Below are 72,089 nucleotides of genomic sequence, written 5' to 3'. Positions count from 1 at the left end.
TAACTCAAAGTAAGAAAGGACAACACCAGTCAGCTTTCAGAGAACCTTTCAACGATGTTGAGCTTGGATCCACCATTTACATATTTAATGAAAAATAATACAACTACCGACATTGAGGATCTGAGCACAAAGCTTATTACGAAATCTAGACCAAAAACACCACAATGGCTTATCCGGATGATGAACAACTGTATTCAAATTATGGAAACACCCAAAATCTAGAGACAAGCCAAAGTTGTTACTTCGCTTAAACCTGGCAAAAACTCCAACGAACACAAAAACTATCGGCCAATATCTTTATTTTATCAGCTATTTAAAATACTTTTGCACAAGATCGTTAATATGATTTCACCGATATTTTAAGAAAAGCTCAAATTAAAAGACAAAAGTGGCTATAGATAGGCAAGGTCATGTACATTACAAATGCTAAATCTTACCCAACACATCAAAGACGGGTACGAAAAATATCGGGTATCAGGGGTGGTATTTTTCAATCTAAATGCCGCTTATGACACCTTAAATTACCAAATATTTCTCGAAAAACTATATGATATTCCCTTAGATAACAGACTCACTTATATTATTTGCGTATGCCTACACAAGAGAATATTTTTTGTATAAGTTAAGATGTTAAGAATGTTAAGAATAGCAGATGAAGAACGGTCTCGCTTGGGGTAGCATAAAAGCACCTACACTGTATAACATTTACCCAAACGATCAACTTATACCAGTAGATAATAGGACTAATATTATAAAGACGATACACCTATTATTGCACAATAAAAATAAACTATGAATCAATTTTCAGCCAAAACCCCTGAAAAACTCATGTGCGCTCCTCAATTTCCCTAACATAGACGCTTTCACAAACTGAACATCCAATAATGTCATGAAATTGTTGAACTGTAGACTTCCTATAAATTTCTTGAAAATAGTTTGTATCCCACGGGATCAGTCACAGATCATTGTTTAAAACTAAAAGGTAAATTGAGGACCAGAAATAATATTCTTCGCAAGCTTGTCAGCTAAAAATGAGGCGTACGTCCTTCCGCCTTTAAAACATAGACGCTTGCACTATATGCTTCTGCTGCCGAATATACCTTGATAGACAAATTAACCATTCTTTCGTTTTGTGCACAACACTACTACCCATTTTAACACAAAAATATCTATTGCAGCACTTAACCATATTTATTTTGAGATAACCTTCTATCGAGATATAGTATACGAGATATCGAGTATACAAATAAGACCAGAACTAAAATAATAAAAAAGCTTTATACAAGATATCGCAGAAGAGTAGATGAAATAAAAGTAGTTTTTATTAATCGGGTACTTACATAAAACGTACAAAGACATACTCACGTAAACAAAATACATTACGAAATTTCTGTAATAAAAAAAAACATCGAATTCGGCATTGAACTAATAAATTATATTAAATAAAAAAACAATATTTCTAAAAATGCAGAAAAAATAAAATTTTCTATGCAAGCGAACATTCCATTAAATAATAAGCCGAAATCCTTTTGTATCTATATACCTGTTTTTTAAAGAACCAGTTACCTTTTAGTACGTAGTTATACCAGGTAATAAGATATCCTCTGTTACACAGTGTAATGCATATGACATTACACTGTCTACAAATAGTAGATAAAAATAAGGAGCCCATATAAACCGTTCAGGGTATATGTTGAAAATATACGGTATAATCGCACAGTTGCCAAACTCTCAGAGCTTACTTAAACCGATAAACGTATGGTTCAAATATACAATGAAAAAGATCTGAACGACCCCTATAATATATACTCGTGAACTAAACGATATACATTTATGATACAGGGGTATTTACGGGCTCCAAAAAATTTTTATAAATTATTAAACTCTACATGTTGATGAATCGACAGAACCAATATTATGGAATGGTCAAGTGAGCTCCGTATATCGGTATCCACTTGACCACGGAGCTCAATTAAACCTGAATTTTAACATGGGCGGAGTCCACTTTATGCCGTAGATATATATATTTATATATATATATATATATATATATATATATATATATATATATATTTATATATATATATATATATATATATATATATATATATATATTTCTATAATAACTTAGTTATTTATGATACCCTAAGATCTGGTGACAAAAGCATTCAAATCATATAGAGAGTTACAACCCAAGTATTGCTCATTACAGAAGGGAACATGCACCAAATCGCCGATACCCCCCAAATGATGTGACCATTCAAAGGATGTATGGTGACTTTAGACGAAGTGAAAATTGTTGTGACTGCTCTTACGATTTACACAGAAAAGTTGTTAATGAACTCAATATATCATTCACGAAACTCGGTCATGAAGAATGTGGCATATACTTCAAGTTTAAAGAACATAATAAAAACCACCAGGAAAACTTATCATTAGATTATTTCGTTTGCGTCTGCTGGAAGAGCCGTATTGCAAAAGCTACAGAATCAAGACAATTATATAAATAGTATACAAAACTACTGTCTTCCAATGACAGCATGTTCTTTTGTGCTGATCTTCAATATGTTGCCACGCATGGATTCCTTTAAAGAAGTCGTGTTCACTCGAAGAATGGTAGTATTGAATGAAAGTTTTTACCTATTGGTACTAAACGTAAGACCAAACCTCTCGCGCTATTGTGGCATGAGGTAATAAGTGAAAGAAAAAAGGAAGACATCCTAAATGCCTTTTACTCGTTTTTTTTACCATTTCATGGATGTAAAACATATTTGTATTTGGCTGGAAAATTGCTACGCGCAAAATAAGAACTGGACTTTCTTTACCTTTTTGATGGATATTGTTAATTATTGCATGGAGCTTTCTGTCGACGCCATTGATATTTTTTATTTCGAACCAGGTCACACTTTTACGGCTGCTGACTCCTTTCACCATCAGGTAGAATTAGCTATGAAGCATAGTGGAAAAGTGTACGATTACCAAGATTTTGTTAAGTGTGTTCAGGAAGCAAACTTAGGGAAAGTGAAAACAAAGAAGCTTAGTGGTGAGGATCTTTCCCCTGGAAAGACTACACTTCCAAGTCAAAACTTAAACATCGTGGTAACGATAGCGTTCCGCATCTTACAGACATTGTAAAAATAATAGCTAAGAGAGGCAATAAAAATCTACTATATTCCACTGATTACCAAGAATCTAATACCAAAGTTTTAAATTTCTTACAATCTAAATTTATCAAGAATTTTCCAATGCCTAAGAAAACTAAAGAAGTAAGCTGATTTAATAAAGCTAAAAAAAAAAGAAATAGTTGAACAATTGTAGCCACATAAGCGCCTTGGATTTTGGTTAACCATTCAAGACTCAGAGGAGCCAGATTTATTAAACACTGACTGACGCTGAATAAGTCATAAAACCAATTTTCCCTTATGTTACTTAGTTTTAAATTATTTCATAACTTCAAATTTTTATATGTCTATTCATTTTTAGATATTACACAGTTCTTAAAAACGTAAGTTGTATTTTCAATAAACCCTTTGTGTTCAGTACGTATAAAATTAGTTAATGTTTAAAGTAAAAAGTTAACTGCCTATACGAGGGAGTTACGGCTTCTTAGAATCTGATATGTCAGTATCCAACTTTAAAATAAAAAGTCCTAAGTCCATTTTTCTTCTAAAAAATTTAAACATTCTTATGTTAACATTAAAACCATAATTTTAACATTGATACAAAACCATTTACACATTAAATTAATTTTAAAATATCATATCAAAACTGTGATGCTGGAGAAAAAATTGGTTTTCCTTGTCTCCTGTAAAATTTTATTCTTTGGAGATATGGCTTTTTAGCTTATGAGGGCAGCATATTATGGCATATTAATTTTACTGCGGGTAATTTACATGTAATACTAAAGTTCCGATTAGATTCTATATAATATGTTAAATGTCTTTCCTATAATAAGCAAGCCTCAGCGAAGTTCATTTGTCAACACTATAACCGAATTTAAAATATAAGAGTAGAATATGTAAGTACATTATTTTTATAATAGTAACAAATGCACTACTTCCAAATTAATGTACATTGATTGATTCCATTAACTAGTAAACCATTTTAAGATTTAATAGATTATATAATGGTAATTACCACTATCTAATCGAATTAAGATACGTACAAGCGCACACACACAAGCATTAATTCGCAGTTATAATTCTACATCCATTCGGGATATACAACGTAAATAGGAATACCTGTGTGTTCGGTTGTGGAGACGGCAAGCGGTAATATCGCACCTATGAATTTCCGCGATAGCGGAAATGCTACCGCAAGTATTTCGAACAGTATATCAGCAGATTCTATCGCCGTAGCCATTTCTCGACTGCGTTTCAGGATGTGGCTGGCGGAGTCCGACGTCATTAGCAAACGGCATTGGGCTAGCACCTGGATATGGCCCTTCGGAAAGTCATTTCTAGGGTCCTTACTACCCACCCCCTATCGCTGAACCGCAAATACGCCAATTTATCGTTAACCCATGGCTTCGGAGTCAGCTACATTGGAACATTAGTTTCGCTGACAGTTCCGGTTTGTTTTCATATATTGCTTAAAGATTATACAGGGACATGCACTTTTATTATCCGTATAAATTAACAAAAACTTTAAATTTTAATTATTATGAAGACACAGGACCATAAAGTACATTTTAAGTTTTTTGATAGCATAGACTTTATATATTTGGCCAATTTAAATAGATTATTTACCCCTTAACCTTAAAATTCCCCCGAAGTAAATGTTACATTTTTTGTCTATGGGTACGGGTGGACCCAGTGGATAAAACTCATACCTGTTGTGAATTAAATTCCAATTTTTTTTTATTAATTCGTAGAAGCTTTTGTAGTTTCATGTTATCGATGTATCAAAACTAAAAACATTTTTTTTGTAATAAAAAATATAATAAAACTTTATATTCAATTAAAATTATATATTTATTCAATGCAACTTTTACAAAAGATATTTGAATGATCCGGACAAATAAACCTCCTACATGCTTGACATCTTGTACGAGATTTTCTGTCTTTTCCCATCCTCAGTCTTCTTTTCTTTTACACCAAATTACTACTAGGAACTGTCTACTTTTGCTCTTTATCAAATTGGTAATATAGCATTTTTCACATAAAAATGCTTGCACGTCATTCAAGATTTACGACGTCAGAACCCCACAGCGTTGCCAAAACATCAGAATAGTTAGTAAGTGAGGAATTTTTAAAATGTCAACTATTTGGCAAGCTATTATACTATCAGTAAATACACTTAGTTTTAAGAGTACTGCAACACACTAAAATACATAAGAAAACATTTTAATACAAAATTATTATACATTCTAAATTTTAGACTTACCTCTTTTAGGGCTGTAATAGTAAAGACGTCCCGCCATTATTTCTTGTTCTGTGTTCAAAATTATCTATCTTATATGAAAGCTTATCAGCTTTCTACAGACTATTTATTTGTTTTGACATTGCACAATCACAATACACAACAATAATTAGTTTTTAAAGCTATTAGTCTAAATTTAATATGTATTTATAAATACAAGTTATTAATATATATTATATTATGACTAAATTGTGTAAGAAATTAAAACATAAACAAAATTCTTACTCTAAAAAAGCGGCAACACTTTATACACTTTTGCCACACGCTGAACTGACAATAAAATTTGAAGTATTCCGGTATCAGTTGCGTACAATTATCTAATCTATTTAATTAAAATTATTATTTTGTGCAATATTAGACTTGAAGAGTTATTTCATAAAATTTATATTATTAATAATAACAAATGTTTTTGGTTATTTAATCAATATAATTCTAAAATTTTCAAGATAATGATGATTACATTTTTCTGCTTATTACACCATGTTGACGCCTATGAAAGATCCAGCAGTTCCGTATGGGTTTCGTATTATTAGCTGTGTTAGAAACATTTGAAACCTCTAAGGTTGACGTTCTGAAACTGTTCTTAGAAACCCTAAAAAATGACAAATCCCCGGGACTAGACAATATTGATGCAGAACTGATTAAAAAAGGAGGGCATGAACTTAGAACTAAAATACACCAATTAATGAAAGAAGCCTGGGAACAAGAAATAATGCCAAAAGAATGGAGTGGCTGTATTATCGTGCCAATACATAAAAAAGGCAGAAAGGATACATGTGGCAACTACAGGGGAATCTCACTAACCGGTACTACATATAAGATATTAGCTTCAGTTGTACTAAAACGATTACTGCCATATACAGAGGAAATTATTGGCGACTACCAATGCGGCTTTAGGCCTGGAAGATCAACAATCGACCAAATATTTACTATCAGACAAATGCTAGAACATTATTGGGAATATAATAAAGAAGTACACCAGATCTTCATAGATTTCAAACAAGCATATGATTCCATAGATCGCTTAAAACTGTGGAGTGCAATAATGGAGTTAGGCGTACCAAAGAAGCTGACCATGATTGCGCGAATGTGTGTCAACAATTCCTTTGCACAAATTAGAATAGGAGGCAAAACTTCAAAGGCTTTCGTCATAAGCACCGGACTCAGACAGGGAGACCCGCTGTCCCCATTACTATTTAACCTAGCATTGGAATATGCAATGCGAAAAATCTATACCAGAGTCAAACCAGACATAACTGCCAGAGGAGCAAAGAATATTCTCGCATTTGCAGATGATGTAGATGCAGTAGCACAGACAACACTGGAAGTTAAGGATATAGTATCGAACTTTGAAGAAGCAACACTAAGCGTAGGCCTGAAAATAAACGAAGAAAAAACTAAATACATGGTCGTATCAAAAAAGGAACGACAGCGAATAAGACAAAACATTACCATAAACGATCATAATTTTGAGTTGGTCAAAGAATTCAAATACCTAGGAGCAACAATTACCAGTGAAAACACAGGAGAGCTGGAGGTTGAAATACGAATACTGGCGAAGAATAAATCATTCTTTGCCATTCAACATCTAATGAGGTCAAAGCTTCTCTCAAGGCGTGCCAAAATCCAAATGTACAAAACCATAATACGACCAGCAGTGACATATGGAAGTGAAACATGGACATTGAGAAAGCAAGAAATCAATAAGCTATTAGTATGGGAACGCAAAATCCTGCGAATTATATATGATCCTTGCAGGGACAGCGTGACAAATGAATGGAGGAGCAGATACAACAATGAAATAGAGACTCTCTTCGGGAAAGGAAACATCGTAAGATACATAAAAGCCAATAGATTAAGATGGGCAGGCCACGTGGTACGGAGTGATGACGACAGACTGATTAGCAATGTGTTTTGGGAAAGACCAGATGGTAGAAGATCGACAGGAAGGCCTAGAAAAAGGTGGAAAGACGCAGTCAGGGAAGACCTGGAGAAGATGGAAGTAAGGCCATAGGAAATAATAGCACAGGATCGGAATCAATGGAAGGCAATAGTAAACGCGGCAAAAACTCACGAAGAGTTGTAAAAGCCAATGATGATGATGATGTTGACGTTCTGGAAATTTTAAATACAAGTGACGTCACTTTGTATAAATCGTGACGTTCAAGTGTTTTACTTTGAAAAATAGTATATATGGATCTTTAATCACTGATTACAGGTGTGTATTCAACTAATTTTGACCAAAAAGTGGAAATGTCCGGTTGTGCATCTAGACTCCTCAATAGGTACCTATTATATTTGTATAAGTAGTTTTTTAAAATGAATATTTATTAACCTGAAATTTATTTAATACGTAAACTTACTATAAACTTTAGATTAAAAGGCCTTTCCACCTACCCTTGCTATAACAACTTTTGAAAAGTAAAAATTTAATACAAATATATAAAAGTTTTACGCAGAAAAAGTTTTTCTTCGGTTTTGTGGGTGATTCGATGAATAAAAAATGTTATGTTCCTCTGAACTACACTAAAACCGAAAAAGGTTGTCGGTTGTGGAAAAAATTGCTTTTAGAAGTATATCCATAACTTTTTATTGTTAGTGGTACATGTTACAAATAAGAATTTATTAACTTTATATGACACAATGGTGTTTCTGAAACAAGGGTCGTCATTAATGTAGCTTTTTAGATTTTTTTTATTGATATTTTTTTTAAAAATATTTATGGTTTTACTTGAATTGACATAGTTACTTTGTTTTATTTTATTTTAAATTTATTTAAAATAATGCAAAAATATGACATAATTGTTTTGAAACTGTTATCTTTGGCTAATTGGTATTACAAAACTAATCTTTATTGTGACCTCTACCGGGCGTTGAAAAAATTAAAAAAAATCAAAAAATCGGTTGCCTGTAAAGTCGGTTTTACGGGCGAAGATTTTACGTGACAACGTCTTTTTATATATTATTTTATATATTATATATTATTATATTATTATTTTATATATTATTTATATTTTATATATTATATTTTTATATATTATTTTATATAATATTTATTTTATATTATATTATTGATCTTATTATTTTCTACAAAATTTATTTGAAAATTTTTTCGATATATCAATTAGTTGCGGAGATATCGATCATTGAAGTTATTGTTTGCTACCAGTATATTATATATTTATTTTTTTCAGTTATAAAAAATTACTATTTCCAATTGTGTCTACCAAGTATGGTCACATGTATTTGCCTACATATTAAATAATAATAAGTACAGATAATGTTATGTGACGTTCACTTCTGATTATATATATTTTAATATTTTTAATTTTAAAGAATCAATTTGAAAATCAAAACACTTATTCAGATCGAAGGTTCAAATTTTTGCTAAATAAATTTGGAATTAATTAAAATTTGTAAATGTAAATGGTAAAGTTGAAAATTAAAACATTTACTAAAATTGGAATTTGAAATTCTTGCTAAACACAGTTAAATTCTAACTCCGCGCGTGGTGATTGGTCGGTTTAGTTCGTTTGTTTGGTCGCCCTGTTTTGACAGGTTAGAAGTTATAATTTGTTATTTTAAATGTTTGACTAGCAATACGCGCTGTTTCTTCTCAATCGACTGAATTACGATTGATTGCAGAGTGATTTAAACTAATAATTTACTTAACACTATCAACATTTGTCAATAGTATGACATAACCTATAAACTCAGTTTCTCAACTTTTGTGTCAATCTAACAATTAATCAATCAATCATAGTTTACGATAATGAAATATTAGTGTACAATTATTTACCTTTATTGTTGTAGTTGTTGTAAATGACGAATCTAAGCACTCCACATTTTCACTACAGACACAGCTGACGATACTTTCAACGATTTTCAACTTTAGCGATTCAACGCGCCTAATTCTCTAGTGCCGCGCGCAGCGGACCGATCATGTTTGAGTGGGAGAGAGACGCAAGGCATTCGCCGGTCCGGCGGGCCTCTCTCTCGTTCGGCGACTCACTGTAACAGACGTGAGCGGGCGTTACACTTTTTCTTAAATGACTCCGAGCCACAACCTATTTTACCTAATTTAAGACGTTGTCACGTCAAAAAATAAAAAATACGAACTTATGATTTTATTTGGAAGGTTAGGTAATAAGTACATTTTGTTATTATACAAATTATATCCAATTAAAATATCGTTGAAATATGTGATTTTTATTCCTCTACTCACTCCCTACTCATTTCTATTATTTATTGTTTACAATTTTTTTTACTCAAATTTTGGCATAAGTTTGCGCTAATAATTTTTTCAGGAGAACCGGAAGTAAAACAATGGAAGGCAAGGTATTTTAATGTCTGCCAAACAATCAGATTAATGTAGCCATCTGCATCAAAAGTAATTTACGGAATAACAAAAGAACGAATATTATACAGTGAACGGCTAAATTATGGAATACTATCATTATTTCGAGAACCGTCGTGTTTTGATGGAAATCCCGAAATAGGTCGATTTTTGTTAGAAAATATCTATCTTAAAAAAAATTTTAAGGTATTCTGCTTGTAACTAGACTTATCCAATACCCGAACATAGAAGATTATGGTCAACGAGACCATCCAATGTTTCACCAAATTGGAATGGGCTACAACAGATTCTCGTTGATACTGAAAAACTGGCACGTTTGTGATAAAATTCAACAGCTCAACCTAACAATAGATTATACAACATAGATGCTTTCATCAAGTTGTTTATTTAAAAAATTCAAGAGATCTATACCCCTGGGGAAGAAATAAGTGGGTGATGACACTATGATTTCTCACCGAGTAAGACTACTATTTCGACAATATAATCCCTGTAATTTAATAACATTAATCCCGGTAATATTTAATCTATGCATTATATATATATATATATATATATATATATATATATATATATATATATATATATATGTATATATATATATATATGTATATATATATATATATATATATATATATATATATATATATATATATATATATATATATATATATATATATATATGGAATTTCTCCATATACTGCGGCCAGGGTACGTCTACAATATTACCTGGATTAGACCACTCCGGATCTGTTGTTGTTTCTTTATCTGAGCCATTACTTGACAAAGGTCACACTCTTGTAGCAGACAACTAGTACAGCAGTATTTCATTAGCCAGTTTTTTGAAAAATAGAAACACAGAATACTGTGGAACAATGAGGCTTAATCGAAGTGGTATCCCAAATGAAATCAAAACAGAGAAACTAGACAAAGGACACATTATAGGTGCAATCAATACTAACGGAATTCGACTATTCAAGTATCAAGATAAGAAAACAATTAACATAGTTTCAACGTTCCATGGATCTGACATGAAGGAAACCAAGAGAAGAAATCGCAAAGGTGAAATAATTAGAAAACCTACTTCAGTTTTGGGCTATAATAGGATTAAAGGTGGTATAGACTTTTCAGATCAAATGATTTCCTACTACAGTCCTGCTCGTAAAAGTGTCAAATGGTATAGGAAAGTCCTTTTTGAAAGTATTAGTATTGCAGTTGTTAATAGTTGGGTCTTACGTAAAGAATTTTATAGTAATAAAACAATGCCACTAGCTCCATGTACCAAATGTTTGACGGAATCTTGACTTGTAATCGATACCAAGCAGAAAATAGAAAAGCCCATTCGAAAAGTTTATCAATAAACAAACATTTTGCACGCAAAGAAAATGGAAAAATTCAACGCAGACGGTGTAATGGTTATTATAAAAAAATAAGTCTAGAACACAATCGTAAAAGAGCTCTGAAAGAAGCAAAACAAGTATCTATGGAATGTAGGATTTGCGAGGAACCATTTTGCCTACCATGTTTCAATGGAACTCACGAAAAATAATTTGAAATATTTTATAGTGTTTTTTGTGATGAAAAATTTAGAATTTATATACATTTTTTTAATCAATAAATAATCTAGAAATCATTGTTGACTTTCTTTTCAACAGCAGTCTAAAATAACAGCACACATTATAAATACCTTTATATTCAGGAGGTAATATGGATATCGAGTTTCCTCTCTTATACATAACCTGTACAGCCAATATCATAAGGAAAGTCGTAAATACACTTTTAAATGATACGATTAGCAGACATATCGTTCATTTGGAAGAAGAGGGATACATCTCAAAATGTTAAAGTTTTTTTTATTGCATCAATAGCTTCCAAATAATGTCTTCTGCTATAGAAAAAATGGTTACATGTGTAAGTACGCTAGTTTCCGAGAGATGGCAGATGCAACTCTTTGTCGTTCCCCGAATTTAACGAGTTGACTATGAAAAATACAGTTATATTTCAATATATACTTAATCTTTTTTTATAGAACTTTATTCATTTTAGAGAATACAGTTATATCTTTAAATATAATTGACACAAGTTAATATAATTAAAAGGGTAATATTTGTGTTTGGACCCATTTTTCTCAAAGGTAATATTATTTTTATACATTTATTTTTGGTATATAGAGTTATAAGTAAAGATATACCATTTTTCTTAAAAGTATAACGTTAAAAGTAAATATTATGTTCTGATAGAAAGTTACTTTCTTAGTTGTAACTTTCTTTTTGATAATATATCATGAAATAGAAGCAATGTAGTGTGCGTAAAAAGTAGTTTTGTGAAATATAACCTTATTGTTTAAAAATACTTTATTATATTTGAATAACCTTTTTTTGCATTGGTAAATTATTATAACTTATATATTATTATAACTTAATAACAGCCGTAGGAATCGTATTTTTGCAAATCTTGAAAATGATGAAGATAGTAAATTCGGAAAATTCTTTTAAAGATGCACAAAACATAATGTATGATAAATGTAATACAGTAAATACTATAGAACCAACTCCAACAACAAAGTAGGTGATGGAACATTTTGTCAAGGAAAATTTAGAAAATTCTCCTGTTGTTAAGTTCTTATTTAGATCGAAAAAATACGGATTTTTTGTATAAAGATTATTATTTTAGATTTCATTAATAATAGAGACCCATCTGAAAAAATCTTTAGCAGCCCTATTATGATAAATGATGACACATGTTTCAATGGAAATAATAATTTTTTGGGTAAGATAAAATACAAAGATACACTGCTTTAAAGTTACTAAAAATGTAAATATTATTATAAAAGGTATTATTCTTATTTTTAGAAACTCAATTACCTAAAAAAGCTATGGATAAAGCTACTTCATCCTCAAGCAGTGACTCATCTTCAATCAGTAACTCTTCATCAAGAAGTAAGTCATCATCTAGCAGCAAGTTATCATCTAGCAGTAACACAACTTCGGATACAGACAACAGTTCACCACATTCTAAAACCGATCCTCATGGATCAGATGACAGCATGCAGATCCTCTTTTTAATCCACCTGTCATTAAAAGGCAAGTTAAATTAACAACAGGTAATGCACTTAAAAAAAGAAAAGTTAAACATCCTTCAAACAATGAAAAGGTGGGTAGAAAGAAACTTCGGCAGCCTGCAACGTGGCAACAGGCAGACTCAAAGAGATTGCGAAATGGCAGAGAAGCCTATTTATCTATCAGAATTGTTAAAAACGCAGATGGCACAAAAACCAAATCCATAATATTACAGCCAGCTAAAACCCTTTTACCACCCTGCGGAAATAAATGAAAGTTAAAGTGTTCCGAAAATTAGACAAAGCACAGAGAAACAAAATATTTAAAAAATACTGCTCACCACTATTTTGCCCATAAAATCAATAACTCAAATTTTTTGTCTCCGGACATTGACAGAGTTAAGGGGATAGTGTCCACGCTATGATAGAAAAACAGATAAAAAAATTTTTAAAATAAATAAATTTAAATAAAAATTATTAAATAATATTGATCTAATGGTATTTTTAATAATACTTTACCAATACAATTTCTAAAATGTAACTTTATGAGCAAAATCAATTTCTTTAAAAGATGATATTTCTTTATTCAAGAGGGTTATATCTAAGTTTTTTTTCTAAACCTGATATCTTATAAAAACAAAAATTTGTCAGAGCGATTAAAAGATCAGAAATATATCATACTCAATCATTAAATCCTACAATATCAATAAACACTACACAATATAAATGAAATAAATTGATGAGAATTTTAAAACCTCTCTACTGAAAAAGTGAAAATTCTTAGATGTAACCCTCTTCTTTTAAATGAACGATATGATGCACAGACGTTTTAAAAATTATCCCTGTGTATCACATGCAATGTACAGGGCAGGCAAAGGGTTAAAATTAATTAAATTTGAATTTGTCGGAGTATAACAAAATACGACCGCTTCTATCGAAGTCTCATATTGGTATAATCATAGTTTTTACGATATTACGGTATTTCCGATATTATAAATAATTTAAATGTTTACAAAAATCCCATTTTATATCGTATAAATTTTTATTTTGGGAAAATCCTCCGTTCAATTAAATAAAAGACCTACGTGTTTTCCAAGCTGAAAAATAGAAATGCAACAAAAGTTTAAAGCTTTACAATATACGATTAGTGTGCAATCTCGGTTTCGAAGAAATTCCTGAAATTCGATTTGTTATTGCCCTATAGTGTGCAATATCGAATAATATCACAGACACTCAATAATGCCAGCATTCCTTTGTGTGAACTCTTAAGTGCAGTTTGGTTCATGACCTACATTTATATTTAAAAAGTCCGGGAATTTTTATTTGTGCCGAGTGTAATTTTTCTCTATAAACAGAAATCTACGGAAAATAATATATGCGTAGAAACACTTCGCTTATTATTGTTTTACCTAATAATATAATAATCTATTTGTCACATTAAGCAACGCGAAAGACAAAAATGTTTATTCAATTTACTATTTTTGTTGGGAATTCAACATTTCAACATTCAATCATTTGATCGCATACATGAACACCTCCCATCTTTTCATTATATATGTTAACAACTTTTGGACAAGTTACTTCGAGATGTTTTTTTTTCTTGTTTGTCCCATCTCTTAAATTTTGTGAAGGTTTTACTCCAAAAGCCGTGGAAGCCATAATTACGGATTTATTATCTTTCCACTTTGTCAAGCATACCTTTTTGTCACTTCTTACGTATTCTTCTGACTGACTTCTTTTCATTTCTTTGTCTTTTTTAAATACACATCCCTTTGTTCTGTTTACCGTAATTGTTTCCGTTCCTTCTATTTTCAGTTCAACCAATTTACCACAACACAAATCTTTATCTTAACTACCATGGCCAAAAATAGTAACATTTGTACCATGGCAGGTACCCATTGTTTTTTGTATCAAAAAATATTTTTTTTTTAACTTGTTTTATTTTAAATTATTTTGTTTACAGCTACTTTTACATTAATATAAAAATAAACGAATTTGGTTAATTAGATATAACTTTATTTAAAAAAAACTTTTGTTTTTAGTCAAATTAACATAGCTATGCACTTTCTCGAATTATAAGAAAAATAATAACAATGTGCAGTTTTTTTATATCCAATGGTGAAATCTAGGTATCATAGCTCCTACATAAAATAAAAAAAATCGATTTAGATTTCGTATCTCAAAAATGACAAGCATGATTTTACCTTAATTTTCAACACAGCTTATGCATAACGTCTGTATGCGGGAATAATTTTTGCAAATAAAATCTCGACATTTATCGCACGATGAGCTTTCTTTATTTTGGTTTTTGGAATATGGACATATTTACACCTTCCCCCCCTTTTTTCGTCGTTGTGGCTCTGGATTTGCGGCAGGCATTGGTTCCTGAAGTCCGAAAACTTTAAAAATGGCACTACGAATTTCTCTTGATAAACAAGTTTGATGAGCTCTACGAGTTAAATGGGCCTTAATATGTTCTTGACCTAAAGTGGTTAGAAACAATTTTCTTTCCATTATTTGATTTTCCTGAGCTCCATTAAAAATTACGTTAGCATTTAATCCTGCAATGTCCAAAATGCGAAACCATATTACTTGAGGCCATCTACGAGTTCTTCTGCCAGTTTTATAGCATGCACATTTCTTATCCAATGAATCCACCCCATCTTTTGTCTCGTTGTAAAATTATCTGGCTTTCCATTAACCATTGTATTGGAATGATTTATAGTTGACACTAAAAACACTGCACGATTTTTCTTAGGAACAAAAGGTACCAGGCTCTCGCTTCCTGTAAAACCAAATAAGGCAGAATTAGGTGGTCTGTTTTTTTGGGGTTGAAATTCAGCAGGAACCTCTCTTTTATTTCTTTTTAGAGTTCCAACATATGAAATTTTATGGCTTCTCAGTTCTTTTATGAGCTCAATGGACGAAAACCAATTATTTGCTGTTATGTTTCTATTTGTACCAGAAATTGGTGGAATAAGTGTCAAAACATCTAGAGTGGGGATGGATAATTTTTTAGGATTTGCTCAGCGTGTATCTTTTCCAGTATATATAAAACCATTTAGCAAATAATGTGTCTTAGAGTCTACTAAACACTGCATTTTCAGACCGTATTTGTCTGACTTATTTTTGAGATACATCCTGAATTGGCACCTTCCTCTAAATGCAATAAGCATTTCATCTATTGTGAGATATTCACCACAGCTATAATTGGACTGGCAATTAATTATAAACATATTAAAAATATTGGATATAGCTGCCAGTTTATCTCCGTGCGCAATACGTTCTTGTCTAGTAGCTGGGTCTTCAAAACAAAGGCTTCCAAGCAAAAAATAAAATCGGTTTAGTGACATGGTTGCTCGAAATATATTACGGCCAGTACTATTCGTAGCAAATAAAGACCTTAAATCTTCATTATTGATTTAAGTACCCCAGCTAAATATAATAAGCCTAAGAAGGCCTTTAATTCAATTATGTCAAGATGATTGGTATATTGACACGATAAATTGTGTAAATTATATTTAGAAGCCATATTAGTTATTCGTTCATTGGTTTTCTCAAGAATTTCTTGCAATATATCGTGGCTAATAATACATTCCCATGCATCAACTGGTTTCTCTGCCATACTAGCTCGAGCTTTTCCAATAACACCAGGTAAATGACTAATTTAATTATGCTTACGTGTACGAGAAAAGGTGGGAGAAGTTTTAGACCACTTGTACCTATTTTTGCCATAAAACACATCCCTTGAGTCAGCTATATCACTTTCTTCACCCGAATATTCACTACCAGGTTTCGGAATTATTAATTTGCCAATTTTTTTCGTCATCATCGTCCCATTCCTCTTCACTCTCTGTTTCGTGATTACTGTGTTCACTAGCCTGGTCTAAAAACTCACTGTCACTATCTAGTCCATTGTCCATAATTTTTTGTCCCTCCTCTTCAAGTTCTTTCTGTGTCAGAGGACGTTTATTGCGACTACACCCCGCCATTTCAATTACTCGTTAATTGCACTATAAACACTCATACCATAAGCGGGTCAAATTGACCCTATGCGTGCCTAACTCTGCAGTAGTAACAGATAAACTAACGGAATTTTCGTAGATCGATAAATCACCTACGGTCGAAGATTAGCAGAAAGCGCGCAATGCTCAATCTATGTTTCGGTAGCGAAACTTGGCATTAAAAAATGCGGGGGGTCAATTTTGACCCCGCCATGGTACTTAAGGTTAACAGGTTTTGAGGTTTTTGACAACATTTTTCGAAAAAATATAAGGCTTATCTCCTTTTGTATGAAAAAAATACATTCTAAAAAATGAACATAAAATGTAACATTAAAAAATGCAGTTGTCAATATTTTCAATATCTGAAAAGTCGTCCAAATGTTCAATGTTTTCCACTAGTTCAATATCAGCATCTGGTAGAATCTGTTGGGCAAGCACCAATCTCTTCATAAAATTTAGGAAAGCTGGCGGAATAAACTGTAAGGGCTGGGAAATATTTTCAATTTTTTTCTGTTTAGCGGAATATACCCACTGTATTTTGATTTCAAATCTCTGGAAAAAAAAAATTGACTTCCTCAAACCCTTCTTTCCAATTAATACTGCTCTATAGCCTTCATTTACAAGATGTATGATATACATTATGTTAGATTGTTCAGATGAAAACTTGAGGCTTGATATTTTGAAAAAGTAACTTTTTCTTTGTCATCTGTATAACTTTTTTTTCGTAATCTCGCTTTGTAATTTTTTAAAAGAAAAAAAAATCAGATTGTTTCAATACAATCACCACAAAGCAGTTTTCTTTTTCATTTTCTCACTGCTTCCTACCAATCGTCTGGAGTATACACTTGTTTTAATCGATGACGCTCATACTTTTCAATTGCTGCAAAATCACGGTCATATGGTAATATCTGTCTTGTCTATCCTATTACCAAGTATTTGTGCCCAATAGAAACGAAAATGCCTTCTATAGTAAGTTGTTACCATAACCAAATTAGAGACCAACTTTGTTTTGGCCGCTGCCGTTATCTGTGTACACTATAAGCTTATAGCAGTGGGTCTATTAGTTCGAAAATGTTTATGTAAAATGCTGGCAATTTCATGGCTACCTTGCTTGGTAATATTTTTTGGCCACATGTACATGTAGGCCTTTCTGCTTATATAGTCATGGATGCCGAAGTTATAAACTCATGCCTTTCTAGAATAAAACGCTGCTCCCACTGTTAAATTTGGCACTGGTATAGCCTGTTGTAGGTTAGAGCTGATTACCATTACATTTTCCGTAGCTTTAGCTTCCTCTGTGTCCTATTTCATTAGGTCCTGCATGGTCTAGGCACGTCTTTAATGTAACTCCAAATCAATTTTCAATGTCTGCAATTTCTTTGTCACTTCTTTATTAATTTTTACATTCATTGCATCACATACTTTACAGGTATCGCTCTTAGGTAACTTAAAGCCTTTATTAAACTCGGAGCAGAATATGCGGCTATATTTATCTTGGGTTACTGTCACAAAGTTATTTTGGTGGAACCCCTCAATAAAATAATCATGGTATGAACTGGAAAATAACAGATCGGAATCTAGGTAGACTTTTGTTGAGTTTTTTTGCTTGCTGTATTGACTTGTGTATTTTGGTAATAAATTAATATGCTGTCTAACATTCTCACAGTGTTCTTCTGGTATTTTCTTCTTGTTGTAATTCCTACCTCTTTTGTCTGACTTTGGCGTAGAAGCACCTGCTTTATTTTGGTCAACCAGTCTTTCAATACGTTTTTTTTAAATGCCGGCAAGAAACTCTTTCTTACAAATTTTAACTTCTTAGACTTTATATTCAACTGAAACATTTAAAAACGGATCTTTGTCACTGTGTTCAGAATCAAACTCAGAAAAGTCTATTTTCCGTTTACATGCAACCTTCTGTTGCAATATAACATGATCGTGACACAACAGGACGAAGAAAACAGCTGAAATTGTCTGTTTAGGACATTAATATGGTTTTAAAGTGTGCGATTTCTACGTTAACTCAATTTTGACGAAATTGTGGCTTGTCCCCTTCTGATTCCAAAGTCTTCAATTATAAAATCATTGCTCTTACATTACAATATTTTAGCTGGCTGTACGTGTCATTTCTAGTTAAAATTTAGACATAGTTAAATGTATTGCGACAATAAACTAAAATTAATTTATATTACGCGAAAGTTAATGTATCTGTTAAAGTTTAGTTATGGGTTTTGGTCTTCATGATGAATTTCTTAGTAATATCAGCAAAACAAACATTTACCTTCAAAACCTTTAATCACAAAGTGCAGGGTATATCTTATATAAGTTAAAAACCAGAACAGAAATATTATTGAAGGTTATCAGAGCGTTCTCTATTAACAAAAACATTCACCACTGGAGCACGGCAACATGATTCTTCATTCTGAGCAGTAACTACTTTCTCGCATACCGGAAACAATTTGGAATCACAATGAGCATTATTCCATAGAGATCCAGTGCCAGATTTGAATACCATGAGGCATCCTTCATTTGATCCTTCATTCTTGGGCGCGCCAACATTCCAGTTTGTGAATACAATGGGATCCCCTTTCAGCCAGAACCATTTATTTTTGTTTTTGTAACCCGATGTCCAGAAGTTCACATTTGAAGCTAAAATAGAATAAAATTTGTGTTATTTCATTAATTTGCTTAATAGCAGAGAGAGAGAGAGAGAACGAGAGAGAGAGAGAGAGAGAGAGAGAGAGAGAGAGAGAGAGAGAGAGAGAGAGAGAGAGAGCAGAACAAATGTAGGGATAATTTTTAATGAGCCTTTCAAAAAATTAACAGTAATCTATTACGATTTATGGGTCAATGGATATAAAAACTCTTATCAACATTTTCAAGAAGAACATACTTTTGCTAAAGTATGCATTTTAGTATTTCTTAACTGCCTAATTTGAGCCGTACTTTTGTGTTTGAGAGTTTTTAGATTAGTATGTCCAGATAAGTAATATTTATACAGGTTTTTATTTCTAACGATAATAATGTTTGTAACATTATTAATATTAAACGACATATGAGTGGCCTTTGCACGCGTTTGTTGCCGTAGGAGCGACTTGATGCGTTTTACCGTTGCACTCGTATGTCGCCGTATAGGCGACATACCATATCTATATAAGGCTCCACGAGCTACATATTGAGGACCCTTAAGCTGGCGGGGACCAATGAGCGGAATCCAATTTAACCTACGTAATATTTTTTCACCCATTTTTCACTAATTTATTACCACCCTAATAATTTTTCCCCACCAAACCACTCTTAAGAGGAGAAATGCTGCTAGCTTACGGTTAAAGCTAGTAGAATTCCAAAAAAAATATTTATGATATACTACAGTGCTCTGCTAGGTTTTTCCAAATTTATTACCATACTATTAATTACTCATCCTTCAACTACTCCTTATAAGAAGTCAATAATTCTGCTGGGTTGATATTTAAGGTGATAAAAAATCTATTTTACAATTTTACTGTACTCTACCTATGACTGAAAGTATAAATTGCTTGCCAGGTTTTTACTGAATTTTATCCACCCTCATAATTTTATAATTTTTGACCCCCTAAGCCACAGTTGATGAGAAATATTCAATAAGCTATGCATTCACGCTAGCTAAATGCAAATTTTTTTGAAAATACAAAAGTGCTCTGTTAAATTTTTACTATATTTTCACCAGCCTACTCATTTTCTTCTCAACTACCCTAATTGAAAACATTCTGAAATGTTACTCTGTGCTAACTAATATTTATTTTTTAAACGTTTAAATATTCAAAATATGAAAATACTTTATTCCAAAAATTATAAATTTCAACTGTTTTCAAAAATTGACTCTGATTCGAGTCGTGAGTAGATGGCGAAGCGAAATCGAATCGTGAGTCCCTTTTATGAATATAAACTAAATGAAATCAAGTTAAGTTTTGGTAATTACAATCGAATTGTTATATTTTCCAGAATAATTACCAGGTAAGAAATATTCAAATTGACGTAATTTTATTTATTATATTATATTAATTATATTAATTATATTAATTATATTAATTATATTAATTATATTAATTATATTAATTATATTAATTATATTAATTATATTAATTATATTAATTACATTATAATAATTACCTAATTGTAAAGGAGGGTCGGGACACATTGGGCACCTATTGTTAAAATATTAAAATATTTGTATATATTAGGTACATCCATAGACCTGAGCGAAGTGTACGCCAATCAAGGAGTGGATGCTGCAGTCTTAATCGGATATTATATTGACACCGCTCTCTTCACTATTATTCAACTTTAGCAATAACTTGCAAATATAGCGCCTTTGTACTGTCCCTGAGTATCTTTTATGCTGAGTACAATAGTTTTTGAGTAATTTTTAATAGTAAAAGCCAGTGTACATTCATCTACGCACGATCATGTCTAGAGTTGATTTTCAACTCTTGAAATGCAAAAACTTGCATTTTTTTTTATACCCGACAAAAAAGTACGACTTTACGCCCCAAAATTAGAGCGCCAAGTGCGGAATTTACGCCCAGTGTGCTAGGTAAAAAATATGAAGATAACAAAAAATAGTAAAAGATTTAAATAAAAGTACAATACAAAACAATTGCTAAAAATACATTTTTAAATTTGTTACTATTGGATTTTAATAGAAAGGTAAAAAATTGTAAAGGTGATAAATGAATTGGAAAAACTTTGTAGCCTACAGTGGTATTTAATAATTACTTTTTTGATTTTAACCTAAGCTACCACGGGTTAGTTGAGATGCAAAAAATTAGTAAAAATCAAGCAGAATCATGTGGTACTTCAAAATATTTGTTTGAATTAAAGGGTAAATATAAGTTTAGTTGTGGGATGCAGGTTTGTATTACGGATCTCTTAGTAATATAAACACAAAAAATAGTTTAGTTCAAACATTTTAATAAGGAAATTACAGAGTATCTTTTAGACAATTTACAGACAAAAACGGATTTTTACTGATATGCATAATCAATGTGATCTCTATCAACAAAAACATTCACAACTGGCACTTTGCAAGAACGTGATGATCCTTCATTCTGAGAAGAAACGACTTTCTCACATAACGGATTTAATTTAGCATCGCAAGGATCGTCGTTCCATAAAGAGCCGATGCCAGATTTAAATATTGTGACACAGTTTTCGTTTGCCCTTGCATTGTTTGGTTCTCCTTTGTTCCAGTTAGTAAATACAAATGGATCTCCTTTCAACCACAACCATTTTTCGTTTTTATTTTTGTAACCGGATGTCCAGAAGGTATTAGCTAGAGCTAAAATAAAATAAAAATCATAATATTTCAGATGCTTCAGATGCAATCTCATATTTGTGCATTTAGAATATTCATCTGGCAGGATTTATTGACTAATTTTAAAGGAGACATAAAAGAACATAATTTAAACAAAAAGAAGCTAGTAAAAATTCACACAAACAAACCACACGGTTGATCTATGTTGTTAAAAGATCATGAAAACTAAACATTTTTTATGTTCTTTATTTTTATATTTGACCACTAGTTCATCATATTCAAGTATTTATTTTTCTCCTCATCATTAACTGCGCTTTTTCCTGGCATTTTTCAGCATCAATTTTATTTTTAGTATTTGCAATTGTTCAAACGGATGTGATAAGGAATGTAATTAATTTTATATATGTTGGCTTTGTATCCTATCTAAGACAATTTTGTTGCAAATTTAATGATGCAAAGTTTCTAGTGCCCTTTTTTCGTCTGTTACTTTATCATCGTTCTGGCTTTATATCCCTGAGTGGGCCCTAGCCTTCACAAGAATTTCTTTCCACTCGTCCCCATCCATCGCTTTTCTCCGCCAAGCACGTATTCCCATATTTCTCATGTCTTCATCGATGTTATCAAGAAACCTTGTTCTGGGTCTCCCTCTTCTTCTTTGACCAATGGGTCTATCAAGGAGCGTTTTTCTAGCTGGGTCATTTTGTTCCATCCGCATTACATACCCGATCAATATCAGATGTCGTATCTTAATATGTTTAACGATATCTGGTTCATATGTACATTCTATAAAGTTCGAAGTTATATCGCCTTCTCCACACTCCATCGTCATTTACTGCTCCATATATTTACCTTTATACTTTTCTTTCGAAACATGCTAACATGTTTTCATTACTTTTTGTTAGAGCACAGGTCTATGAACCATATGTTAGGACTGAGCGTATTATTGTTTTGTAGAGATTTATTTTTGTATTTCTTGATATAATTGTGGATTTAAATAGGAGATTGAGCCCAAAATACTCTGCGGTAGTATTATTTTCAGTGTTATTGCAGTGGCTCTGCAATTGTGGATTTGCTTGAATTGTCGTTTGCCAGACGTAATTGGCTGAAGAGTGTGCGGCTCGAGTCTTCCAAATCTCCCATAATCTACCTTCAGTTCTATTTGCGTTTGGGTGAACGTTATGTTTCATCCTTACAACATAAAACCATCCTAGTACAAACCTCCTCATTGGTAGAGCTGGGAATCCATATTCGTTGGATCAGAAATACGAGCACTTTTTAGAGCGTGTACTTTGATTTGGCGAATAGTAGTTATTGATTGTACAGGGTGTGCCCGATTGGTAGTGTTTGCCATATTCAAGCTCTGGCCGGTCCCTGTGGGATGGTTGATTCCGCGCACCAGTGCAGTTACTATCCAGTCAGGTTTTTAAACTCTTTTAAGGCTGTACACCCTTCCAGATTATTGGAATCCTAGTTGTTAAAATAGCGTGGATCCCAAATTATCTAAGTAGTGATTAAGTTATTTTTTTTACTCATCCAGCTATTTTACTAACCAGTGAACGAGATGGTCATCTACGTCTGTGGTACTAACTTCTCCATGCAGGGCGGTATGTTCACTTAAATACGAAGGCTACGCTGCTGAGGATCTAGACGAGATGACGACAACATCTGCGGAATTGTGAGCAGGCATTCAAGTCCTGGACTAAAGTGCGTGAACACATGTGCCGCGCTCATCCTGATGCGTACAACGGGTAGCTCGAGCAGAAGTACGAGAATCCCGGTAGGCTGGTGAGATTCACCGACAAGGATCTCATCCGGATGGGGCAGGAGGAATTCCGATACGAGGGCCGATTCATCCTTAAGTATTTGATGGAAATATTTCCGGTTAATACTAAGGAACAGATTGGGCGTGCCAGGGCCAAGCCAGAATACAAGGAGTTCCTCGAAAGTCTCAAGGAGGAAGAGCGACGTAGAAATTGGTCTCCGAGTCCCATCGCTGAACCTTCTACCACCGAAATTTTCACAAACTATGTCTCTTCGGAAGAAAAAACCTCGCCGGTGAGAGCACCAGCTCAGGGTGAATCGGATACCCTCTCGTCCCCCGGGCTCAATAACGCGGGTCGGCACGGTGACACCACACTCTCTGCTAATGTGCAGAACTTCAAAGTTGATGAGCCTGTTCCGCTAAGAGACTGTGTGACGATTGCTTCTTACATGAATGATTATTTCAATAGCCAGAACGGATGATCGGAAACATAACAGCAGATATATAGGTATACTCAATACACGAATGCTGAGCGAAATTGGATGCAAGAGGCACAAGATCGAAAGAGATGGAAAATTATGAGGGAGATCTATGTCCAGCAGTGGATAAGGGAAGATTGAATGATGATGAATGCTGAGCGACATCGTGAGAGCATCAGGCCTATTTTAAATGAGTATATCGCCGCAGAGTTTGTTATTGCAAGTGCCGTAAATCGAAAGGAGCAGGCAAAACAACAACATCAGAAAAAATCGAAAGCTTCTAACGCCATGGCTATCAAAAATAGACGATACCAAAGAGCTCAACTATACCGTTTGACCCAAACCCGATACCATACCGATAGATGACAAGCCTCTCTTTGGCAACGATGTACACCCTGACATCAGAGCTGTTGAATGGGAATATCGGACGGTCTTTTCATCAAGATCGCGATGACGATCTTGATGAAAATGACGAACCTGACATGTTGTAATAGAAGCGGAAATCCTCGGGGCCTTACCAACCATGAAGTCTCAAACAGCTGGTTCTGACTTTATTAAGATCAAGGAGCTGCGCAAGGTACCTGTTCAGAAATTGGTTCTAGTCTATAATACCATGCTCCAGTTTGGTGTAACACCTGAGGTATTAAAGGATTGCAGTACCACTTTGATACCAAAGGGTGGCATTCCACTGAAGGTAGGTAATTGGCGTCCGATAACCATATCTTCAGTAATAAATAAGGGTGTTGCATCGCTTGCTAGAGAAGAGGCTTGCGGTGCTGGATTTCCACGAGAACCAGAGAGGCTTTTGGCAGGTTGATGGCGTTCTATTGAACAACTTGACGCTTCAAACGGTAATCAAAGAAGGAAGAAGAGGTCTTTGTCCTTATAATATCATATCCATCGATTTACGAAAAGCTTTGGACGCTGTCTCACAACAATTAATTGAACAGACAATAAATTGCTTCAGGTTAGACGTGACATTTAACCGGTATGTGGTGGACTCGTACTTAAACTGTTGCACGAGGGTCGATGCCGGAATCAAGTCGACATCGAACATCAAGATGTGTAGAGGCGTCAAACAGGGAGATCCCTTGTCGCCATACCTCTTTAACATGTTGGTCGATGAGCTGATATGCAGGCTTGAGGAAGACAAGCCTGGCCTTCCAATTGCAGATGGCAGGAAAATCTCAGTATTGGGTTACGCTGATGATTTAATCCTGCTATCCGAATCGGCCAAAGATGGTACCAGACAGCTTCGGACAGCGAAGAATGAAGTATGAATCTTCGAGAAGAGAAGAATGTCGTACTGGTTGGGGAGAAATTTTATCAAGGCTATCCAACTGCGAGGAAATCTTCTGCCAACAAGAGGCATAAGCAGAAATTCTGGAGAATAATCCAGATTGATTAGGCAACTTAAAAATAACGTTTCAACAAGATAGTGCTCCTGTACACCATTGTGGTGCAGTAACACGTTACCTAGACAAGAAATATCGTGGTAGATGGATTGGACGAAGAGGTAAGATGGAATGGCCAGCTAGGTCACCGGACCTCACACTTATACACTACGCGACAGCACCTGACAATATTGACATTTTGAAACAACGAATTCTTGGAGAATGCAGGGCAATTTTTCCCGGCACATTTGAACAAGTACTGCAAGAGTTAAGAAATAGGATGCATTACTGTAAGAAAGGAGATGGAGCACATTTATAGCGCTTACTATGAGTACTGGTTGTTAAATATTTATTAATTAAATGGACTTCTTACTGCACACGGTATATTAAATAGCCATACAAATACTACTGGAATATACTTGAGGAATCCATCTTTATGATGAGTTCAAATATGACGAAACCATAGCTAATTTTCACTGAAAACATATGGATAAATGGTTTGCTGATAAATCTAAAACTATCTATGGTACTAGACCAGGAATGTTTGTGCAGACATTTAATTATAATAGATTTTACAGCCTAGGTCAACATGCAACTGTATTCCAGGCTGAAATTTTTTCTATTGGGGCCTGCATTGATGAAATCATGGATGAAGACCTCAAAGTAAAGAGAGTCAACATTTATACAGATTGTCAAGCGACTATTTTGACACAAAATCAAAACTAGTGAGAAACTCCAAAGATATCCTCAACAACCTGGCAAAAGAATCTTGAGATAGAGAAAAGAATAAAGAATGAGTGTTGGGTTATTACGAGGAATTAACGAGCAAATTTGTTAACAAAACAAAGCTCGAGAGAAACTTGTATGCTTTTGTATGCTAAAGATGTTACAATAAAGAAGGTTTAGATGTAATCGATAAGGAATCACAAAAAAATAAAGAGCTACTTAAGGGAAAATCCAGAATATTAAAAAAATACCCTCAAATAATTTGATAAAACTGAAAAAAAAACGGGAGATTAAAACGATCGCCGAAATGGTGACTGGACAATGTAATTTAAGAAAACAATTGTACAAACTAGATAAGGTGCATAGGTGTCATTACAATGTGCTAGTTATATGTGATACAAATTTACTGGTTAACTTAGAAATGAACCAGAAGGGATCCTAAAAAAATCCGTTATCCGAAAAAATCCGATAAAAAATATTTTGACCCTTTAATATTTTATAGAATTAGTTACTTACGGCTGGCTTGAATGACAGTATTAACAGCGTCGCTTTTTTCTTTCGACTGGATGCTAACTAACGACATTCCAACTGCCTGGCATGCAGCAATAGCCTCTTGATAAGTAACCTATAAAAAAGTGTATGTATTGTATATTATATTTTTCCGTCGACCGTCCATTTATGATCAATTTTAACACCCTCAAAATCATTGATTAATGACCCCTATTAATGAATGAGTTTCTATTAATGAACGATTTTATTATAGGCAACACAACATACATTGCTTGCATAAATTAATTAAACGCTGTGTGATTGGCAGTGACCTGTAGTGTAGGCAACCAAACATATTTATTTATATTTCCACTAAAAAATTAATTTAAAATGAAGTAGCCGCTGTTAGTACTGTCTGTCATTGTATATCATTAGTTACTTTATTGTTTAAAATTCTGTGTATTTAAAAAATCAAAGGATGGATATTGACGAAGAGTTTAATTTAACTCCACCAGAATTTAACTTCTTCTATCACAGAATTTACAGAGGTCCAAGAAGACTTAAATATAAATTTGTCAAAATGCTATACAGCAGATAATCATTTATCAGTATCTTCCTTTAATTTCAGTAATTGTACCATTTCGAATATTAATGTTTAATACAATAAAATTACCACTAAGAAACATTTGAATAGTCAATGAAAGCTGAAAAGATTGTTGTTTATCGTTAAGTAAATAAATATTTTAACTAATATATCTTTATTTTTGAAAAGTACGGTCGACGGAAAAGTTTTGTAACGAACTCGTGAATTAAAATGGCGATTAACAATCTCGAACATTAACGCGCTCGCTTCGCTCACGCGTTAAAATATCTCTATTGTTAATCGCCCTTATTAATACACTTGTTGGTTAAATAACTATAATTAAATGGTATGAAATTAAATACTATGAAACAGATAAACTGAAATATTTAAAATTGTCAAATTAGAACAATAACAAATTAAAATTCTTTAGCCTGATCTTCATGTAACACACCAGGGGTTAACAATGTGTTAAAAAATCTTTGATTTTACGTTAAAATCTTGTACATATATTTGAAGGTTCTAAAAGATACATAAACGGGTAGTTGATTAAAAATCTGTGAAGACGTAGGTGCAGCTAATTTTGCTTTATTTTTTTAAACAATCTAAAAAAGTGAAGAAAATATTTTAAATCAACGTTTTTACTTTACAATAATTAAATATAAATAAATAATTATATAAAATATTAAATCGAGATGTAAAAAGAGAAGTAGTGAAAAGTAAAAATGAGATGTAGCATCGAAGATGTGCAGAGGTGGATAGGTATATGGGTGAAACAAGAGTTGGGCAAGCGTGGAAGGTAATAAAGTCTCTCCGGAGGGAAGGAAAGGAAAAATCTAACTTACAGTTAATAGATCTAAAATAGTGGATACCCATTATGAGGTCTTACTGACAGAGGATAGATGTAAATTCCAAACATACACAAATCATTGAGATAACAACCGAAGAGTTAAGCGATGCCCTCAAAAGATCGAAAAACGGTAAAGCATCAGAACCTGGAGACCTCTCAATTGAGTTGGTAAAGTATGGACCAAAAATATTACATGAGATGTTGGTTCAACTATTTAACAAATGCTTAAAAGGACAAAATATCCCTGATGATTGGAATGTTGGAAACATCAGCTCAATATTCAAGAAAGGGGATAAACGCAGATGTTTTAATTATAGGCGAATAACTGTTATTAGCTCAGTAAGGAGGTTGTACGGTCGAATAATTAAAGAAAGGATAGAATCAGGATACGAAGACATAGAAGAACAAAATGGATTTCGTACAGGAAGATCTTGCACTGATGGTATATTCGTTCTGCAACAGGTAATCGAAAAACGGAAGACAAGGAATCTATCTACCCACCTATTGTTTGTAGATTTAGAGAAGGCATACAATACGGTACCTTTAAAAAAACTGTTTTAAACATTGACGAAGATTTGTCTCAGTAGATAGTATGTGGATGCTATCGCAAATATATACAAAAATTCAAGAAGTGTCGTTAAAGAAGGAAACTTTATATGTAAGTTATTTCCAATAACAAAGGGGCTTAAACAAGTATGTTGTCTATATATCTCGGATCTATAATATCTAAAGAAGGCACTACCAAAAGAGACATCGAAAACAGAACGCAGCAGGATAAGAAAGCGGTAAACATTTTAAACTCTCTACTATAGTCTAAAGACATTAGACAAGAAACGAAATTAACAATCTATCGAACCTTGGTAGGGCCTATTATGACTTATGGGGCAGAAGTTTGGCAGCTCCCGCAAAAAGATAGAAAAAGAATAGAAGTAGTAGAAATAATGGGTTTTCTAAGGAGAGCGTGTGGTATATCCAAAAAAGATCATATCAAGAATGAAGATATTAGAAGGAGGACAAATAGTGTATACTCCAGTGTAGACAGAATTGAAACGAAACAACTAGTGTGGTATGGTCACGTAAAGCGAATTAATGAAGATAGATGGCCAAAGAAAGCTTTAAATCACATACCACAACAAAGAAGAAGAAGAGGAAGGCCTTCAGTTGCCTGGGAAGAAAATGTACGGCACATAATGAAAGATAGAGCCATCAAAGAAGACGAATGGATGGACAGAAAACGATGGCGGTCGAAATGCGAGAATTGGTAGAGTCTGTAGGAACCTCGCTTGCTCTGCTTTGAGTTAGATGTATCCGGGACATCAGAAAGTGACGGTAAAAGCAAAGTGTTTAACCAGTCCGGCAATGGGTTAGAGTGGATGAAGACCGGCCAGGCCCCACCGAGGTTTTCTTTTAATGGGAAATCGGAGCGTCATTTCGATATACAGGATGTTGAAAATAAGGTTGAGTTTCTCAATATGTTCTTCGATGATGGACTAGTGGACAAAATTGTTCAAGAAACAAATCGTTTTGCTAATCAGTAAAGGCGATCGAGCTTTCACAGAGTTATGCAAGAGAACAAATGGACAACAACGGATAGGGATGAAATGTGAGTATTTTTTGCAATTATATTACTGCAAAGTTTGGTAAATAAACCATGCACTGGTTTATTTTCTCCGTAAGATTATCAAACATAAAAGGTTCCTTAAAATAAAGCATTACCTGCATTTCTCTAATAATGAATCTTTCGACAAACATACCCACCCAAGTCCGAAACTGTATAACATCTGTGAAGTTTATGAATACCTAAATGCTAAAGGTAGACTCGGATTGATTCAATACATTCCAAACAAGAGGGCACGATTTGATTTTAAGGAATATATGCTGTGTGAATCCTCCTCCGGATATATTTGGCATAACATAATTTATACGCAAAAGGATACAAAGTTTGACGAACAGCATAAAGATCTTCCAGCCTTCAACAACTATTGCTATGATGCTAATGAAATCTCTACTGTCAAAAGGTCATTGTTTGACTATAGACAACTTTTACACATCGCCTGAACTAACTGACCTGTTATTATTGCAACTGATTGAGGTTTGCTACAAAGATAGAGAAGTTCTTTCTGTACAGGAGAAAAGTTTATCCAACTAGAGTGTGTGTTGTGTGCAGTAAGACAAGGGATGTATCCGGAAAGTAGTTGAGTCACGAATCAAGTTACTACTGACCTGATTGCGATGTGGAACTTTGTGTGACGCCCTGCTTCAAGACATATCATACGGTAACTAACTTTTAGTTTCTCTTGTTTGTGTTCATTATTATAAAAATATAAATACATATATGCATGTCTTGTTCTTTACGCTACAATGCAACTGTAAGCTTTGCTGAATAAATACTTTTTGATCATCATCCACAGCGTGCCTAAAAACTTTTTTTGTCTAGTTTGCTGGGAATGGCTTTAAAATTAAAAACAAACATACAACGCTCTAGGCAAGGTAGGCAACAAAACCTTTTGCTGGCAGGTTTTATTTATCCAACTAAAAACCCGTCAAGGAGATATCTCGGAATAGTTATGATGCATATCTTCAATAGTTAAAAAGTACAAAACAAAACAAAAATCAACATTGTATAACATTTTTAAATTCTGCAAGGAGTAAAGAAGCAATTGCATTAATAAAAAAATGAGTTTTTTTTTGTAAAATTATTATGTAGGTTTAATTATACTTACAGCAGTAGTCAGTACTTGATAGGATGTGACTGGAGGGGATATTACATCTCTTGAATCCTTTACGTCGCAACTTTCATAATTCCTGTTGTTGGTAGCTACAAACATATATTTAATATTTAATTAGTAGACAGAAAGACCTTTTAATTTTTATATTAAATAACTAATTTATGAAGACTTTAATTCCTTTGCGGATTTTGGTTGATGATGATGGTTTGTGTGGATTCTGGTAATACTTTTCAAAAGTCTTTTTCAAAAGTCACTGCTAAATTTATTTTTAAATAAATCAATTATTCCACACCGTAATACCAACTGTAGCTTTTTCCAATAAAATGAGCGGTTCTAGTTTATGTAAATATATTTATTTATAAATTTACCGTACGATAATATTTTATCAACTAGCCTAAACTAATATCAGCGCAGCTTACATATCAGTCGCCTATTTTCAAAATCCGACAAGTCACATTTTTTTCAAAACCTTATTTATTAGACATAAGAATTTGAAATACATAAACCTACAAGTCCATAATACATTTTTCAAGCAAATCCCGACATATCCGATAATTATAGGCTCCCAAAAATGTACCTTAGATGCAAATACCGACAGGTCCATTTTCGTTTTAAATGCAAAAGCCGACACTTCCAATCCGCCAATAGACGCGTAGTATTTTACTCGCCACCTGATTTTGGTTGACAACGTGTTAGCCAAGCAGATCAGTTTAGTTTATATTTTTAAGTAAGTTGTTTGCAGTGTGTGTAAGAAATTCCTAAAATAATGGATTAATTGGCAACTTTAAATACTGTTGGACAGTTTATTAATGTAAAACAGTGTGATGTGACAAAGGCTCGAAAAAGAGCGAAGGTCGAAACAAGAAGAGAAAAGGCAAAACGTATAAGGTATAACCTATAATATTACAATAAATTAATACATTATTTGTGATGAAATAATTATTTTTAGGTGTCCTGCCAAAACATTACCTGTGTACCCCACTTGCGGCCATAAGGGAAAGCCATATCAACCATTTCAATGTACATCTCATCTGTCCATGAAGGATGTAAGAGACTTTCATTCAGCTTTTTTATCAAAATAAGGATAAAAGGGGACAAGACATGTTCATTTTACGCCACATTGACCCACATATCCCGGTAAGACAAAGGAAACGAACAGCCAACAAAAATAAACCAAAATCTTGTATTTTATCCTACAAATTGAAGAGAAGTGACAGCCTAATTGTTCTTGTATGTCGAACAGCTGTCCAAGTCATTCTGGGAATTAAAAAAAAATAAAATTTTTAACATTATGAAAAACTACAAGAAACATTCGCTTATTCCTACCCAAAGAAGGGGCGGAGATCGAATTGAACAAAAAAACGAAGGTAAAAAATAATCTATAAAAAAATTCATCGAGTCCCTAAAATGTACAGAATCTCATTATTGCCGTTCAAAAACATTCAACAGAATTTATTTGCTTACTGAATTAAGTATCTCAAAATTATGGAGAATATACAACGACAAAATGGCCCACAACAAAGACTTTAAAGTCCAAGAATGTTTCTTTAGAGATTATTTTAACAAAAATTTTAACGTTATCTTTGGAACTCCGAAGACAGATTTGTGTTCAACTTGTTTACAGTACAAATCCAGCATAAAAGACGAGACTAACGAAGCAAAAAAACTTAGCCTGGAATCACAACAACGTCTCCACAAAGTAAGAAGTGATAGACTTCTTCAAGAAGAAAGAGACGACATGGTCACATTTTCATTTGATTGTCAGAAGAATTTGGCGCTACCAAAGTATCCGGATCAGTCGGCTTATTTCAGTATGCATTTTAATTTTTATCACCTATCTGTAGTTTGTGGATCTTCAAAAAGTAAATTAACTCCAGAAAATGTTACGTCATATGTTTGGACGGAGTTGGACCATCATAGAAGTTCAAATGGAATATCGTCGTTCTTGCACCACTTCCTTTCAAATTTTAATTTTGTGGATAATGTACGTGTTCTTCGGCTTATTTGCGATAGGTGTGGAGTACAGAATAAAAATTCCACGGTCATCACCATGCTTGAGCTAAGTGGGGTATTCTTATATTCCCCCTGATCGTGTATTTGGCAAAATTAAAAGAATTTATAAAAAAACACACGGTAATTGTTTCTCCTGATGAATATGTAAAGTTAATCAAAAAGTTTGCAACTCTTTACAGAGCTGGAACTGGTGTTGCAATTAAGGACTGGAAGGCTGAAACTCAAAAAGTAATAAATCAACCAGGCTATTGGCATTTTAAGTTCCACCAGACAAAGAGAGTAATCATTACAAGAGGACAAACAGTACCACTTATAAGGGGTGAGGCATTTTACAAAACTGACTTATGCGCACCCAAAAGCTTATGCAAAAGAGGGGAAAAAGTCTCACAAATTAGTCCAAGAACACTGAAAGCTATGATAGTAATTAAAAAAGATAAGACAAAAAGTATTACTAAGCTATTGGAGAAACACTACGAAAAGGGATGGCAAGATATAGATGAACTGGCCTTTTTCAAAGAAGAATTCCACGAAGGTATAGAGGAGGGACAAGGCATTGAGGCAAACGAAGAGGAAGATAATTGCGAAGCAGAAACAGTTAGCTTTGCAATATAAAATAGTCGATAAATGTTGTCTTGCGTTGCTGAGTAATTAAACTTATTTTTCTAATAGGTTTCGATTTTTTTTTCTTTTAAAATATTAAATTCATTTGCAAACTCCGACATGTCCAAAATATATCATACAATTACCTGTTTCTGGGGGTAAAGTGTTTTTTATGTATTATTATCAAAAACCTCAATTTTCTCAAAAAGTCGCTGCTTAATTTAATAGGATATAGATTTTACAAGTTTTTCTTCATTATCTCAAATCTCATTCACCTAGACTTGTCGGATTTTGAATCTAGGCAACTGATATACAAGTTATTACTTATTTGAATATTCTGGAATAGTCTACCTCTTTTTTCGCTTGTATCAGCGCCTCGATCTGTCCGCCGGCGCCAGTCGATAGATAAATGAACATTCTCGAACACAGATCATTGTCTCGAGATGTCACCGTTATATGCAGTACGTCGAAATGTTCGTTACAAAGGGACCAAAGAAATAGAAAATGGTGGAAGAAGAAACTTTGAACCATACAAAATTTACCAGGATCTAGATATCGTAACCTTAATTAAAATTGAACTGCTGCGTTGAATGAGACATTTGAAAAGAATGAAAGAAGGCGAAATACCAAACAAAAGAAGCAAACAAGTGTTAGTAAAAAATAAGAGGAAAAGGGGGAAGACCGAAGCTAAGATACATCGAACACACAGAAAAGGATATCAGAATGTAGTTGCTTTTCAATACACCCAGATGACAGTATATTCTATAATTGTTTTCACGCAATATTTTTTAATTTAATGACCAAAACAATTAAAATTACTTTAGTATAAATGTATGTGGATAAAGAATATTCCAGATCAAAATATGATAGCGTATATAAAGAAGTCGAAAAAGCTAGTCAATAATAAAAATGTGTATTACCTACTGCAGTAGGACATCTTGTAATTTTGTCAGAGGGTGATTGACAAATAAAAGGTTGAACAACTTCACATCCCAAACTGGACCACTTCATGCCAAGGTCCTTATTAACTACAAATTGGATACATCTACTGTTAATGTTGTCTGGTTGAGCATTCCCCCATTTAGTAAATGTAACCTTTTTGCCTGACGGGAACCATATCCAGTCTATACCGTTTATTAAGTTGGTTCCACCTGACCAAAACCTGAGACCCATATCTAAAAAATTTATTGAATATATTTAGTATTAATTTTATGAATTAGTTTGTTTAATTAATTTTGATATAACTGCAAACAATTAATAAAAAATCATATACTTACTTATATTTCTCAACCATCTGTATAGCGAAGTGTTTTCTGCATCAGATTCAACAGACACCAGCTCCATATTAATCATTCTACAGAATCTATCAGCGTCAAGGAAAGACTAGAAAAATAAAAAAAGGCTTTTTTTTTCTTCACTTCGGAAATCGTTTTTAAAATAATTTCAAAAAATACTTTCTCAAAAAGAACGATTTTGAAGTTGAAATTGAAACGTCAATAAACTTATTTTAACCTTTAATTGTGGCTTATTCCCATTTAAATAGCAATTACTTTAAAATGCCACAAGAAAATAGCTTCAGAACAATATAAACTTAATGTGATATCTTACCAGCGGTTGAGTGTTTACGTAGTAGCTTTTTTTATTGTAGTGGAACAATGGGAAGTTTGGAGAAACTGCAGGATCTGCAAACACGTTGGCCCAATCTGAAAAGTCCAAGTAAGATATTTTTATAGTCTAATTGTATAAATATTTATATTTAATAAACATTAATCTACATTATTTTATTGTACACAACTTACTTTCACTACCAGCAGTCTGACTGGAAGCAGCGGGTTCTATAGATTCACATATAAAGTTGTAAAGGCCATTACAGTCTATGTTCATCCATAGAAAATCCTTTCCTTTAATTAGTTGACCCAAAAGACATCTGTAAGCTGAAGCAGTAGGTTGCCCAATGTTCCAGTTTGCGTAGGTTATTGGTTGGGCACTAGACATCCACATCCATGATACTTTGTCTACCAAGTTTGTTCCAGAAGTCCAGAAGTTAATTTCGCTGTCTAAAAGGGCATCAGTTATTACAGTATACATAAAATTTAAGATTTTGATAATTTCAGAATATTTAATGAGGTCAAATAAAAAAATTTAAAAAAAAATAAATTAAGACTGCCTGGGGTGATTGGGTGGAGGATTGAGTAGATCTGCGGTTACCACAGCCGGTCCCAAGCCCGGATAAAATGTGGAGGGTGATTGGCAAGGTTAGCAACTTACCGATCGTAAAAACAAATACTGCTCAAAGAAGCAATCTACAGCCCCGGAACCCGGAACAAGAAATAAGGACAAACGAAAAACATCCAAAACCCAGATAAGAATTACTACTTGGGATATCAGATTACGCAACTCAAGGTACCAAGAAATAACCCAAATGCTGAAAGAGAAAGAAATAGACATTTATGCTCTCCAGAAAACAAAGAAGAAAGGAAAAGGTCAATCAAAATTAGGTGAATACATACTAATCTACAGTGGAGTAGGAAAAGAAAACAGGGCAAAAAAGGTGTAACACCAGAGGTGACGACAACCGAAGAAATAAATATTGAGGAGAAAGAGGTAAAGGAAGCATTAAGGAAATTAAAAAATAGAAAATCATTAGGAAAGGGCAGAATATCAAAAGAACTCCTAAAGTACGGAGAACCAGATCTGACCAAACAACTATTAAAACTAATCCAAAAAAATAATAAAATAAAACAGAATTCCTCAAGAATGGAGATCAGCATCCTAATACCTATTAAGGAGAAATTAACACTAAAATTAACAACCAAAGTGATAACAAATAAATTGAATAAAATTATAACACTAGCAGAGAACAACAAGGTTTTAGATCGGGAACATCATGCAGCGACGCTACATTTATAATAAGACAAGTGCAAGAGGAATCACTAGAATACAACAAACCGGCATATCTGTTTCGTGAACCTTACAAAGGCATTTGACCAGCTCAAACTAAAAGACGTTATCCACTTACTGTATGCAAGAGAGATACCTCTGGGAATAATCAAATTGATCGAAAATATCTACCAAAACAACACAATAAAAGTAAAAGTAGACGAAGATCTAGCCAACCCCATTGGAGCTGGCAATAGGATAAAACAGGGAGATTCCCTGAGCCCTTTATTGTTTAACCCCATTATAAACGAAATAATAAAAAAAGTAAGAACTAAAAAAGGATACCAAATGGAGAAAAACAACTTAAAATAATCTGCTATGCAGATGACGCAATACTACTCTCTCAAATGTATGCTGCACTGACAGAGAAAGTGAGGGATGGGTCCTTGATTAATGCTTTTTGCTGAGGATATCGTATTAGTACGGTAAAGAAAGGATATGTTGAAGGAGAAGTTGGAGGGTTATATAGAAGGGCTATTAAGGAGGAAAAACTTAATATGAGTAGCTCTAAGACGAAGTAGGGGAAAGTGCCCAATAGTGGGACAATTTTATTTTTATTCACAAAATTTTATCAATTATTTATCTATAATAGACCTAAGCCTTATGTAATATTTAACACTAGTTTAAACTCCTGATAATTCAGCAAATTAACAACATATTTATTTTGCATAAGCCAAAAAATGACGTTTTCTAAACAGTCAACTTTGTCTCACTGTCGGACACCCTTGTCAAAGACTGAAAGTGTCCAAGAGTGAGAGTCAGTATTACTTTAAGTCACATAGGCAGAAAATTAACACTGTTAAAACAGATATTACTATATAAACGTTTGGTTGAGGTAAAATGGCCTTAATATTTGGGTTTGGGACCAAGAAAACATCAGGAACCTGTGTGTACAGAAACTTCTCTTGATTAATAAGTTTGCGAAGAAAACTTATTTAGAGGACACAACTAGAAGCAAGTGGTGAAAAATAGAAAACACTGGATTGATTTGGGGGAAGCCTATGTCCAAAGTTGAATTACTTAAGGCTCAAGAAGAAGAATAAGAATAAGAAGGAAACTTGTTTCTGTTTCCTGCAGACATTCCTTTACATCTTTACCTACGTAGCAAATATCGGATCCTTTTGTTTTAAATTGAACTAAGACAAAGTCATTGCTCTCTGGTGGTCTATCTTATGTACGTAAAAGCAATTGTACACGGCCATCTTACTCCAATTCGTCTGAGATATCTGGGTAGTCATTATCGGAGACTTCTAAACTAGACTGATCCTCTGAAGTTTCGTTTTGGTATTGTGATTTGCTTTGTTTTTTTTTCTTTTTCTCTTTACTGGCTTTACAAATTTTTCTAATAGTTCTTTTCTTCTGTTTTTCCAATTTCTTGTCTTTTTAAAAATTATTTTTCAATCTCCATTTTTTCGGGCATATTAGTCGCTTTCATGCACTTTCCAGTTTTTCTTCGTCTTTTTGTTGTCTGGTCACTTACTTTCTTGGTATATCCTCGAAATATTCCTGGAGACACAAAAGTGGCTGATTCGTGTTGGCTAACACAGCTTGTTAATGGGATCTCCGATACATCTGTCTTAGACTTAGTTTCTTTTATCTGTAATGGGACTTCTGGAATTTCAACGGTCGCAATAGTTTTAATTAAATGTGCATTCCTGGGATTTGGGGTTATTCCTAGATTCTCCTGATTATTTTCGTCATTAGTAATGTTAAGATGAACAGGGTTATATGTCACTTTGCTGCTTAAATAATCATCTTTAGCAAAAACATTGCAGTCAAATGGCATAATACCAGTCTTTTTAAATGCATTGGCAATTGTGGCTGTAGTCATTACTTTTTTATGGGCTTGCCCAACACATGCAGCAACTTCATAAATGTTAAAGGAGTTGCCAGGATTAGGAAGCACCTCTACAATTCCATAGTTGAATTTTTTAAATGGTCCAAAAATACCAATATCTAACGGCTGTAGATAGAAAAGGAACAAGTTATAGAAGAAATATTTAAGATTTTAGTTTAATTATAGATTTTTTAATGGAAATAAAATAAAAAAACTACATTTTCCTTACTTAATTGTCAATAGTAAAATAACATCAAAATCTTTACAGCAAACAAATAGTTTTCTTGCTATATTATGTATATGTTAGGTAAAAAACTATTTAACTACCTGGATAATTTAAAGTTAAATAATTTAAAGATAAAAACTAGTTTTTTTTTAGATAAGAATTTCAATATTTACTGAGATACAAAGCGTAAAAGCTGTACGTGCCTTAACTACTTACTTGCTGAAGAAGTTGTGGTATACAAATAATTGTTTACTTCCTTCGACGGTATTGTTACCAATCTCATGTTAATATTTTTACAAATTTGGTCCGCATGAAAAAAGTTGGCCTGTAAAAAATTATATGATGCATAAAATTAGTACAAATTGGTTATTATAATATTTTTATTTCTAATCATAAAGGTCTTAATAATAACAATTTCATATAAAAATGATGCGACAAAGTTCATAATCGATTATCATTCTCCCCATCTCTAGTCGAAGTAAATAAACGTTTTAAAATCGCTCCGTAATTTCAACACTTTAAACGCAAATAAGTACCTAGTTGGTGTGTGACTAAACATATAGAAAAAAGTGTAGAACATAAATATAAATGTAAAACAACTGTAAGTACTAAAAATATATTATTAATAACCTATTATAAACGAACTCGGATACCAAGAATAAAAACAAGTCAGCAACAGATAACAAAAATAATAGAAAATGTAGAGTTGGGCGTAGTGTCCTCGAGGAGTTCTAAAGTAACTTTTCGTATTTATATCAGATCTTACTTTCAGATTATTGATTTTATTGATTAGATTTTATTGTTATTGAAAGGAATGGTAAGGGGCAGTCTCTGAACTGTGGAACTGGACTTAACCTTAGCTGTGTTTCTTTCAACTGAATTGCTATAAAAATAAAATATATTAAAATGACAACATTTAGTACAAAATGCAGAGCACCAGTAATGGAGAAAGTCTAAATCCACAAAATATGTACTCCAATGTCTCAAATAACTTAGTTGTACCAGCACAACTTGCAAATAATTATCATATTCTACCTTATCAGCCAAATACAGGAGTAGACTCAATATGGAATCAAGCACAACACATGCAATTCAAGCTTACGCAGTACCCGCATATGCAGTTCCAGCTCATGCAGCACAAGCCAATGCCGCAACAGTCAATCCAAAACTAACAGATGCAATGCACTCAAAGTAAGTATCCTTAGCAACTACAAACACATCTTAGACAAACCAAGATAAACTCACACCCGCAACCATCATAATTACATCAGACCAGTGCAGAAAAGCAGGTGCCGTGCCGGTTTCAGCTTGCGTAGAGGAGGGACTTTGAATTGAGTAGGAGCCTCTCAATACTTTGCGTAAGACAGACTGGGCGGGGGATGTCCTCAACCCGGACACTTCGCGTCCCAATGGTTGATAGGAAATGTTCCTGCAGATATGCAGGGCAGGTACGAATAAGGCTTAGCCAAATAAGTACCCGCGGATCAACTGAGGGCATGGCATTAGGCAGCAGTGATGCCATTACTGAAACAAGGCTGTTAGAACGACATCTAGCAGGTTTGACGACAGACACCCACCGGCGGCAATCCCATAATGATTTAACTGGCTGTGATACTGCGGTGCAGAAAGCAATGGGAAACTACTGCACTAAATCTCCCAAGAAAAGCTCCATGACAAATACAAATCATACTACGGCCCCGAGTCTCCGGCGTCCCTTTAATGGGACAGGGGTGCTAAGAATCTCCGGAGGGAAAAATAAAAATAGAAATAGATCATTAATAAAACATATTGCTACGTGGAATGTTAGAACTTTATATCAATCAGGAAAGCTAAAAAATGTACAACTCGAAATGAAACGTCTGGGCCTGCAAGTCCTTGGAATTAGCGAAGCTAGATGGACCGGATCGGGAACTGTAAAAAGTGGAGGTTATATTACTTATTACTTCGGAAAAACGGATGATGTTCATAAAAATGGTGTTGCTATAATTCTCGAGGAACGACTTGAAAACCTGGTTGACAAATTTGTTCCTCTTTCAGAGCGAATAGTAATGATAACTGTTAAAAGTAAGATTAATATAAACTTAATACAAGTATACGCTCCTACAAGTAACAGTACAGACAACGAAATTAATAAATTTTACCATGTATTAAAGCAAGCACTAAATAACACAAAAAACACGAAATCTGTGTAATAATGGGAGACTTCAACTCTAAAGAAGGAGAAGACATAACTGCCGGAATTACTGGAGGATTCGGTCTTGGGGAAAGAAACGAAAGAGGTGATAGATTGGTGGAGTTCTACCAAGAGGAAAACTTTGTTATCACCAACACATGTTTTAAACAACCAAAAAGACGTCTCTATACATGGATATCACCGAGAGATGGCCATGGTAGTGTAATGCGTAACCAAATAGATTATATCATGATTAACAATAGATTTCGAAACTCATGTAAATGTACTAAGACATATCCAAGTGCCAACGCAGCCACCGATCACAATTTACTGGCATCTAGAGTCAACCTAAAATTAAAGACAATCAAAAAGCCTTCCATTACAAAGAAACACGATAGACAAAAACTAAAAGAAGAAGAATTTAAACATCACTTTAAGCAGACAATGAACGAAAAAATTCGAGACAACATCACACAAGTATACAATGTACCAACAGTCGAAGAAAGATGGGATAACATAAAGACTGGTATCATCGATACAGCAACGCAAAGTGGAACTGTCACCCATTATAAAAAGCAAGCGTGGATGAAAGATGAAATAATCGAAATGATGGACGAAAGAAGACAGCTTAAAAATAGAAATAACTCAGAGTATAAACGAAAGCATAATCTGATTCGAATAAAAATCAGGGAAGCCAAAGAGTTATGGATGCGAGCAAAATGTGAGGAACTAGAAGAATTGCAACGAAAACATGACGAATTTAACACACATAAGAAAATAAAAGAACTTACAGTATACAAAAGAAATACACCCATAACATTAACGAATAATGAAGGTCATGCACTATCCCTAGAAGACGAAGTAATGGAGGAATGGGAAAACTACATTAAAGCATTATTTAAGGATGATCGAGGATCACTACCTAACTTAAGTGCAAATACAGGACCATCAATCTTAAAAGCTGAAGTGGAAAAAGCCATACACCAAACCAAAAACAACAAAGCCAGTGGACCAGATCAAATATACAGCGAATGGCAAAAATTACTCTCAAATGACAATATAAAAGAACTCACTGTACTTTTCAATCAAATATATGATACCAGTGAAATTCCATCGGACTGGTTAAAATCGATCTTTATTCCTCTACCTAACAAACCAAACGTTAAGAAATGTAGCGATTGTAGACTCATTAGTTTATTGAGCCATGCCGTTAAAATACTGTTGCATATTCTTCTAAATCGAATTAACAACAAGTGCGAAGAAATAATTAGTCAAGAGCAGTTCAGGTTCCGGAGATGCCTTGGAACTAGAGAAGCACTATTTTCTATGTAAACATTCCTTCAACGATGTTGGGAGGTAAGAAAACCCGTATATATGTGCTTCATTGATTTTGAAAAGGCATTTGATCGCGTTCAGCATACCAGACTAATTACCGCCTTGCAGAGCATCCAACTAGATGAGAAAGACATCAAACCTATTGCCAAACTTTACTGGAACCAAACAGCCATTATTAATACCAACCACAGAGAATCAAAGTTAATCAGTATTGAACGAGGCATAAGACAGGGCTGTGTACTGTCTCCCACCCTCTTTAACCTGTATTCTGAGAATCTATTTAGGGAAGCTTTAAAAGATCAAAAAGGAATTATCATAGGAGGAGAAATAATTAACAATATACGGTACGCCGACGATACTGTGATTCTAGCTGAAAACATCGACGATCTGCAGGAGCTAATCAATAGAGTTGACATGGAATGCACAAATTGGGGACTGTCGATAAATATCAATAAAACTAAATACATGGTGACCAGTAAAGTGGATATCGGCGCAACCCAACTGATACTAAACCAACAACCGCTGCAGAGAGTTCAGAGATTCAAATACCGTGGATGTTGGATTACCCAAAATCTGGATCCATCCTTCGAAATTCGATGTAGAATTGAACAGGCAAGAAACTCATTTAAAAAATTCAAGCCTCTATTATCCAATAACTCATTAAATTTGGAAATCCGTAAAAAGTTTACAAGATGTTACGTGTGGTCTGTACTTTTGTATGGATGTGAAACTTGGACTTTAAACGCCGATATCATAAATAAAATCGAGGCGTTTGAGATATGGTTGTATCGAAGGATACTAAAAATTCCATGGACTAGCAAAACCAGAAACGAAGAAGTTCTTCGAAGAATGGGACATCAACGAACTCTATTAAATATTATTAAGAGGCGTAAACTAGAATATCTTGGACATATAATCAGAGGACTAAGATAGGAGTTTCTTCGGCTAATTCTCAACGGTAAAATGGGAAAAAGGAAAAAATGGATATAACGGAAGAAACTCTCTTGGTTGAGGAATTTGCGGCAGTGGACAGGTTTGACAGTGGACCAGTTGCTACACGTAGCGCAAGACCGAGATCAATATAACAATATTATAAGCATGGTAGTCGCCGACGTTCCGTAGGGATATGGCACTCTAAGAAGAGAAGAAGTGCAGAAAACATAGTTAAGAATTAGAATAGGCAATCACAAATAAGTGTACTATAGCACTATAAAACGAAAACGACATAAAGCAATACAAACACGAAATAGAAGTACCTGTAGTAACAAACAAAATTGACATATTGTTATTCTCTGAAACACACTTTACCTCAAAAACTAACTTTACTTTCCCAAATTTTGAGGTATACAATGAAGCCTATCCAGATGTAAACAGATTAGCCAGAGCTAAGGCAACAGTATTTTAAAAAAATGACTTGAAGGCAACCAGCGTAAAAATAGAGGATTGGAATGAAACCGTTACAATAACAGTGGTGTATTGCTTACCAAATTAACAAGCAAATTAAGAAATGTTAACGGAATTATTTAGAAATAACGGCAACAGATTCCTAGCAGGAGGTGACTATAACGCCCAACACACAACCTGGTGATCTTCATTAACAGCTCCTGGAAGAGGAAGAAAACTGTATCAAATCATTCAAGAGCTACAGCCAAATCATCTGTCCAGCTATACACCAACCTACTGGCCTACAGATCCTCATAAATAGCCAGATTGCCTTGACTTCTTTGTAATGTTTGCTTACGTTACTATGGTTCGCTACGGCAAAAAGTGGCCAACCATCTTCTAATTTCGTTACAATTCTTGCTTTTAGTTCTTTGCTAGCACGTGGAGCCATTTTTTGAGGTTAAACAGAATATATTGGCTGACAAATTTTAAGATTTGGCAGTGACAGTCACAGTATGTAAATAATAAGTATTTATCCTTTAAAATACACTCCTCAATTTTCTACAAAATACGTTTTAAGAGTCGTATCAGTTTTTTTAGTAACCAGCTGTACATAGTTACAGACCAATTAAAAAAAATATCTCAATATATAATATGAAAAATTTTATTGTACAAGGATCTTACGACCAAGTGCCAGAGATTAACGGATCTTGCCTGAACCAAGAAAAAGAAAAGGACGATTTTTTTTTATTTTAATATTTTTGCGTTTCATTTATATCGAAGTGTTAAATACAATTTGTACTTACCTTGAACTTATATGAAAAATAATAACTCTTGTTGTCAAACTTGGTCAAAGGAACGACACCCGCAGGCTCAAAGACACTTGGAGCATCTGCAAATAAAAATAAAGACTTTACAGTAAATACTATTTTATTTGACTAAAGGTCGTATGACACTATGCATTTTCTTGTATCATTTCTTATATCGTTTCTGATATAGAAAGTTATTTGTGTTCTCTTGTATCGTTTCTTGCACGTACATTTGTGCTCTGTATGACACTATGCAAGTTCTTTTACCGGAAATTGTATGTGATTCGGCACATGATTGGTCGAAATTTTGACACATAAAAATAGAACTGCAGTACCTGAGGACCCCAAGCTAGATGCTACTGATTATTTTTTAAAATACTGTGGTTCAAAAATGAAAGAAATAAAATGTCTCAATATTAAAACTAAATTGGAAACCACAGTTTTTGAAGATAATCAACAGGCTGTAATGGAAGACAATGGTCTAATTGTATATCAAAGTTCTCCTCCAGCCGCCATTATGACAGAAGTTTTACGTTTTTGCGCATAAATTGTACAAGAAACTGCAGCGGACACAAATTCTTGTATAGTTTCTGATATAAGAACTATACGATAAGATTAATTAAGATAAAATAAATTAAAATCATGTGGTTACCGAAATTCGCTACAATACAATCAAAAACTAAAATGTAATGCAAAACGTAATAAAATGTAGAACACGAAAAATAACTATGAATGCTAATGAAGTAGATGTTCAAAATGTTCACCGCGAACGTCTTGGCAACATCCTAATCTCAAATAAAACTGTCTTCTAACATTATTTAACCTAACAGGCGTGATCGACCTAATCGCAAGCGTTATTCGTTCTTTTAAGTCATTTAAATCAGAAGGTCTAGTTTTGTACACATGGCTCTTCACATATCCCCATAAAAAGAAATCTAATAATGTAAGATCAGGTAATCGCGCTGGCCATTCAATCGATCCTCGCCTCCCTATCCAACGATTGGAAAATATTGTATCGAGGTACTACCGGACATTAAGTTGGTAATGTGGTGGTGCTCCATCCTGCCGAAAATATATCGTATTCGCTGGAACTTGAGGGTTTCCTGGATCAGGATATAAATTTGCCAACGTTGGAATGACATCATATTGAAGTAGTGCCAAATAATTGTTGCCATTCAAGTTGCCCTCAATGAAAAAGGGATCAATGATATTGTTTCCTATAATCCCTGCCCAAACATTAACCTTTTGAGGGTATTGAGTGTGTTCTTCTCTCATCCAGTGAGGATTTTCCGTGGCCCAGTAGCGACAATTTTGCCGATTAGCATGAGCGTTAAGTGAAAAAGTACACTCATTAGAAAACATAACGTCTTCTAATTGGATAATATTGTTATCCAACATGTCCATCATTTGCCCACAAAAAAAAGTTCTCCTATCAAAATCGTCTTCTATGAGGTCCTGAGTAGGTACCATCTTATAGGGATGCAATTTATGTTCTTTTAATATGTTTACTATCGATATATGGTTAGCATTGAATGTAGTGGATGCCTGTCTACTCGATGTATGTGGATTTTCCTGAAACTCAAGCAACACATCTAATTTGAGTTCATCACTCAGTGCATTGGCAGCTGCTTTTTTTATCTGCCTTACATGACCAAACTCGCGAAACTGATTCTGTATTTTACTTATTGATTCTTGGGATATAGGCGGTAAATTAGGAAATTTCTCATGAAATAGGCGAGTTACTTCCTGTTGTGTTCGGGTGTTATCTCCGTAACCAATCATTTGTAAAACTGTTATTTTATGCATTTCCGTTAATCTAACCATTTTTCAGAATTGAATTGAACGAACCTATTACTTAAATTAAAATACTGACAACTTAAATAAAACAATTTACTGATGGGTGTTAAAATAACGTTGCCACGGAAATTCTTTAAAGTTTTTTAATGTTTATCATCTAAAAACCACATTGCTGTAGTTTTTGTTCACTTTCTCATTATTAAGACCTAAACGGGAAATAAGTTTTGAGTATATTTTAGCGAATTTCGGTAATCACATGATTTTACTTTATTTTATCTTAATTAATCTTAATAAACTTGAAAGCGACAACATTTTTGAATGAAGAATAAAAAGACCTTTCAGACGATATATCACAAGCCTATACTTCCCATTTTAAAAATTGGGGGTTGTACCTGTCATTCTAAGGGGGTTGAAGGTAGAAGTTGCATTTTCACGTTAAAGAATGTCAAGTTATAATTTAAATTTGACGTGTTTCGGGATTTTTTTATAAATATGTACAGTAACCTAAATAATGAATTTATTCCATTTGGCTTTTACACACTGTATAATATCCTAAAATATAAACTTATTTTGATTAGACGCCAATAAAAATGTTAAATTTCATATCTGTTTTTAACGCATTCATACATACTTGCAATTTTGATAACCCTAACGATAAGTGATTTATTTATAGGATGGGTCAAAAGTCAAAAGTGCGTGCATATAAAACTATTTACTAAATATTTCTATATTAGTAACAACATTTCTAATAATTATTAATAAGTAAAATTTTGAAATTTGAAAAAATAATAATAATTTGGGACTTAATGGGTTAATACTCATTGCGATAGTAATAACATAACTATCTATTGGACCCTAGAAGTTAAAAATGGCCAGTGAAAAAATCATCATTACCAACACAGGCTTAAAAAGAAATCAAAAGCTTAAAGCTCTTGTTGCTATTTTTACGAAACATTGCATATACCAATAGACTGGCTATTGTCAACCTTTGTAATGATCTGTCTGTATCTGTAGAGTAGGGAGGGCCAGTTAAGTTTCACAGCACTTAGGCTACATTTGACCCATTATGGATCCTCCCAGAGAGCTGTCACCCTTAGCTCATTGTCCATCCTGCCATTTCTAGGAAGGTGGACAGGTCACCAGGAGACAACCCTCTTATGTGGGCAGGTGTGGGCCAGAACTCGCCGAACGCGTACTCTCGTATTAACGATAACTCTGGGCATTCACATAGGACATGCTCTATAGTTTCGTCTTCTCGTTCACACTTCCTACATAGAGGTGTGTCTGCTAGCCCCAGTATATGGAGGTGTTTGCTTAGTTGACAATGACCAGTTAAAAAACCAACTGCCAAACGTAGGTTTTTCCTGGTCATTCCCAAGAACTTCTTAGATGTTGACTCTTCAAGGTTACTTAGTGTTAACCTGGCAAGTTTACATCCTTTCCCTTCTTCCCATATTTTTACGGTTTGCGTATGATAGTGACATTTGACAATTTCTGCGATTGTTGTAGTTGACCAACAAAAAAAATCCCCAGGTCCTAAGAGTCTTAGGCCTGCCGCCTTCCCCTTTGTAATGATACCTGAACAATGTAGCAATCATCGCACTATTAGAATTTTTTTTAGAATACTGCACTCAAGAATATACAACAAAATAGAAATACAACTAAGCGAAATACAGTTTGGTTTAGATCAAACTTTGGAACCAGAGGATCATTATTTAGTTTGCAGGTTATGATTTAAAGATGTATTGATACAGAATAACCAGTATATATATATTTTATCGACTTCTGAAAGACCCTCGACCTGATGACCCAGAACAAACTGATATCTATCTGTCTATATAAGGATTTTTACAGCTATCGCCGCCTTCCTTCTTTCAGCTAACGTCTCCAGTGCTTTCTGTTCTGCCATTCTCCATCTCTAAGGTCTCGTCTTTCCATGGCCTCGTCCACTTCATCTCTCCATGATCTTCGGGGTCTACCTTTTTTCCTCCTTTCTATTGGGCTCCAATCCGAAATCTTTGCTATCCACCTTGTATGATCTGTTTTTGTTCTTCTCACATGTCCATACCAAATTAAACGCTTTTCTTCGATGTAGCTGAGTATGTCTTGTTCTACTGCCATTCTTCGTTTTATCTCCTCATTTTTGATGCGATACATTTTTGTCACTCTGCAGCTTCTTCTCATGAACTCCATTTCAGTTGCTGTGATTTTGGACCTGTCTCGTTTATTTATTATCCAATTCTCTGCTCCATAGGTCATTATACTGCGTACCAAGGTGTTATAAATTCTCTTCTTTGTATTTCTGGTAATCTGTCTATCCCACAGTACCCCGTTCATTTGTTTAATATATGTTCTTGTCTGTGCAAATTTGCTGGTTATCTCTTGCTCGGTGGTTCCATTTTTTGAGAGTATGAATCCTAAATATTTGAATTTGTCAGTGCCGTTAATTTCCCTATTATCGTCATTTCCAAGTTTTTCACTGGTTCTTGATCTGTTGTTAAATATTCTGTCTTTTCTAGATTTATTTCCAGTCCATTTTTTGTGTATTCCTTTTCTAATTTTCAGAGTATATAGCACAGATCTTCTTCATCTTGAGCCGTTACCACTTGGTCATCTGTTTAGTCATGGACAAACTGATATGTGTCTTGAAACAGATGAAAATTCATAACCAAGACTTCTGTATTATTCAAATTTTGTATTAGCATCAATACGCAAATATAAGAATTGGCAGGAAACACGACGAAAGCAGTGAAAATATGACGTGGTGTGAGGCAAGGGTGTATTCTATCGCGTCTACCTTTTAATGCCTACTCCGAATTTATTTTCAAACAAGGTTTAAATGAAGATGCAGGCATTATTAATGTTAATAATCTTAGATACACAAACGACGCTGCTCTAATTGCTTCCAATGAAAAAGAGTTGCAAAAACTTATAAAAAGGGTGACCGAAACATACGTCATGGGTAAAACTTAATATATAGAGAAAGCAGAATCGTTGCTTTTAGATAACAATTTTGTAATTTTAGAGAAAAATCCAATCAACATTTATAAATAAAATAAAAGCAATGGTTAAATTATTTATCGATACTATTACTAGGGTAAAGTACCAACTTCACTTTGGAACTTGATACTTTTAAGCAAATTACTTTTAATAATGGTTATGATCCTAACATTTTCCATAAGCTTTTAAATAGAGCAAAACTTAAGAAAAGCTTGCCTAATCACTACAATGCTTGTTTCGACCCAATGCCACAAGTATTGCTTGTCAAATTTAACGTGATACTTGGCCGATTTGAAATTAGGCTCCAACCACGATGCGCATTCGAATACAACACAATTCGTCCTTATTATTTCTTGGCCCTTCGAAGTGCAAGGTACTTGTATAGACTGCGACAAAGTTTTATTTTACTTATGTTTAAAGTTACTGTGTGTTGAAGGAATATCGTATTACAATAGATTTGACTTTTTAAATAAATATTGTTAAGTATTTTAAATTATAAACATGGATTTTCATTTAAAATTAGAAGGCAAAGTCTTGTCTGGACAAACGAGGGAGGTAATAGCAAATGTAATTATTTTTATGCACAGAGAAGCGATGCAAAATCCGCATGTTAAAGATTTTAAAAAAGTTCAAGAGCATGCTTCCTTAGCAACGGGAGTAAGTATAGCCACTATAAAACGGATCTCTCGTGAAATGAAAAATATAGAAGAAGGTGCTTCTACATCATTTTCTACGCCTAACAAAAGAATGGGATCTGCCCCAAAATCCAACTTGGGCGATTTTGACAAAGGTTTACTTCGGCGTATAATAATAAATTATTATGTCACGGAAAAACGAGTTCCTACATTGCGACATATAAAAAAAAATTAATGAAGACAATATTTATACAGGGTCGCATGAAACTTTGAGAAAAGTAATGAGGAAGTTTATCAGAAATATTAAACAATATAGGGAAGAAAATCGGCCCATAATTTACATGGATGAAACTTATATTCATTCCTCTCAAACCCATGACAGATACTGGGGAGACAATAACACCAAAGGTTTGCACAAGCCAGTGTCCAAAGGGTAAAGACTGATTATTGTTCACGCCGGCGGCCAAATGGGGTTCATAAAAAACGCACGTTTAACATTTAAATCTGTTACGAAGTCAGGATATTATCATAGCGAAATGAACTATAATAATTATAAAAAATGGATTCATGAAAGACTTATTCCTAATATACCAGCCCGTAGTGTATTGGGTATTATTATACCAGCCCAACGGGACTGGTATTATTCTATTGTAAAGAAATAAACAACAGATTAAAATATTTATGACTAACTAAAATGCTAAAATGTTGAAGATCCGAAGAATAAAAGTATATGACTATAATATAAAATATTACGACAACTCTAGTATAAAAATTAAGTAATAAATGTTTCGTCGGTATGTTCCAGGTATAAGATTAACTACTGTTCTTTTATTCTTATACAGTTTACTGTAACGCAAATGTAAAGCTTTCATCTCTGCCAATATTCCTCTTATAAAATTACAGAACGAGACATTTATAGAAGTGTTCGAAAAAACTGCTACTTCAACATGACTGAATGGTCAATATTAATGAGTCAAATAAAATATAATTATTTGAAGAATTTTTTTACCAAGTAACAAAAACAAAATATTTTTTATTTTGAGAAAAATTTCCGAAAGAAAAATTGAAACGTCAAAATAACATACAATATAAACATATCATAGAAGTTCCTTTAATAAATAAGGTCACTCTCTGTAAACTTGTAGTATGGAGTGTACCAACGAGGCGAAGAGACCGAGCGCATTATGTATCTCTTTTCCTTCGAATGCGTTCTCACTTAATTTTCTACGCAAGTGGACAAATTTGTCAAGTATCACCTTAAATTTGACAAGCTGTAACAGTAGGTTTTTCTCCTTTACTTATATTAGAAACATTACCAAAAAAATATCAAAACTTTTCATTTCCAAAACTGAGGATATAAAAATATCTTTCATATTACATAACACTTTAGGTTCCTTTTTGATTGACACCAAACATAGGATGAACACTCTGGATAAGAGTGGTATTTATAAATGGAGATGTGATGATTGCAATACCTTTTATGTAGGTAGAGCCATTCAAAAGTTGTCTACTAGATTCACACACCATTTAAACACACCAAATTCTTTAATTTTCCTGGCAATTTACTGTTCAGTAAACATAATTTAAATATCAATACTAGTTCATCTTTTTTACATGCAATTATTACATAGAAAAACTACTTGGAGTTGGACTTTTTGCAATTACAAAAACAAAAACAACTAAAAACTCTAATAGTTCTTCTATAAACTTAAGAAAATGCTCATTAATAGAGATATTACATTAAACCTTAACATCAGAAATACATACTCTACACAAATTCTCATATTCTCCAAAATATCTCACATATTCTGCAAAAGTCGCCGTAAGAAAGATGGCCAAAATATGAAAGAATTCACACATTTTCAAGAACGTTAAAATTAGTTTGATCGCCTGCTTAATATTCCCAATACTAACAAGTATTGGGAATATACAGGGCAAGATCGCTGGAAGATGAAACCCAGACCGAAGAAAATCCTGGTTCTAGAATCTGCTAAAGAGGTATCAAGAGACATCCGCTAATCTATTTGGATTTAAAGTTAACAAAGTTATTATGGCCAAAATAGTCGTCAAAGTTGATCAGAAAGGATGCTGAAAGAAGAAGATGATTGTTTTTTACTCTAAGAATATATGTAATTGCGAATTGGTTTAACGAAAAGTCGTAAATTTAATAATACACAAAAAATATGTAGTTCTCAAAATTCTAATTCATTTTTTAATGACTAGAATATACGATAAAACAAAAAGTAATACTAAATAAGGTAAAATATACAATACCTCCAAGAACCAAGGGAAAAATTAAAAGCAGCAAACGAACGCACCAACGGAACATTTTGTTTTTGTGAAGTTTGTTTAAACTTCACAATATATTATATATGTACATTTTATCTCCTAGAAAAATGCACCAAAAAATACTACTGATAAGAAATAAATTAATAATCATAGTAGAAATCCTAAGATTTCTTACATGGCGAAACTGAAACAAACACATCTGAAATACATTAATATTTACATCACTTGGAATAAAGACCGAAATAAAACAAATTAACTACCTTTTTGCAAAGAAAATATTATTTTATTTAGCACACAATATCATTAATAAAATTTTACGTACTAAAAAACTAGTATCGCGATAGTTTTTGTTCCTTACATAACGGATCAACCACGCAGGGTTATTAGCGTGTATGGATTGTGATACAGAGTTAGAACTTAAGAATAGAGTATTAACAATAGCAATACATAAATAGAAATAAACCTAAATCTATACAAAGTAAAATATTAGATTTTTGATAACAGCTTGCAGTCTTTGAGAAAGGCGAAAATATTTTTAGTATCACTGTCTTTTCCAAGAGCACTATTTAATGTTGATAGTATGTTATACATTTTGCGTTGCACAATATACTGGGGGCACTGCAATAAACAATGTTTATCGTCAAGACAATTTTACACATGTCACACACAGCTTGGTTGAGGAGTTCTTCCATGTATCTTGCCATATTGAATTAATCTTTTCTTTAAAGAATGCTTTCAGGTCGGTGTGAAGAGATTTCGTATTATCTTCTGCGTTTGGGTTAGTAGGTGTATTTTTTGCTATTTTGTCTACAATCTTGTTTCCTTTGATTCCAGTATGTGACGGTACCCATTAAAAATTAACTTTAATGTTCATATTTTCTGCATGTTTAAGTTCCTTTTTAATGAGAAGGAGAAGTAGATGATTACAGTAGAGTTGGTTTAATGCCATTATTGGGCTGAGAGAATCTGTAATAATGATATTTCTCTTTTTATTTTTGTTAACTATCAGAACTAGTGCTTTTAGTATCGCATACAGTTCAGCAGAGAATGCTGTTTTATATGAAGGTAATTTGAAAGCTTTTGTATAATCTGATGAGTAGATTGCTGCCCCAGTTTCGTCTTCGTTTTTGGAGGCATCGGTGTAAACTTTGAAGCAGCTACCATATTTGCTTAATATGTATTTTAAGAAATTCTTGATTAATTTGACTTGCTGGCGTTTCTGATTTGTTTAGACGTGTTAATCTGCTGTCAGTAGAAGGAAGTCGAATTGTCTAAGGAGGAGGGGTTTGAATTGAGAAGATATCGTAGGTGTCTGAAAAATGGATACCTATTGTTAACAAGTAGGTATGTAGGCGGTAATAGAAATGGTGATAGAAAGGATGATCGTTTCGATTTAAAGTTTGGAAACAACTTTTGAAGCGGTGAGCGAATACGTTGTGTATAACTGGATTATCTTGATTAGACAATACTGCCGCAGCATAAGAAAGACTTAGATATTGTCTTCCAAACGTGAGTGGAATCTCTGTAGTTTCCCAGTATATGGTTTGTATTGGACTTGTGTGGTGTGCTCCTAAGGAAATTCAAAGACTTGTATTTTGAATAACATCTATTGTTTTTAAGTACGTTTTTTTGGATGAGTTGTACTTAATTGAGTCGTAGTCCAGTTTGGAACGTACTAGGGCCTTGTAGATATGTAGTAATGTAGAAGAGTCGGCGCCCTATTTTTTGTTTGCGAGTGATCGTAACAAATTTATTCCAGGTTGACATATCTATTTTAAATATTCTAAATCTATCTTCGAAGTTAGTTTTTGGTCAAAAATTATACCAAAGAATCTAACTTCGTCTACATATTTAAGCTGTCCTCCAGTTAAATATAAGTTCTTCGGTTGAATTTGGTGACTTTTAGTAAAACATACTGCTTTGGTTTTGAGGGTATTGAATTGAAGAACTGAAGAGGGTATTTCCTCTACAAAGTAAAACTAAATCATCTGCATAAAGTCTAGCTTTTACAGGATGTTAAATTTTTGTGGTAATAGAATTCATAGCTACAAGAAACAGAGTAGTGCTAAGGTTCGAGCCTTGTGGTATACCATTTTCTTGATTTTTTGTTGAGAAATATACGCTGTCTACTTTGACTAGAAATTGTCTATTTTTTAAATAAGTTTGATATGTATTTGAGTATATTACCTTTCACTTTCCATTAGATGAGCGTTTTTAAAATTGAATATTTTACATATATATATATATATATATATATATATATATATATATATATATATATATATATATATATATATATATATCTATATATATCTTTAAGGAATATGACCGTTTAATAAGATAAAAAAGACAAGAGTTGTGCTACTTTATCTATTTATTGAAGACGTTTCGCCCAATGTTCATTAGGCATCATCAGTTCATCTAAAAGAGTATTATTAGCGATACATCTATATGAAAAACAATTAAGTAAATGATCTTGCCTTTAAAAGATCTGTAGCATTAAGATGTTATTGTGAAGAAAGATCAAAAATTAATTTACTAAATAAATCAGCAAAAACACAGAAACACAGAACGCCGGAAGATTCCCAATTAAAGTAATTTTATATTAATTTTTTTTTAATTTAACTTTTGAAAACATTGATTGATTCTAAAATCTATCAAAAAATGTAATTGTCAATTTTGAAATGTTATATTAACAACGGCAAGGCTAGGGATCTTGACTGTTATGATCATATCATGCAAAATAAAGTATTTGAAAGCTTGAATGTCAGAACTGATAATCAGCTGGTGAGATTTAAGGAAAAGTTTTAACATTTATGTTGGCATCTACAAAACTGTTATTATCGTTTCATTATGTTAACTTGATTTATGAAGATTCTGAAGACGTCTGTAAGCCCAATATTATTACTTCTGATAACATTACAAAATCGCTCGTTGACTCAGTAGATCGGAAATTTGGGGCTTTTAACGTAGACAAAAACACTTGAAGATGGGCAATGATCATTTTTTATAATTTACTTAACATGGCAGTCATAAATTAAGTCAGTTATATATAAATTAAATGCAAAAGGAAACGACCTAATTTAAGAACGAAGATTGTTTCGGAAATCAATTGGCTTAGCCTTGACAAGAGAGAACATGCTAACCAGATCAAGAGACCCTAATTTACAAAAGGATATCAGAAATATCGCCCAAAAATTGAGCGGAGTACATGCAGATCCAGCGCCTCTACGTCCAAATACACGAGGTCGTTACGCCAATTGTCCAAATCGTAAAACACGATAATTTTTTGTCAAATGGCAAAAATGGCTATGCTTAGAGCATGTTAAACCGATTTGAAAAGATTGCAATGAAAACCTAAATTAGGATTAGAATTTTGTATACTAAATGTAAGAGAAGTACATTTTTGTTAACTTTTTTTTGCATTTTCTTAAAGATGTTGTTTATTTTATCATTGGGTTTTAAATGGTTAAGATGTATTAAAAATGAAATAAAAAAAGATTGTACATAGATCAAATAGTTTTATTTTATTCGTTTCTAATGTATTGTGTAAAATAAAAACTGTGCTTCACAGACTCCACTCGACTGTTTATGTAATTTGCATGTACTCGATTACTCAAGGGTTAAATACAAATATTTTCGAATGGCTTTTAAATTTTATGTCGAAATTTTAGATAAAGTGCTTAATATACCATTTGTGATATATTTGCAACAAGATGATTTAAATATTCCTATAAAAAAAATAATTTTATATCAAAAAATGGTAAAATTTCAAGATATTTTTTTGACAAACCATTTTACTGTCTACCTACAAACCCTTCCCGTATATCTCTACGATTTGCTCTAACGCAGACGGCGAAAATTCTAAATTTCATTTTTATTTTCACTTGATATGACATTGGATCGTTATTTGAAGATTGTGTAGTGTTCATTTCTAGATCGACGTTCTTATTTATTGGATTCACAATCGGATTAGGCACGAGGAGACGAATATACCGTGGTGAGGCGATAAAGAAAGTTTATATGTTTCTATATCTTAGTTTAGGTAGACTTTCGAAGTTAAAATAAATATAAAGAGGCGTACTGGAAACACAGAAACGATGATTAGTATCTTTCTATCTAATGTAGGTTTTTAAAATAAAATCAATTGAATAGTATTTTGTGTATTTCTAGCACACACTTTGGGGCTCAGAACTATAAATATTTTTGACGTCATAATTTTGCGATCACTCTTTGTGATGGTAGCTAAATGTTTTTTCCTCCCCCAGTGTCAGCCAAAAATCTCTTATTTAGTCTCTTTTGGCACTTTATTGGTAAGGTGGGATGGTAATTATTGATAAATGAATGCTCCAGGATATCATACTTTTTCAATCACAAATTAACCCTTTGACGAATGTCGGTATGCTGAGATGACCACCTTTACAAACATTTATTTTAAACTTCACAGCGGTTTTACAGTCATACCAGTAAGAAAAGTTGGTTGTCTATATTATATTCAAAGTGTTTAAGCAGTTTAGAACCGATTTAACATAATCACTCACACATTTGAAGCGGACGTTGGACGTTCTGTGTTGACAGCGACATATTTGAATTGTTTTCTTGTTTATTCAGATTTACAAAAATTACGAGTAAGTGATATTTTTTAAGTCTTTTTCACACTAAGTACTGTTATTTGCATAAATACATTTACAAGTTTTTTTGTAGCTTACTGTATTTTATGTGGTATTCTGGAACGACCGCAGGGCACTTCCTATATGAATTAATTAAAAGGGTCTTGGGAGATGAATTTGATGTTGATGAATTTTGGCGACCAAATAATGAGGATTCTGATATTGGAAATATAGGCATCATGTTAAAGATCAAATTAACAATCAAGATGAAATAACCAATACTCCAAATTATCCAGAATCGGAATTGGATAGTGAAGACGATGTACCGCTAGCAGTATGGCTAGCAAAGCGAGATGTTAGTTTGCAACCAAAATGAAAGTTATATAACACAAGCAACTCCATTTAATAAAATTACAGGCCAAAACATTCCAAATTCTGCAGAGAAGAATAAACAGGTGTGTTTTTGGAACTATTTCCTTAGGATATAATTTACCTAATTGTATTTCAAATCAATCTATATCACGTTTAAAAGCACGGAGGAGAAAATGGATTTACACCTATCACAGAAGACTAAGTCAAAACATTTCTTGGAGTAGAGTTATTCATGGGTATAAAGAAAATGCCCAGTTACTGAGACTATTGGTTGTCACGTGATGAATTTGAGACCCTTTCATCAGTTTGGCTATGTCATGTAACAGATTTACTTGGTTACTAGGCCATTTACATCTGTTTTATAATACAAGATAGCCAAAAGAACTGATCCTGGATTTGACAATGGTGCTTATTGTGGAAATACCAAGTCAATAACTGTAGTGTAGATCCGTGAAAGTACAGCCACTGGCGAGATATCTGCAAAAAACAGTATGTTGTACTAAATATTGTAGTAGTAATAACCATGTTTTTTTGTTGTTACAGGTAAACAGGTGATAAAAAAATAGGAAATTATCCGTGATATGTTTCAAAAATCTTGTAAAAGAATTAAAATAGCTACAAGATCGGGAGCTAGGGCAGTAACTCATAAAAAGTATATTTATAACGAGCAGTTACAATTCTTAAAGAAGGTATTTGGGAAACGCCAAACAGAAGATAGTTTAACTAACACTATTAGGAGGACTATTAGAAATATCAGAAGCAGCAACATCTGACACTAGTTTCACCGACAGCAACAGTTGTAAAGAAAATACTGCTGCCAATGTAAGAACTTCCCATGCTCCAAATTTTCCAAAACGCCAACAGGAAGAAAACGCAAAGCAGACCCTTTTGAATTAGAAATGATTGAAGCTCTTAAGAAGAAACCTGATCGTCACATGTCCTTTTTTGCTAACATATTTCCTTTGTTACAAAGTTTCAAAGAATTTGAGATATTGGAAATTCAGATGAAAGTACTGTAAACATTACAAACCATTAAACAACGACAGCATATACTTCCTAGACAACAGTCCACTGCTACAAATCTAAACATTTCAAAGTCAGTATTAACAACGTCAGATATTACAACAAACTGATCATATCATACATTGCAACATGTACGCCTGATGTGCTACAAATACACGCCACTCAGTTCTCATTAATAATACCATCCACTTCTTACCAGTCGCAGCTGTTTCCTCTTTCAACAATAGCATTACCCTAGTCACAGTTTAGTGATTCCCAAATTTTATTAGATTCAATTTCTTAACTAATTGTAACTGCCAACATTTGCATTGGGTTAATGCATTCTCTCATAAATTTGTTTTGCTTCTGAAGAGAATCCTTTAACCGATGATGTAGTTCATCAAACGTGGATATTGTCATTATAAAGTAATTAAAAAATTTGTTCTTATCTTCTCGCAGTTCCAAGAAAAGAGTATAATATACACCAAACTCTGTCCTTTTCATATTAATGGGAGGAATCCACACATTTGTAGTTCTCGTTCTTCTCTTTATACGCCGATAGAGAATCATCATGGCAACGATGTGTTTTCGATTCATGGTGAAGATCGACTAACATTTCGGCACGGACCACAAAACCGTTTAAGTGCGAAATCTCGCCAAACCGTGTAAACGGTGTCGTGTAACCGGCGACCGGGTGTGTGTGAAGCCGCTCTTAGAGGGTTAATGAAAATACTAAAAAATGATAAAGTTAGTAAAAGAACCGAAGTGGAATAGATTATCAAACGTAATAAAAGACACAAATGAAGATAAGCATGTTATGTTGTAAGAATGAAATACTGCAGGTGGATATAAAATTACTCGATAGGTGACCAGAGATAGGAAACAAAAGCCGTAGATAGCAGAGAACAGAAATAGATGGAGATATCTAGAGGCGGACTACGTTCAACAATGGACAAATCGGGGCTCATTGATAATGAATTGTTAACGTGAGATACCATACGATTTGTATGTATTATTAAAAAAATAGTTTACCCAGTTTAGGTTACCTTGGAAACTCCCTTTATAACAGAGTACAATTAATATAAATAAAAAATTGACAAAAAGAAAAGGTCAAAATGTGCAAACATTTTAATTATGAAAATGTCTGTAATAATGTCCTTAATATAATATATATGCATAAGATCATTAAAGCAATATAATTAAGAAACTCTTCGTAGATATAATCGCTACTTGGTTAATTGAAATTCATTAACTCGAATAAAGAAAATTATAATACAAATACACATCCTTGTTGCTACGTTGCTTATTATAATACCATTTAAATCCATCGTTTAATAATTTTCTAATTTAATATTTAATTTTACTCAACGATTTCCTCAACCAGCGGACAGTGTGTCACAATATTCACTTGAGAGTACTTGTTTAACCCTAGAAAGGTGGACTATCGTAAATTTGACGACGCTCCTCGGTTTTCGCCGCAGTTCGGGTGCAGTCGCGTAACCTCTGCCCATACACTTCTCAGTAGCTGTTTCTTTAGTCTTGATTTAACAGGCGGTGAGTGCGTTTCTCCACTACTGTATTTATGTATTAGATTTTTTGAGGGCACGTCGTCAATTTTACGAAAGTCCACCTTCTACGTTAGTTTTTTTCTCTCAAGTTTATTTGGACGCCGGTGACGTTTTTGGTAAGTCATTATCTAATTCTTTTTTATATTTGTAGTAAATATTATTTTATTTAATTGTAGCACTATGTCATCACGAAAACCTTTAACGGCAAGTGAAATAGACGATGAAATACAGCGTATAATGAATGGTGAAGATAGTGAGCAGGAACCTTTTGAAGATAGTGGAAGTGACTGGGAGTTAGAAGAAGATGCTTTGGAGTTTGAATCGAACGATTCAGATGAAGAAGATGACTCTAAAAATAGTGATAATTCCAAAATTTTCCAGCCATCCAGTGTATCCAGTTCATCTGTAAATTTAATGGATGCAGATATAAAAGCAATAGTGGTGGAAAGCGAAAAATCTACAGAAGAAGTACCTGGAACATCAGGTGAGAACTCCACTGTTTCTCAGTTTATTGTAAATCCGGGAAAGGCTCTAAAAGGTAAAAACGGGCATAAGTGGTCAAACAAAATACCTTCATTGTCAAAAAGAACGGCAGCTAGAAATATTATTCATTTTATAGCTGGTCCCAAAGGAAATGCCAAAAACTACACAGAAGTTGAAGAATATTTCTTACATTTTTTTTCAGAGGATATATTATGTCGTACTCTGTTACACTCAAATACTGAAATTACAAAACAATCTAAAAAATATGCCAGTCGTCCTAATATTTCTGACATGAGTAAAAATGAGCTACAAGCTTTATTGGCAATTTTGATAATGTCTGCAGCAAATAAAGACAGTCATCTATCTGTGAAATATATGTTTGACAGTAATATATCAGGAAAATTTTATCAGGCTTGCATGAGTGGTCAGCGTTTTAAATATCTCATAAACTGTCTTAGGTTTGATGAAAAAGAAACACGAAAAGAAAGGCAGCAAGATGATCCTTTTGCGCATATACGCGAAATATGGGACATTTTTATTACCACCTGCAGAGAATCATATACACCTTCATCCTATTTGACTATTGATGAACAGTTAGTAGGATTTCGAGGACGTTGCCCTTTTCGAATGTATTTACCTGATAAACCTAATTCGTATGGTCTCAAAATCGTAATGATGTGTGACAGCTCTTCGAAATATATGATCGATGCTATTCCTTATTTAGGCAAGAAAACCAATACAAATGGTTTGCCGTTGGGTACATATTTTGTAAAGGAACTTACAAAATCAGTTCATGGTAGTAACAGAAATATTACCATGGACAACTGGTTTACATCAGTTAGCTTAGCAGAGGAGTTATTAAAAGATCAGTACAAACTGACAATTATCGGAACTCTTCGCAAAAATAAAAGAGAAAATCCACAGGAATTGTTAAATGTAAAGAACAGAGTCCCCAATACATCTATGTTTTGTTTTGATAAAAGAAAGACATTGGTATCATATATGCCAAAGAAAAATAAGGTAGTTTTACTTCTTTCAACACTTCACGAAGGTGCTGATGTTTCCAAAATAAATGGCAAACCCACTATAATAACTGATTATAATGGAACAAAAGGCGGAGTGGATACATTTGATCAAATGTGTTCGAATATGAATGCGGGTCGTAAAACGAGGAGATGGCCTTTGTGTATCTTCTATAATATGATAAATATTGCAAGTATTAACTCGTATGTTATTTACACCACAAACACATTAAAAGCAAACAGAACAGTTTTATCCAGATACGAATATATGGTTGAATTGGCTCGTCATCTCGCCGAACCCTGGCTGAGAGAACGATTGTGTATTCCAACTTTACGTCGAAATCTTAAGCAAAATATTAAAGATGTCCTCAAAATTTCCGAAGAAGTTGAACGTCCGTTACCTGAAAAAAAGAAACGCAAGGCATGTTTCCATTGTCCGAGTAAAAAGAGGCGCATGACTACCACATATTGCAACCAATGCCATCACGCTATATGTGGCGAACACCGAGGTAATATATGTACAATGTATGCAAACGAGTAGTGTACATCGACTTTATTTATATGTGTACCACTTACTAATACTTACATTTTTTCTAATTTATTGTAATAAAAGTGTTTATAATTATATTTGTATTTTTTTTTCAATTTTTTGTTAGATGTCGTAAAAATTACGATAGTCCACCATAACTGTCAGTAAATAATAGTCCACCTTTCTAGGGTTAAGGTAAAGTATAGATTGTATCTATCTTTCTTCTTCTTCTTCTCGTGCCACTCCTAGCGGAGATTGGAAATCATCATGGCCACTGCGACTTTGTTAGCAGCGCGCCTAAAAAGTTCAATCGAACTACACCCGAACCATTCACGTAGATTACGAAGCCACGATATTTTTCTTCTTCCCACACTTCTTTTGCCCTTAATTTTGCCCTGCATGATATTTCTTAAAAGTTCGTACTTTTCACCTCTCACAATGTGCCCCAAGTATTCCATCTTTCTAGTTTTTATCTCATTTAGAATTTCGCATCTTTTGTCTAAAGTTTGGAGTACTTGCGTGTTAGTGACGCGGTCCATCCATGATATTCTGAGAATGCGCCTATAGCACCACATTTCGAAAGCTTCGATGTTTTTTGTGGTCAACTGTTTTAGTGTCCAAGCCTCTACTCCATACAACAGGGTAGAAAAGACATAACACCGCAGCATTCGTATTCGTAACTTTATATTGATCTATCTTTCTACTACTGTGCTATTAGCTTGTTATTTCATTTATATAAGCTCTTTATAAACATAAATACTATCAATTACTGATAGACTGGGACCTAAGGTAGATATTTACCAATCACTAGAGCAAGCCAGATTAAGGAGTGGCTTTGGAACAAATGGCGACTTATATAGTTCTATAATTGAATCGTTTATTTCAGAAACCACCTAAGTACGCTTTTTTCAACTTTCGGAAAACTCAAAAAAACTGTTTTGCAGCTTAAGTATAGGTTTAGTCTACTTCAAATATTTTTTTACCCAGTCAAAAACATGTTAATAATAATAATAATAATCATCGAGGCAATGGGTGAAAATGATATGTACAAATATCTCGGAGTAAAACAAGCGCGGAAAATTGACCATAAACAAATGAAAACTGAACTTACTTCGGAGTTCGTGCGAAGAGTAAGACAACTAAATCGGTCATATCTTAACATTAAAAATTTGTTTAAGGCATTAAATACGTACGCCTGTTCCGCGCTGAGCTACTCATTTGGTATTATAAAGTGGTCAAAAACGGATATAGAGGGTCTTCAGCGGAAAGTAAGAACACTTCTCACAAAGGCGCAAAAACAACATCCACGTAGTGCAGTAGAGAGAACAACATTACCGCGGTATCAAGGGGGAAGAAGATTTATGGATATAGGTGAGCAATTGGATAAACAAATTGCTAATTTAAGAACTTAGTTTCAGGTACAGGCTGAGACATCTACTTTACATCGAGCAATTTGCGCAGTAGATGATACGGCGCCGCCTAGACTGAGGGAACAAGAAATGCGCATAAAGCACCTGATTAAGCAAGACAAAATGCGCGCCTGGATGAGTAAACCTCTGCATGGGCGACATCTTAATGAGATCAGCCAAAAATATGTCCACCATACAGCGTCGAACTATTGGTTGACATCAGGAAAGATGTTTCCCGAGACTGAGGGTTTCCTACTTGCCATTCAGGATCAGGTTATTCCAACTAAAAATTACCTGAAATATATTGATAAAGGTCCTCAAGTCCAAAACGACAAATGCCGATATGGATGCCAAGCCCAAGAAACCATCCAACATCTTAACGGTGGCTGCCAGGCATTTGTCGGTACTGATTATAAAGAACGTCATGACTCAGTAGAAAAGATTATCCACCAAGAACTAGCTGACAAACTGGGACTTCTCCAAACCGACCATCTTCCTTATTATCAATACGTCCCTAATAGAATGCTTGAAAATGACAACTACAAGCTATACTGGGACCACACTGTGGTTTACAGACCAACCAGTGGCCCATAATAGACCCGATCTCATATTAGTTAATAAAATTACTAGGCAAACAACACTTATTGATGTGGCGATACCCAACATCAATAATTTACGTGTTAAATACAACGAAAAGATCGCCAAGTACAGAGATCTAGAAATACAAATCAGGAGACAATGGAGAATGGAAAGTACCCAGACGATACCTATTATTCTTTCTACCACTGGAGTCATCCCGAAGAGCCTCCTAGAAAACATAAAAAAGCTGGGTCTAAATGAACATCTATATAAGATTATGTAGAAAGCTGTGTTACTTTCGACGTCCAGATGCGTACGAAAATTTTTGGGAGATACACCGACATACCAAGTCACCTAGAACTCGATAACATGGAAAGAGTCCCACCAGAGCTCAATCCTTTTGATACCGTAGGTATCTGGGATAAGTGAATTTTCCCCTTAGAGGGAGTGTGAGCCGTATGGCTAAATCTGGATAATAATAATGACTTAGTAGGGAAGATCCTCCATCAAGAGATAGCTTTTAAACTGGGACTGTTACAAACAAACCATCTCCCATATTATCAATACGTTCCTGAGAGAATGCAAGCAGAGAACTACAAGCTATACTGGGATCGCACTGTGCTCACATACCAAACTGTATCACATAATTGACCATATCTCGTGCTAGTTAATAAACTAACAAGACAAACAACGGTAATCGATGTGGCGATACCTAACAACAATAATCTACGTGTTAAGTACAACGAAAAGATCGTCAAGAACAGACAAACAACGCTAATCGATGTGGCGATACCTAACAACAATAATCTACGTGTTAAGTACAACGAAAAGATCGTCAAGAACAGAGATCTGGAAATAAAAATAAGGAGACAATGGAGAATGAAAAGTACCCAGACGATACCTATTATTCTTTCTACCACTGGAGTCAGTCCGAAGAACCTCCTAGAAAACATAAAAAAGCTGGGTCTAAATGAACATCTATATAAGATTATGCAGAAAGATGTGCTACTTTCGACGTCCAGATGCGTGCAAAATTTTTTGGGAGATACACCGACGTACCAAGTAACCTAGGACTTAACATGGAAAGAGTCCCACCAGAGCTCAATTCTTTTAATACCGTAGGTATCTGGAATGAGTGAATTTTTCCCTTAGAGCGAGTGTGAACCGTATGGCTAAATCTGAACAATAATAATAAAATTAAATTTTATTGAACATTGATTTCGCGTGCGTAACTGGCATGCGAAATCGACGGTCACTTCAAGCGTTGTTTCTAAGAGATTTTTAGAGGTTCAGTGGCATTTTGGTCTCTGGCAACTGGATTATTTATGATTTTAGGTACCCACAAGATGTTTTAATAAGTACTATAATTTGTATAATAATTACTCAATTTATATTTATGTAAACACAAAATTTTAATTTTCCTTAGGTAAAAATTTAATTTCTGATTAAAATGATACCGGGAGATAAGAAAATATGTCGAGGTAAGTTTAAGCTCTTAAATTATAAAGTATTATTTATCTTAAATATAATTTATCATTGATTCCAAGGAACTTCTAATCCATAGAAGTTAACCTAATCACTTGGAGAGAGAAAAGTAACAAACACTGACATATCAAAAAAGAAAAACGCCATGGTTTAGAGAGGAAGTGAAGACAAAATGTGAAGAAAAGAAGAAAGACTTTTTACAATACAAAACACAACAAACACGATATACATAGAATCACTATACACGAATCAGATATGAAACGCATACTTTGCTTAGACAAATAAAAAGGGAACACTGGCAGAGCTTCTCAAAACTGATGAAACACGACTTCTACGGAACGCAAAAAAAAGTATGGAGAATGATCAAAGGACAAAGAAAAGAGAAGAACGAACTAATAAAAACGAAACTACTCAGAAGGAAATATGGGTAAACTACTTTCGATCCATATTTGCTAAAGGTGGCGATAATGAACCACCAACACCAGAGATGACTACAAACTAAAAAATAAATATTGAGGAGGAAGAGGTAAAGGAAACATTAAGGAAATTAAAAAATAGAAAATCACTAGGAGAGGACAGAACACCGACCGAACTCCTAAAGTACGGACGACTACATCTGACCAAACAACTATTAAAACTAATCAAAAAAAAAATAGAACAAAACAGAATTCCCCAAGAATGGAGATCAAACATCCTAATATCTCTCTTCAAAAAGGGAGACAAATCTGACGCTGAAAATTACAGAGGAATTTATTAAACACTTATTAAGCACTAAAATAACAACCAAAGTGACAACAAATAAACTGAATAAAATTATAACACTAGCAGAAGAACAACAAGGTTTTAGGTCGGGAAGATCGTGCACCGACGATATATTTATAATGAGAAAAGTGCAAGAGAAATCATTAGATTACAACAAGCCGGCATATAACAACACAATAAAAGTAAAAGTAGAAGAAGATCTAACCGATCCTATTAAAGCTGCCAATGGGATAAGACAGGGAGATTCCCTGAGTCCTATATTGTTCAACCTGATCATGGGTAAAATAATAAAAAAAGTAAGAACTAAAAAAGGATACCAAATGGGAGAAAAACAACTTAAAAAAATCTGATATGCAGACGACGCAATACTACTCTCTCAAAGTGAAGATTATTTACAACGTATGCTGCACCAATTTAATAAAACTGCCAGAAAATTTAACATGTTAATTTCCCCAAAAATAGACAAAATACGTGGTTACTACAGCAAATTTACTAAGATGTAAATTGAAGCTGGAAGGTCAGATAAAAGTGATGGGGGTTTAATTATCTAGACATCACATTATCTAGCTACCGAAACCTCAAAACGGAAGTGGAAGATCAAGTGAATAGAGCAAACAAAGCAGCAGGCTGCCTAAATGAAACAATATGGAAAAATAAAAATAAAAAGGCAGAATTTACAAAACAGTCATCAGACCAATAATGACATACGCGGTAGAAGCAAGACCTGGCACAAAGAGGACAAAAAGGATGTTAGAAGGGCAGATTGGAGTTACTGGAGGCACATTGAAAAACAGAGTGACAGTGTCATGTCTATATGAAAATAAGAAGATGAAGAAGACGAAGAAGTTACCATTTTATGCGTGTTATGAAATAATAAGCAGTTAAAACGTATATTGTCCCAACGAAAAAAAAAACAGATGTTATAATCAAAATAGTTTATGCCAGTCAAAACCTTTAAGCACAACTGCCTCTTATCAGACTATAAGCCAATAGGCTAAAACAACAGTAAATGCATGATGCAATTAATCTACACTACCGAGAGACAGAGGCAGATTCTGGTAAAAATTTAAATCCTAACCAGGTAAAAAATCTTAACAAATCGACAAAAGAAGGCTCAAACTTTCAAATAATCAGTTCATGCTACAACCAGGCAACTTAAAATTTTAAACGGCGATTCCGAATAGACGTTCAGTAAAACATAGAAAGAGATCTTCTGGAAAATACAAGCCTCAACATAAGACACAACTATCACAAGATAGTGTTCTAAGCAGATCTGGAGACCGTCAGGAGGCTGTGTAGCCTAGACAATTTATGTTCAACTTTCAGTGGTTCGAGCACAGAGGAGACACTTGCTTTGGTGGCGAAAAACTAAACAAATAAATAAATTGTTTGATGTCCTTTGGGCAGTCGAAATTTGCTAACATTAGAAGCTTTTGGTAAAAGTTTGCTATTGCTCTGATGAAATACAAACCATATATTATGGCTTTGGAGCACAAATTAGCCGAAATATTCACGTCTAAAACGTCTTTATGAAAGCAACTGAAACACGTTTTTATTTAACCCATCAACGCCTTGTGTGACCACTTGGTTACGCAAACACGTCATCAATTAATGTGGATTGTAGCTCAACTTAACGCTAGAAATCTATCCGCAGTTCTACTTTTCGTTACTAGATGTCAGTGTATTCAATTCGTTACTGTAGTACATTTAACAGTTTGAAAGGAATGAATAGTATAGCTTTGTGAATTTATGCGTATTAACGAATGTTCAAATTATAGAACCGTGATTTGAGTAAGTAGTTTTGTTAGTTTACTATTAAGACTTTCCGCCAATTTAAATAATTGTTGACATAGTTAAGGAAGTAGGTTATAACATAAAAAATCTTACAGACAACCTCACCCATTAACATCAAATTGACATGAGACTGAATCACACTGTTACCAAATGGTCACACTAGGCTAATAAGAGATCTATTTAATTTTTTATTTACAGGAGAGATTTGACGCTCCAGAAAACCCTGGATATGACAATGATCTAATAGGCATAAATATATAAGTCCACCTGATAAAAATGTTTTGACTGATGAAGATTCGGTTGACGAGGATAATGGTAGATTTGTAGATAATCTGTTACGAAGACAATTATTAGCAGAAGCCGAGCTGGGTTATTTTGATGGTGCACCAGTGTTTTTAATGGGATGGAAAACGAACAAACACCACGTATGTCATCACTTGATACACAACCTAATACTAGTTTTTAAAATCACTAAAGGGAAAAAAGTATACTAAAAGAACTTGGATCGATGCGATGAAGATTTTGGTAAAAACATCCGACTTTCCCAAAGCAGACCACTCACAATTTAAAAATATAAGCCCTATAAATTTATTTGAGTTGTTTTTCGATAACGAAATAATAGGCCATATTTTAGATGAAACCACAAAACACGCTCTTTTTGTGAATTGTCCTGATCCGAAGATTACCTTGGACGAGCTCAAATGTTTTTTGGGTATTTTGATTGTGTGTGGATACAACTGTCTTCCTGGGAAAAGGTTTTAGTGTGACAATGGAGCAGACATTTCCAATAAAATGGTAAAGGGTGCAATGTGTCGCGACAAGTTTATCCAAATAATGCGTTACATGCACTGTGCTGATTACACTCAAATGGATTTAAATGATAAGATATGGAAATTGAAACTAGTAATCAAAAAATTACAGAGTTTTGTTCTTAAGTAATATCAACCAACTGAAAAAATAAATTATGATGAGTCGATGATGAAATACTGATAAGATTCGATTATAAGGTATGGTGCCTTAACTCCAAAACTAGTTACCTTGTAAATTTTGAGATCTACCAAGGGAAAGTGCAAATTCGAACGATTTTTACCAATTTTCATTTGGAAAGGCAGCCGCTCCCCTTGTCTTGCGGGCACTCTGCCACAAAAAAAGCTGCCTCACGTATTCTCTGTAGATAAACTGTTTACTAGATTCAATTTAATGGTGCATTTAAAAGAAAAAGAACATGGTGTCACAGGAACAAAAAGAAAAAACAGAACACCGCTTGTTCGATAAAAAATAATGTCCAAACAAACTAGAGGTTATTTGGTTTCAAAAATTGACAAGGAAGATGGTACTATTATGACAAGATGGATGGATAACGCCATCGTAACAATGGCATTAATTTCATACGGTGTGCATCCTATTCAACAAGTAAAACGTTATTCACATTCTGAAAAAAAAGTTGTTCAAGTTCCTCGCCCACATGTTGTTAGAATGTATAACAAGTTTATGAGAGGCACTGATAGAATGGATGAGGATTTAACAAGATACCATATAAGTATTCGTAGTAAGAAGTGGTATTGGTCTATACTTACATAGTTATTTGATGCTGAAGTGTTCAGGAAGACCGACAACTAATTTGAATTTTCGGCATGAAATCGCGAGTATTTACCTTACCTAACTCAGAAATCATCCCATTAGACCTGGTAGACCAAGAACAAGTAGAAATAGTCTACCTTTTAATACAATCTCTGATAACATTAGGTACGATGGTATTAAATATCTCATTAAAATTTGAATTTCATATTCCCATTTAAATATAAATTAATTTTAAATGCCACAAGAAAATAGCTTCAGAACAATATTAAAATATCTCATTATACCTGTTTCTAACAAAAAACGAAGTAGGGCATACGCAGTGTGAGAAATGCGATATGGACTCTGCATTGCTGCATTACTGCAATGCTTTGCCATATTTCGTAAAGAGTAAATCTTATATTATAATATTTCTATAGTATTTTGACCTAGTGTTACCATATCGTCACGGTTTGTAATGTCATATATTGGATAAACAAATAAAATTTAATAGGTTTTTCTTCTTATTTGTATTTTTCTTAAACTAAATTTGGTAAAAACCACCAGTTTAACTAAAAAAATTGATTCAGTCTTTGATGGATTCATTGTTTAGTTCTTAGTCACCAAAGCAGATGGCACCTCTGTGCTACCTGTGCTATCACTGAGAGGGAAAAGATATGGGAGACATTAATTGGACCTGTTAAAAGCTACTAATTTTTGCATATAAATTAAAAAAATTGTGTATGGACAGTATTGTACCTTTCTGATCTTTAATTAGAAAATTTAGAAATTAGAAAACTAAACAGTTTATTTAAATTACATTTTTAGAAGATCCATGGCCTTGGATAGAAAAGCTTTTAGTACTTGGATTGCGAAAGTCTGAATTATGGAAATATCGTTTTGGTGCAATATCTCTTGTACTATTTATGGAAATCCACATAGTTATCGGTCTCTTAGTTTTACTCAGCGTCAATAACAGTTGGAAATGTATAATACCGTACCTACCACTCATTGGAATAATGCAATTTGTAAGTATTTACTATACCTATTAAGGAAGACAAGGAAAGTAGGTATTTTAGAATTACAGTAGTCTCTTTTTATAACGATTCCCTATATAACGATAATTCCTCTATAACGATGAAAATAATGAACGTTGGTTGGTTCGTCGGGACAATGTATTAATTTTTTCTCTATACCGATATCGTTCTCTCTTTATTATAGCTATGACTTTTCAGCGTTCAATAGTCGATGACAAATATGTTATTGTGTTTAAAGTTCAGACTACCTGAGTCACGAGTGGCAAGGTCATTGTCCAGCGGCTATTTTATTTTGGGCTTAAGAAATATGGCCACTCATTCTTCCCAGTCTTATCAGAGGGTTAAGTGACTCGCTTTTATTGTTCGGGCGGCGTGCCTAATTGTTATCACACAGATATTGTCATCTATTGACTACTTTTCATTTCCGGTTTGAGTTGTGTGTCAACAGTCAACATGTTTTCGAAAATGCATAAAGTGCTCTCGGTGAAATTGTTACACCCGAACGTAATTCTACGGGGGAACACGTCTCACAGGCTGGGTTTAATTAAATTGCTTGTTTTCTTCAGAGGTAACGCTAGTTCTTAATCTTGACCAAGCAAGACCTATTTGGCTGAGTTGCCAGTTTTATGAAACTCACGCTGCGTTTTATTTTTCACCTATATCAAAAATGACCGAACTGCGAGACTTCGTCAACAAAGAAAGGTTCCATATTTCTTGTAATTGCTAGAGATAAATACAAGTATGGTCGATTTAGAATTATTTCACAATTGGTCAAACCGCCAGTGTTGCGATAGGTCACCGACTGGCAGGAATAAATAAAAACCCGAGCGTACTTAGAAGTATTCCCCGAATTGGTGAACGAGCTGAAGTAGCACTTTGCTGTTAAACCATTCTTTCGACATAAATACAGGTCCGAATGGACTTATTTCGCGAAAGGTAAGGATCCGAAGTGAGCTCTTTGTTGTTGAATCGTGATTGTCAAAATTATTTCGTAATCCGTGGGCAGTCAAAGATTCGACACTATGCCGGTATTCCAAGATCTACGTATGCCAAGAGACAATTTAATATTTATATTTTCATACCGTGAAATTTTACAAGTGTTTAAACATGTCTTACACATTGACATTTTTATATATTTCCAAATTTTTTATTTCTTTTTCCGATTTTTTTTTTTTTTTTTTTTTTTTTAATTTAAAATTAACGTGTCTCGACAGCTTATGGTTATTGACACGGGTACAGTAGTTTACAACATTATACATATTTTATATAGGTACAAGAATTTGATATGAACATTTTTTTAGAAAGGTTAAAACAGTATAGCTTTTCACTATGCACTGTTTATATTAGCTGAATTAAACTTGTTTCTTTTAAAAATCTAAGAACACTGTCAAAACGGTTTGGAACACTGAGAATGTCTTTTAGATTTCCTTTTAGGCCGTGCTTGTTTCTGGAAGAATCATACTGGCAGCAGTCCACTATCACGTGTTTGATGGAAAGAACGCTATTACAGTAGTGGCATACTGGAGAGTTTTCTGATGCCATAAGGTATCCATGTGTGAGAAGTGTATGCCCTATTCGTAGTCGGTGAATAATTGATTTTTCTTTCCTGTTCATAGAGGATATATTGACGCGAGATAAGTTCGGTTGAACGTCATGCAGCTTAGTTTTTGTTTTACTCCACAGGTCCGCCCATGAGCTGAGGATTTT

General features: G+C 33.7%; 1 protein-coding gene across 2 annotated transcripts; it reads right to left on the bottom strand.

Annotated features, from left to right (window-relative positions):
- Positions 1–19,121: 19,121 nt before the first annotated feature.
- LOC140448305 (macrophage mannose receptor 1-like) lies at positions 19,122–52,269 on the bottom strand. 2 transcript variants are annotated; one of them, XM_072541392.1, is made up of 10 exons: positions 52,159–52,269; positions 44,450–44,535; positions 38,969–39,077; positions 35,549–35,806; positions 35,358–35,452; positions 35,027–35,132; positions 34,670–34,924; positions 31,131–31,225; positions 27,005–27,113; positions 19,122–19,483 (listed from the first exon to the last, which is right to left on the bottom strand). In XM_072541392.1, exons 1-10 carry the CDS (start codon positions 52,211–52,213, stop codon positions 19,182–19,184), a joined length of 1,470 nt encoding a protein of 489 aa, XP_072397493.1. In that variant the 5' UTR covers positions 52,214–52,269; the 3' UTR covers positions 19,122–19,181. The 2 variants fall into 2 exon arrangements, with proteins under 2 accessions (XP_072397493.1, XP_072397492.1); XM_072541391.1 differs by lacking the exon at positions 19,122–19,483 and adding an exon at positions 21,774–22,151.
- Between the last annotated feature and the right edge of the window lie 19,820 nt (positions 52,270–72,089).

This window comes from Diabrotica undecimpunctata, chromosome 8 (genome assembly GCF_040954645.1).
Source record: "Diabrotica undecimpunctata isolate CICGRU chromosome 8, icDiaUnde3, whole genome shotgun sequence".
Taxonomy (NCBI): domain Eukaryota; kingdom Metazoa; phylum Arthropoda; class Insecta; order Coleoptera; family Chrysomelidae; genus Diabrotica; species Diabrotica undecimpunctata.
This window is presented reverse-complemented; position numbering and strand designations above follow the sequence as displayed.

Bases quoted from the DNA above. Each gene is read 5' to 3' on its own strand.
- LOC140448305 (XM_072541391.1), bottom strand. From the start codon at position 52,213: ATGTTCCGTTGGTGCGTTCGTTTGCTGCTTTTAATTTTTCCCTTGGTT. The intron at 39,078-44,449 runs GTAAGTACAAAT...AATTTTTTACAG, and splicing joins ATTTTTCATATAAGTTCAAG to GCCAACTTTTTTCATGCGGA. The intron at 35,453-35,548 runs GTAAGTTGTGTA...TGGACTTTTCAG, and splicing joins TCAGACTGCTGGTAGTGAAA to ATTGGGCCAACGTGTTTGCA.